At 36.5% G+C, this 68,394-nt stretch overlaps 10 protein-coding genes and 1 pseudogene across 15 annotated transcripts in view; 4 read left to right on the top strand and 7 right to left on the bottom strand.

The window, feature by feature from the left end:
* LOC114731004 (gamma conglutin 1-like) overlaps positions 1-780 on the bottom strand; it is a 1,275-nt gene extending 495 nt beyond the window's left edge. The window contains exon 1 of the mRNA XM_028918125.1: positions 1-780. This exon is cut by the window's left edge and continues 495 nt beyond it. Within this exon, the coding sequence (XP_028773958.1) occupies positions 1-780 (780 nt within the window).
* A 1,291-nt stretch (positions 781-2,071) lies between these two features.
* Positions 2,072-3,209, bottom strand: LOC114731003 (gamma conglutin 1-like; annotated as a pseudogene).
* Positions 3,210-5,458: 2,249 nt separating this feature from the next.
* LOC114731034 (dihydroxy-acid dehydratase, chloroplastic-like) lies at positions 5,459-10,959 on the bottom strand. The gene is made up of 14 exons (XM_028918159.1): positions 10,402-10,959; positions 9,752-9,823; positions 9,511-9,558; positions 9,192-9,346; positions 8,931-9,125; positions 8,741-8,852; positions 8,546-8,615; positions 8,401-8,459; positions 8,192-8,315; positions 8,014-8,084; positions 6,783-6,884; positions 6,533-6,613; positions 6,171-6,329; positions 5,459-5,703 (listed from the first exon to the last, which is right to left on the bottom strand). The coding sequence occupies exons 1-14, from the start codon at positions 10,948-10,950 to the stop codon at positions 5,653-5,655; spliced, it is 1,848 nt and encodes a 615-aa protein (XP_028773992.1). The 5' UTR covers positions 10,951-10,959; the 3' UTR covers positions 5,459-5,652.
* A 3,207-nt stretch (positions 10,960-14,166) lies between these two features.
* On the top strand, positions 14,167-17,150 carry LOC114731002 (probable aquaporin NIP7-1). Its single transcript, XM_028918124.1, has 6 exons — positions 14,167-14,488; positions 14,566-14,790; positions 14,890-15,084; positions 15,572-15,633; positions 15,715-15,830; positions 17,089-17,150. The coding sequence occupies exons 1-6, from the start codon at positions 14,297-14,299 to the stop codon at positions 17,148-17,150; spliced, it is 852 nt and encodes a 283-aa protein (XP_028773957.1). The 5' UTR covers positions 14,167-14,296.
* A 6,541-nt stretch (positions 17,151-23,691) lies between these two features.
* LOC114730988 (stem-specific protein TSJT1) lies at positions 23,692-28,223 on the top strand. Of its 2 annotated transcripts, none has more exons than XM_028918110.1 (5): positions 23,692-23,999; positions 26,785-27,025; positions 27,117-27,237; positions 27,321-27,430; positions 27,870-28,223. In XM_028918110.1, the coding sequence occupies exons 1-5, from the start codon at positions 23,797-23,799 to the stop codon at positions 27,903-27,905; spliced, it is 711 nt and encodes a 236-aa protein (XP_028773943.1). In that variant the 5' UTR covers positions 23,692-23,796; the 3' UTR covers positions 27,906-28,223. The 2 variants fall into 2 exon arrangements, with proteins under 2 accessions (XP_028773943.1, XP_028773944.1); XM_028918111.1 differs by having other exon boundaries at positions 27,321-27,466.
* A 1,592-nt stretch (positions 28,224-29,815) lies between these two features.
* Positions 29,816-34,142, bottom strand: LOC114731000 (ATP-dependent (S)-NAD(P)H-hydrate dehydratase). The gene is made up of 10 exons (XM_028918123.1): positions 34,016-34,142; positions 33,293-33,552; positions 32,742-32,818; positions 32,454-32,677; positions 31,730-31,795; positions 31,508-31,641; positions 31,292-31,400; positions 30,565-30,630; positions 30,346-30,474; positions 29,816-30,089 (listed from the first exon to the last, which is right to left on the bottom strand). Exons 2-10 carry the CDS (start codon positions 33,534-33,536, stop codon positions 30,062-30,064), a joined length of 1,077 nt encoding a protein of 358 aa, XP_028773956.1. The 5' UTR covers positions 33,537-33,552; positions 34,016-34,142; the 3' UTR covers positions 29,816-30,061.
* A 6,790-nt stretch (positions 34,143-40,932) lies between these two features.
* Positions 40,933-42,100, top strand: LOC114730989 (uncharacterized). The gene is made up of 2 exons (XM_028918112.1): positions 40,933-41,381; positions 41,481-42,100. The coding sequence occupies exons 1-2, from the start codon at positions 41,253-41,255 to the stop codon at positions 41,715-41,717; spliced, it is 366 nt and encodes a 121-aa protein (XP_028773945.1). The 5' UTR covers positions 40,933-41,252; the 3' UTR covers positions 41,718-42,100.
* A 2,254-nt stretch (positions 42,101-44,354) lies between these two features.
* Positions 44,355-48,050, bottom strand: LOC114730983 (E3 ubiquitin-protein ligase RHF1A-like). Its single transcript, XM_028918102.1, has 8 exons — positions 47,734-48,050; positions 46,419-46,465; positions 46,230-46,292; positions 46,031-46,142; positions 45,584-45,900; positions 45,341-45,448; positions 44,878-45,256; positions 44,355-44,774 (listed from the first exon to the last, which is right to left on the bottom strand). The coding sequence occupies exons 1-8, from the start codon at positions 47,896-47,898 to the stop codon at positions 44,748-44,750; spliced, it is 1,218 nt and encodes a 405-aa protein (XP_028773935.1). The 5' UTR covers positions 47,899-48,050; the 3' UTR covers positions 44,355-44,747.
* Positions 48,051-50,177: 2,127 nt separating this feature from the next.
* On the top strand, positions 50,178-53,657 carry LOC114730984 (DEAD-box ATP-dependent RNA helicase 58, chloroplastic). 4 transcript variants are annotated; one of them, XM_028918104.1, is made up of 10 exons: positions 50,178-50,314; positions 50,579-50,672; positions 50,763-50,872; positions 50,991-51,113; positions 51,731-51,835; positions 51,951-52,109; positions 52,203-52,271; positions 52,447-52,536; positions 52,938-53,072; positions 53,208-53,657. In XM_028918104.1, the coding sequence occupies exons 1-10, from the start codon at positions 50,279-50,281 to the stop codon at positions 53,469-53,471; spliced, it is 1,185 nt and encodes a 394-aa protein (XP_028773937.1). In that variant the 5' UTR covers positions 50,178-50,278; the 3' UTR covers positions 53,472-53,657. The 4 variants fall into 4 exon arrangements, with proteins under 4 accessions (XP_028773937.1, XP_028773936.1, XP_028773939.1 ...); XM_028918103.1 differs by having other exon boundaries at positions 52,932-53,072; XM_028918106.1 differs by lacking the exon at positions 51,731-51,835 and having other exon boundaries at positions 52,932-53,072.
* Positions 53,658-54,103: 446 nt separating this feature from the next.
* LOC114730982 (glucose-1-phosphate adenylyltransferase large subunit 1, chloroplastic) lies at positions 54,104-59,214 on the bottom strand. Its single transcript, XM_028918101.1, has 15 exons — positions 58,955-59,214; positions 58,285-58,398; positions 57,868-58,041; positions 57,660-57,752; positions 57,427-57,510; positions 57,265-57,320; positions 56,879-56,972; positions 56,693-56,805; positions 56,500-56,572; positions 56,118-56,198; positions 55,727-55,813; positions 55,154-55,258; positions 54,845-54,951; positions 54,698-54,758; positions 54,104-54,357 (listed from the first exon to the last, which is right to left on the bottom strand). The coding sequence occupies exons 1-15, from the start codon at positions 59,189-59,191 to the stop codon at positions 54,256-54,258; spliced, it is 1,581 nt and encodes a 526-aa protein (XP_028773934.1). The 5' UTR covers positions 59,192-59,214; the 3' UTR covers positions 54,104-54,255.
* Positions 59,215-62,898: 3,684 nt separating this feature from the next.
* LOC114730986 (peroxisomal adenine nucleotide carrier 1) lies at positions 62,899-65,612 on the bottom strand. 2 transcript variants are annotated; one of them, XM_028918107.1, is made up of 5 exons: positions 65,175-65,612; positions 64,384-64,615; positions 63,768-63,914; positions 63,489-63,649; positions 62,899-63,311 (listed from the first exon to the last, which is right to left on the bottom strand). In XM_028918107.1, exons 1-5 carry the CDS (start codon positions 65,315-65,317, stop codon positions 63,035-63,037), a joined length of 960 nt encoding a protein of 319 aa, XP_028773940.1. In that variant the 5' UTR covers positions 65,318-65,612; the 3' UTR covers positions 62,899-63,034. The 2 variants fall into 2 exon arrangements, with proteins under 2 accessions (XP_028773940.1, XP_028773942.1); XM_028918109.1 differs by having other exon boundaries at positions 64,384-64,572; positions 64,674-65,325.
* Between the last annotated feature and the right edge of the window lie 2,782 nt (positions 65,613-68,394).

Genomic DNA, 68,394 nt, shown 5'->3' with positions numbered 1-68,394 from the left:
CTTGATCGATTTCACATCAATGAAGTATTCATAAGAGGCATCCCCAGTAGTAAACACTGGAGCCGTTGAAACTGGGTTGACGATCAGTGGGATGGTTTTGAGAACTTTGGACACATCTTGGGCACCAACGAGCATGTCACCATATCCTTTGTTGGTTGAAGAAGGTAAACAAAGAGAAAACCTGCGAGGAAGTTTATAAGCCGATGAGAGCTGTGCAGGTAACGTTAACTCCGTCCTTGCAAGGCCTATGATCCCATCACTGCCTTTGGGTAAGCCTTCTAGAACTACAGCATCGCCGGTGAATGAATCCGAAGCAGTGCAGCCAGAAAGGAAGTGAGGCACTTTCAGGTTGGGCATATGGAAGACATCGTCGCCCAAGTCACCACTGAAGATATATTTAGCCAAACTGTTTAGAATGTTATGACCACAAGTGTCATTTGAGCAACCTGGTTTAAAAGGGCCAGAACAACCAGTGCATCCTGCATCCTGGGGACATTTTTTTGACTGACAAGATACAGGGCGGTAGGACGATGAATTGTAGCGACTGTTGCAGTCATACCAGAGGGATGGTCCTCCAAGATCAACCACCAGGTCCATGTTGTGTTGAGGAGTTCCTATGCCAACAGAAGCGTAGTAGAGATTGGTTAATGGGTCTTTCTTAATAGGAAGTTTGAAGGAATAGGGTTGGGATTTGGGCTGATGGGGAAGTGATGAGCATGAGATTGAGAAGGTGGCTATTGAGAGGAGGAAGAAATGGATCAGGGCAGAAGATGAAGCCATTGTGATCGAACACCAAACTGATGATGAGGCTGCTTTAATTTGCTCAGATTGGAGTATAGTGGCCCTTATATAGGCATTCAGTAGATCGCAAATTAATGATTATATGTCCCTTTGACAGTTGTGTATGTGTATGGTCAGGATAAAGATGAATCTAAGCGGAAAGAATTCAGACTTGGCTGGCATCCATGTACGAAGGGAGGTGCTCGGCAACTTTAATATAAGTTTTGAATCACGTTGTATTTGAAATCTAAGGATGAAACGAAGAGAAACGGGAGGAGAGAATGAATAAGGAATGAAATGCCATATTATTTAAGTCTTAACACCGACTTTTGCATGTGCAGGTCCAAGTTGGCGTCCCTGCTGGCACAATTGCCGATACCCCTGCTCTCCATCTGCTGCTGCCCACTTGCGCTTGTCCATTATGAGTATGCCCACTTGGCCTTTAATTTTTTAATTATTAATTTAATTCTTAAATTTTCTCGCTATAATCGGTCATGTGGCTGCATTATTCTAAATAATTTAGTCCATCTAATTCTTTAACTCAATAAATCGTAGGGGCTAAATCGATAGTGAGAAAATTGAGAATTAAAAATTATATTATCTCTCCCTGTCTCTGTATATATCCCAAAAGAGGGTATCTATATATGATTATTATTACAAAAATATTATCTTGTAAATAAACCTTCCGGTCCTAAATATAAGACCCCTTTCGTAGTATAATTTACACTACGAAAGGGGTCTTATATTTAGAACCGGAGGAGTATTACACAAAGTTTAAGAAATAATCTTTTTAAACAAAAAGAAATAAATTAAATGGTATTTAATTTGTGAATAATATGACTTGATACAAATTTTATCATATAATTAACTAATTGCAATGTCCATAATTTATTGTGTCACAAAATTATATTTAATCTTAAAAATCTCAAATAATATTAATTGATTTATTTGGCCAAATAGAAATGTATTACTCCTCTGATCTTAAATATAAAACTCTTATACACACTAGTATAAGGTTCTTATATTTAAGACTAGAAGAGTATAACATAATCTGTGATTAAAGAAATTCAAATGGAAAATGAAGTAAGCAGAATACCAAGGACTGTACTTTCTAATAATGCTTTAAGATATTTCACTAACTCAAAAGCTTCGCGAATGAAGATTTGAACTTTCAATAAATTTTGGCATTCATGCCAAGTGCCAACTAAACATACTGTTATATCATAAACATATGAACTTTGTTGGAGAATTCATGCAACCCAAACTCACTAATTTATTTATCCACACAAAACTAAAAGATAAAAGATACATTCTTCATCATTTCGGTGATATTGTCACACACCACATTGTGCTTAGTGGTTACCATTAAATTGGTCTCATGAATAGTCCATGTCACTCCCCCTTGAAGCTCTAAATCAATACTAGGCACGCCTGATCTCCTAATAGAGCTTGAATCATAGCATGCCTCAAATGGTGGCACTGGAGCCACTCTCTTCATCTTCCTGCTCGCAGCCTGTTTGACGAATTGTCTTAAAAACGGTTTGTAAACTGAGCTGTGCAGCTCAGTGAAAGGACTCATGGTACTAATCTTGGTACCCCCATTCCCCTTTTTGTCGATGGATAAAGGGGAGGGTTTTATGTTCACAACCTCACCGTCAATCTTGATCGATTTCACATCAATGAAGTCACAAGAGGCATCCCCAGTAGTAAACACTGGAGCTGTTGAGACTGGGTTGACGATCAGTGGGATGGTTTTGAGAACTTTTGGACGCATCTTGGGCACCAACGAGCATGTCACCATATCCTTTGTTGGTTGAAGAAGGCAAACAAAGAGAAAACCTGCGAGGAAGCTTATAAGCCGATGAGAGCTGTGCAGGTAACGTTAACTCCGTCCTTGCAAGGCCTATGATCCCGTCACTGCCTTTAGGTAAGCCTTCTAGAACTACGCCAGCGAATAAATCCGAAGCGGTGCAGCCAGAAAGGAAGTGAGGCACTTTCAGGTTGGGCATATGCAAAACAGCGTCACCCAAGTCACCACTGAAGATATATTTAGCCAAACTGTTTAAAATGTTATGACCACAAGTGTCATTTGAGCAACCTGGTTTAAAAGGGCCAGAACAACCAATGCATCCTGCATCTTGGGGGCATTTTTTTGATTGACAAGATACAGGATGGTAGGACGATGAATTGTAGCGAGTGTGGCAGTCATACCACCGGGATGGTCCTCCAAGATCAATCACCAGGTCCATGTTGTGTTGAGGAGTTCCTATGCAAATAGAAGCGTAGTAGAGATTGGTTGATGGATCTTTCATAATGGGAAGATTGAAGGAATGAGGTTTGGGTTTTGGTTGATGGGAAGGTGATGATGAGCATGAAAATGAGAAAATGGCTAATGAGAGGAGCAAGACGTAGAGGATAGAAGAAGTCATTTGAACGGCTACTAATGCTTTTTGCTATGCTCAGACAAAAGTGCAGAGCGGCTCATATATAGGCAAGGCAATGCCTCTGTGTAGAGAAATCAGAGAGAGAATGAGTAAAAATCAAAGTGAAACAAGTGAGCATCGTCCACAGCAATGGTTGCCACTTGTCATAATGTTATGTTTAATATCTATTCTATCCACTAGGAACAACTTGGGCTAGGGAGGCTGTTACGGATAAATGTTGTTCGTAATCGTAATTGCTTGGGGACCAACTGGGGGAGTGATATCTATATTGAGAGGAAGAACCAGCGGAGAGCAGCAGCCACTGTGAGCAGTGCCAAAGCTGTTGGTCTCGGCGACTATATGACGATAAATGATATAGCAATTCTGAGTATGAGCATATTGTCCAAAACAGGAAGGAGGAGCTATTCAAACCTTGATGCGGCAATACAATGAGTACTCATTTGGGGAACGTGGACAAAGGATTATTGGTTGAAACAATGTTTAGTTTTAGGTGAATAATGATGGTTTGGAATAGAGAGATGTCGTTGGGAACATATCCATACTAGTTAGGCTGGTGAATGGTGATGGATAGGCTCCAATACAGTGGCATTTTTTTTTTTCGGGGTGAAGAATGCAGTGGCATTTACGCATACAAAAGTAGAGAGTTGCCCAGTTAAATATGCAGGCCTAGGACCAACTTCAACTTGGTCGGACGTGTTAACGTGTTATAGTAGACATACAACATGCAAATCCGTCCTTTTGTGGACTCCCTGCAACGCAATAACTCATATGCCTCCCCTCAAATTGAAAAGTAATATCTCTCGTCTTGAGTTCTCTCCTGTGTGGAGAAGAAAACGTCTCGAGATTCTTTCCTCCTCAAAAAAAAAAAAAAAAAAAAACGACTTCCTAACGCTCTTATTCTGATTTATTCCCTGGGTTATATTTGGCATGGCAGTTGACAAATCAAATTCCCTTCTTTTCCATTGAATCCTCTAATTCCCGGACTAACACTTATTTACCCCCCAAAGAAATTTTAAACTGAGATAACCCCCCCCCTAAGACGTGCCCAACATACAATATATCGATTTGGGGCAAAAGAAATTCTGCTTATATCAAATCCCCGGGGGGGGGGGGAGATCCTCACAATTATTATTAATATTTTTCAAACACATAACATCATAAATTGAAATTATATAGTTTATGTATTGCGAATTTCAGGAGATTAAATTACCCAGACCCAGACTTAAGTTTAACCCCTCAACTCAAATTTTGTGAATACAACCGTTATGTATGGGCATCATAATATAAATTCCTAAACCAACACAGAAGATGATCTGAAATGGATCTGATGTATTTCCTTAGAGAAGTGCACTTGATTCTTTTTTTAATTATTAAAGAAGAGATGTTTGGGAAAAAAAGATAAAGATTAAAATATACATTTAACCTTTTATCTTTATACGAAGTTTTATTTTGATATCTTAACTTTAAAAAGTATATTTTAAGTCTTTTAATCCTAAAATTACTAGTTTTAAATCATGATGATTTGTATTAATCATAGTTGTTTGAAAAATAAAAATAAATATATTATCATTTGAAAATGTTCTATCAACCACTTGTCATTTTTTGTTAATGATTTTAAAGTTAAAGGACTAAAAATATGTTTTTTAAAGTTAAGTGGCTAAAGTAGAGCCTAATCTAAGGATGAAGCACCAAATATATATACTTTAATCAAAGGTAAGTGTAGGGTGTTAATTTAATAATGAAAATAAGAAATGCCCAAGTATTTCTCTGAAATAAGAAGTGGATTGTGACGGGCTTTGTGACGGTCCGAGCCCGAGTGCTTCCCTTGTGGGCATTGTGACGTGCTCTTCACATTTAAGGACTTCCATCACAATAGCAGCACATCAACTGGAGAAAAATTTGCTGCAGCTTGACCTGTGTCTTGCAATGGCCCCGGCACAATTATATCTAACCTAATGGAAGTAATATTGTTTAATCTCCCGTATTCCGAGTACTATCTAATCTAAGTACTTATCAATAATTGAATTTATTCTTTTAATTATTATCATTTTTAAGTTTTTGCAACCGAACTTCGCAGAACAAACTATTCTGAAGCTAAAATGTCGAGGCAAACACAGTAAAATTAATCAATGCACCCCAGAAAGGCCTAATTCCTAACAACAAGGTCAAGTTCGTGCCCGCAATTAGTTCAAATGGGATTAAGTCCAAAAGGGGAGTCGCCATGCGAAGGAAAAAGAAAATAATCGATGCAAAAATTTTTATTAATTCATCCTTAAAGATAAATCGTAGTGTCACAAGAACGGTACAGAAACGGTCACACTCAATAAAGGGATTTACAACTAGGCTGCAAAGTTAATGCTACATTGAAAAGCTGCCGGGGCACACGTCCAGTTTTTTTCTCCATCAAGCCTCCAAAAATGAGCCATCTCTACTCATCTGTCACGCATCCCCTGGATGCAGATTGTACGTTTTTGATGTACTGGAAACAGAGAGAATTCAAGTTTAAAACCCGGGGCATGACTAAATTTTTTTACCAAAAGTGTCGATTGCATTTCATCATCCACACGGCGTAGGATTGTTTCCTTCTGTGATTTCCCAAAAAATTTTGGTCCTCTATTTTCAACGATAATTGAATCCTTCAAGTTCTACGAGCAGTTTCAATCGCATCCCTCGTTGGACGATTCATAGTTCATCATGTTTGTCTAACTGAGCTGTTAACAATGTCATGATGTCCTTTTCATCGATCAAGTCAGCAGCAATTGACACAATACTCACAGATTGTCTAAGGAGGGATGAAAACGAATCCACTCAACTCAGAGGATTCAATTGTAACAATGGAAAATAAAGGGGCAAAATGGATATTCATCAAACTAAATGTACAAAAATTGTCTTCAGAAAAACCAAAAAAAAAAAAAAGAAAGAAAATAAATTATCCAGATTTCATACCTTGTACAAAACTCCTTGATTGGCTTTGTATGCAGGGGTAGTCCATTTCTTCCTTCGTGCTTCCATCTCCTCATCTGTTACCATAGCATCAATTCTTCGTTTCTGAACATCAATGTTGATTACGTCTCCATTTTGAATCAAGCCAATAGGACCACCTTCCTGTGAAAATTATTGCACTTCTGTCATTCATCGGCAAAGACTTCTCCACAGAAACTTTCATCAATTGATACTTCCGTGATTAAAATAAATAAACATCCCTTGCATTAAAATAATTGAAGGAAAGATTACGGTGCACATAAGATGCATCAGATTTCCTTCTAAAATATTATGGCAATACTAGGATAAATGAAAAGCGAATTCACCTGCGCTTCAGGACATACGTGGCCAACCACAAACCCATGTGAACCTCCTGAAAACCTTCCATCAGTCAATAGTGCAACATCCTGCAGTATTACAAGGCAATAAAGCATGGTCATACACATATTTGGCTCACAATATAGGGGGAATATTTATTCCAAACATGGAGTTAGCTAACCTCCAAAGAGCTAATGGGGAGGCTAGCATTCCAACACACACATAAAAATAGAATTAGCAAGGAAATAAAGAAGAGACCTTCCCAAGGCCTGCACCCATTATTGCACTTGTGGGCGTCAACATCTCAGGCATGCCAGGACCACCCTTAGGTCCCTCTCCCCTGATAACAACCACTTTTCCCTGAAAAGATGATATATCGCAAGATAAAATGAGATAAAATTTCCAATCTTAGATGCCAATGACCTTGCGGTTGCATTTTTGTAATGCTAAACTAATAGATATAAATCCCCAAAGTAATTATCAAGAGTATCACAAGTAACAGTATCAGAACAAGATTTTCCAATGCAGCAGGTGACAGATAAGACCGTTGAAGTTCTGTAATTACTTGCGATCGTGATTAAAACTTGTTGATTTAAATAACGTGGATTATAAAAGCTGGATTCATTCTAGGGTAAGAATCACGAAACTTCTATTCAGAAGCCACCTGTCAAATTAAGTTTTCGAAGCATACCAGCCTCTGCATGCTAAAGAAAGCAAATCCAAAAAGAAAGAAAGAAACCATAAGTACCTTGCTTTAAAAATGTCAATCCTTGAAATATGCCAAGGACTCGTGTTTACCAGATGTAAATGACATGGTGCAAATTCATAGGCCTTGTAAACACGTGGCACCATGCAGCAGCAACTTTCCTTTGGAATAGTTTGTGTGCCAGTTCTAGTAACCACTGGATGCGTCCTTATAATTGGATCAGTTTCTTACGATTCAATTAACATGCCTGGTCTAATAAGACGCTGCAATAGTGCACACTTTCATTTAACTTTCTGGAGCAGAATGGCCACATCTTTAATGGCATCTTTGTTTACATTTGTCATGGGATATGGTTTCTTTTCGATGTTATGCTTATGGGTGTTCTCAAGTAGTTTCCATTAATCCATCTATAGGTCCATTGGATGGACTTGTTGCAATGCCTGTTTGCTCTCGATTTTCAAGTCTGTCATATCTTCTTCCAGGTATACGTCTCTTTTGTCCCAAGTTTCTTTCATTCAAGAGTAATAGTTAAAATATTCTAAATCATACGAATTAATGGATCCCTTGATCAAAATAAAAAGAATTTGAAGGCATCACTTCTACTCAAGAGAGCAATTCATGTACTCACAGCTCACATATGAATTAACTGAATTAAGAAAGAGTAAAACTAATCGAAACTGAGCAATTATAGCTGCATCAATTTTCAGTAGTTCATGTGTTAGATTGTAGGCTTAGTCACTATTAAGTATTTTGCAACAACAGCCAGGACAACAGAAGAATTACCTTGAAGCTTGAAGGATTCTCTGAAATGGCAGCAATCATTGACTCCTCTCCCTCAAAAACCAGCGCAGGACCTGTTGAATGATCCCCATGATTAATAAATTGCCATATGGACAAACACAATTAACCAGCATGTTAAAAATTCAAGACAACCCAAGATCAAGATATCAAGAAAATGCACCAGAAAAATATAGCCCCTCTTTTCCAGTTATTTTAGCAACAGAACCCTCTGGTGCAAGATTCCCGTATAAAATTTGAATGTGTGCTGTCTTCTTGATGGGATTTTCTACTGGCCTTATAATTTCCTGAATCAAACAACACAGATTTGTAGCCTGACACTAACTGTAGAAAAATGGGAAGCATTAAGATTGAACACCAACAAAATCACACCTGCCCTTTTGTCAAAGGAAGGAAAGTTTCTGCATTTTCAGCTAGGGTCTTCCCAGTGACTAGAGAGTATCTCCATGTTAGTGAAACGTGTATTTATTAAAAATGAAACTTCTCTTTTTAATAATCAAATGCAAGAAAGATATACCAGTCACACAGTCCCCGTCTAAAAATCCTTGCTCAAGAAGGTAGCGAATAACTGCAGGGGTCCCTCCAACCTGTAAAAACAAGCGTTTTGAGGGATGAATAATAATGCATGAATATAAACAACATAGGTGACACCGAGAAAATGAATGACAATAGGAAGATGAAAATAGGAAGACTAGGTAACTTAGCATGGTACCTTGTGAACATCTTCCATGACATATTTGCCACTAGGCTTAAGATCAGCAAGAAAAGGAACCTCATCACTAACCTTCTGAAAATCATCAAGAGTCAAATCGATACCAACAGACCTGGCAAATCAAGATGTGAAATTTCTTGAACGATCCATATATATATTAAAAAAAATTATTGCACCAAACTTCAAGCACCTTGCAATAGCAATTAAATGTAACACTGCATTGGTAGATCCACCAAGTGCCATGACGATAACCATTGCATTACGTAGTGATTTGCGGGTTATAATGTCTCGGGGCTTCAAGTCCATTTTCAGCAATTCAAGCAGATATTTCCCAGCTAAACGACACTCATCCAACTTCAGTGGATCCTCAGCAGGTGTGGACGAACTAAAGAAATAGCAAAGTTAAGAAAATTTTCTTTCAAAAAACTTCAATTTGAACTGGCATAAATACCTGTAAGGAAGAGACATCCCCATAGCTTCAATTGCAGAAGCCATGGTATTGGCAGTGTACATTCCACCACAAGCCCCAGCACCAGGACATGAGTTGCGGATAACATTTTGCCTCTGCTCATCACTAATAGATCCACTCACAAATTCTCCATAACACTACAGATAAATAAAGAATTAGTAAAGTATGCCTGTGCGTTCTTTTTTTTTTTTTTTTTTTAATTTTTATTTTGGAGGTCAACTTATAGCTAAATTAGATTTCTGCAGACGTAATTTAAATACAGGGAAAAGGATGGATGTTTCAATAGCAACGAGTCATTTACCTGAAAGGCAGACACTATGTCATACGTATTGCCCTGAAAATGACCAGGCTGCAAAAGAAATAACAAAGGTAAAAAACTTATAAACTGCATTCCAAAGAACCGCATTATGATTTTCATTAAACAGAGTTAAAGTTCAAAGCTGACTGACGCATTGTTAAACATGATTGGAACATACAACTAATAATAATTTGAAATTAATTACAAGAATAGCCCTCTCAGAAGCCAAAGCCTTGTGTCCTACCTTAATAGTACCACCATAAATCATTATACTTGGACGGTTGAGGCGGCCCATTGCCATAATTGTACCTGGCATCTGAAAATTTACAACATATACTCAATTGGATGAAAGCAACTATAATACCACATAGCTAAATGTTCAAAATAAATTTAGTGAGACAAAGCGTAGACATCTTTACAAGAAACAATAACAATAACAGATTCAGAAGGCAAATTTGTCACAATTTAACGGCAGCATCACAGCACGGAATTAATAACTGTTAATGATTTGAGAAATGCCTTCCTTAAACACAACGAAACAAGCCACCACCAGCAGATTCTGAACTTATAGGAAACATAGGATTAAAACTTTCAGTTACTCCCTGTAATAGAACGACGGATCCATCCATGGATTGGAAAGCCACACAACTTTTCCCACCGAGAAGATTGATGAAGACAAATATTAAACTGAAAATATCACAATCGAGACATAATAGCGGTGCAAGACGAGGTTCCACGGAAAAGGTAAAGAGCACTCAGATGCCGACAAGTAAACTTTACTAACATGATCGATTTAACACTTAGTTTAAATGACTAAATACGCCAAGTAGGCCAAGCAATAGAAATCTTACAATCGAAATTTAAAAAATTCAGAACTGCGAGAAAATGTCTTACATTTTTGTCACAACCAGGGATGGAGATGTTCCCATCATACCACTGTGCACCCATGACAGTCTCAATACTATCCGCAATGAGGTCCCTAGACTGCAAGCTGTAGCACATACCTCTTGTCCCCATAGAAATGGCATCACTGACCCCAATGGTGTTGAACCTGAACCCGATCATGCCAGCATCTTGCACCCCTTCTTTAACCGCTTCTGAAAGCCTCAAAAGGTGCATGTTGCAGGTGTTCCCCTCATACCACACTGATGATATACCAATTTGAGGCTTATCCATGTCATCTTCTGAGAGGCCCACCCCATGGAGCACTGCCTGAGATCCACCTTGCGACTTAGGCTCTGTTATGCAGGAACTGAACCTGTTGAGCTTCTGGGCAGGAGTGGATTTAGGTGGAGAGTCCACAGGGACAGATGGTGATTGTACTGACTCTGCTCTGACAGATAAGTGGTGGGGGCGAGCAGATTGACATCTACGAAGAGGTGTTAGTGGCTTCGACTTAGTTGGGGCTGCCGGAGAGAAGGGGACGAATAGTGTGGACTGCATGGTTATGGCAAGCAATGAAGAGCTGCAGGTGGAATCCAAGCCTCTTAGGGTTCATGAGACACATTATATTATATTAAAAACAAATTAAATTCTTTTAAAAAAAAAAAAAGGTAGAGTGCTCAAATCAAACATCCTCATCGCAGGTACAGAAAAGTCCCAAATGGGGGGGGGGGAATGACACTCGAGTTTAGACCCATATGAGTCAACATTGATATTGTAAGTCCTGCATTTTGCAACAACTAAATGAACTCCTCACCTAAACATCTTTATCAAACAAAACCAGTGCTTAGCCCAAAAAGAAAAACAACAAAACCAAAATTTCTTTTTTACCATGCTTCTAAATACTATAAGGCTCACGTAGAGTTCCACATGCTAATTTTTATGTTCAAAATCATTGTCATTCTTTTCTTTTTTATCCTACTCTTTTCTATAGGGCCTGAAGCTCTGAGTACTCAGAGCAAATATCCAACTGGCTTTGAAAGAAAATCTCCACAAAATAAAGTAACACAGTCAGAAATCTGTATAGATTCAACACCCAAGCACATAATCAGGACTTTCATCAAACATCTAGAGTGTAGTAAGTAAAAGGGTCAATAACTTAGTCTGAACCCCAAACCCAAAGCCTGCGCGTTAGATTAGGTGGAAAATTTCAAAGTGTTAACAACTAGGGAGGTACAAAAAATGGAGATGCTCGTTAGTCTAGACTGAGATGGAGATCGAAGCAATAACAGTGCTTAACCTCTGCGGGCGAAGGCACACGCGTGACGCGCCCTGCTGCACTTCTTAGAAAGTGGCTCCGGCGGCGAAAGAAAGAGGAAGTTTGAAAAGAATAGAGACAGTGATGTATTGAAATGCTCTTTACAAGTCGGGTCACGGCTTTTAATCTTTATCTAAAATAAAAATATTGTTTCCATATTACTCACGCGGTTTTTTGAAAATAGACAACAATTATTATTCTTCTATTATCTCTAAATATAATAATAATTATCAATTGTCTTAAATTTTTTAAATTTTTTATTTTATTTTCATTAATTATTTATTTTAATATTTAATATATTTATTGTTTTATTTTTCAAACTATATCTTTTTTCCGTTACATATTTTCTCTTTCATAATTCTTTTATTATAATAATTTTTTATTTTCTTTTTATACTCTTTTCTCATGAATAAGAGTATTTTAGAAAAAAAACTTATAATTTTTACCTATTTATTATCTTTAATTAACTTTTTGATTTGTGTAATTGAGTCCTATATTAATTATAATAAGAGACGGAAGCAGCAGTAACAAGGCCAACAAGAATTCGTACACGCAAGCATAAAAAAAAAAACCAATCGGAATTCATAGTCAAACAAAAAACCAATTGGAATTGGTGGCACCAAAAAAAATAATTGGAATTCAAAATGCAATTTTTTTAACATTTTGTGCGTGTTCATCTTTTTCCTTAAAAAATTAAAGCATGCTGCCAGTGATTACTGACATTTAAATATTTATATACTATTATAATATCATACAAACATACTTTTTATTTGTACAGTTTTCAAATTAGCTTTTTATTTTTCGCGTGGTAATAGGCTAAGAAATAAACAGGTGTTTATATTTTAACACGTACAAGAATAATTAACAAATAACAAATGGTAAAAGTAACAAGTTGTTATTAGAATACTTATTATACATTTGTTGCATGAGTAATAAATATTGAAATAAAATATATACAGAAGTAATAAAAATTGTTAATTTGTCCTAATGAAAAAGTAGTTAATAAATAAGAGAAAACCATTTTGTAGATACATAAAGTTTTTCTCAAGTTTTAGTTTGGTACTTGTGTTTGTTTTTTACTCTTAATTAAACACTCTAATTTTACTCTATTAGCGTCGCTAACTTTTACTACATCTGATCCTTAATATAAAATCTTGTTTAACTTTTATTTTAGTTCTAAACATAAGACTCTAATCTATTTTGTCCATCATATTTATATATATTTTTTCAAAATAGTCCTTCTAACAATAATAATTCTAACCTATACACTTGATTAGCAATGATATTTTAAAAAAAACAATACATATTTATTATAAATAACTAATTTAACTTCTTTTCTTAATCTCCTCAAATTAGTCAACTAGCTCTTATAATTAGAACAAGAGGTAGTATAATTTTATTCTATTTATTAGCACTGTTAGCCTCTATACAAAAGTTAATTATGCTAACAGAATAAGATTATAGTGTTTAATTGATGAGAAAAAAAAATACATGGGCACCATATTAAAAATTGAGGAAAACTTCATGTATCTGCAAATAATTTATAAAACATCAAAACACCGGGCATACAAGGTAATAATTTTTGGAATAAAATATGTGCATGGTTAATCACCAAACAGGATGGCTTGCTCTGCTTGATTGGGCATGATCATCCGAGGGGTAACACCTACTGTTATTTAATCTGCCGCCAATCTGCAGGAATTTCCCACGCAATTCCCTGCCCAATGTGCTGTAGTCTGACTAGTTGACTGGTTGAGACTTCCAATGACCAAGCTATGTGCTTAAAAACCATTAATCCTGATCACGATTAATCCTTGGGCCATTTTTTTTTCCTCCCAATAGGGCAGACTCCTTCCATCAGAATATTACAAATACGTCCCCAGCTTTAGTGCCACAAATAGTCCAGATATACACATGTTAAATTAAAGGCACATATATCATTCATTTTTTACTGGCTAGCATCATGATCTTTCCCCCCCCCCCCATACGCAGCATCATGATCGTTGTTAATCCTAAGTATATACGACAGTTGATATTAAAAGTAAGGTTAGAGTATGCGGAAAGAAAAAGGAATGCAAGTAGGAACAGGAAAGGTAGATGAATATGAAATAAAAAGTGGCAGTAACAACAAAGGAAAGAGCCAACTCTGATTTGAACAATCTTGACTCATTCAAGCTTTGATATCAAGGTGGTTGAGATCTAGTTCTCAGTTTGCAAGATGCAAAGCCAAATTCATTTAATTCTCTCAACGAGAGAAAAGAAAGGAAAAGGTGGAGGTTAAACAAGGTTTGGAAAGGAATAGCTTGCTTTCTATATTGGAGCAGTTGATAATTACTGTCATTCTACCTTACTAGGAGCAACACATGAAAAGTGTTGATGCTTCTCCCCAACTCTCCACCTTGAAAACAGGCCAAAGATGTGTGAGCAACAAAAGTTTCTATCTAAAACCTCCCCTAATTGTTGCATCATGCCTGTTCCATGCAATACAAGAATCTAACCTTTCTAAGCAACTTGTACCATCTCTCCTCGCACATCTGAGATCTCATTATAAGATCCCCAATAAAATATTTCAGCAGCAGAAGTCCGATCATGAAGAAAATCATGATTGAGAAACAACCATCTCTCGAGAATTTTAATGATGCGTCAAGCAGCACTGGCCTCTCCTCAGATGACAAGGAGATTGACTGCACCAATGCAATATCAAAGCAGCAATACATCTTGGTGAAAAACTCTGCTTTTCATAGTTCGCTCATCAGACTTGACCTAAATTATGCTCGCACGGTGAGAGAATAGCCATTATTAGCCTGCAATTTGAAATATTGATGAACTTGGGAAATATAAGTTCTTCTGAAATGCAGGCCGTGGCAGAGATGGTGGGTACTTTCATTCTCATGTTCTGTGTATGTGGAATCATTGCAAGCACGCAGTCGCAGAATGGAGAAGTGGGCCTCCTGGAGTATGCAGCTACGGCAGGATTAACAGTGGTTGTTGTAATCTTCTCAATTGGGCCAATCTCTTGTGCTCATGTTAACCCGGCCGCCACAATAGCTTTTGCAACGTTTGGTCAATTTCCATGGCTGAAGGTCCTCAAGAAGAAACAAAAGCACGGTCATTTGTACACTTCAGGCACCATTGTTATAGTAGTTAATAATTTCATATCTTTCTCCTTCCCTGTTGAACAGGTTCCAGTTTACATACTAGCACAAACAGTGGGTTCTGTGTTGGCAACATATATTGGCAGCCTCGTCTATGGGATTAAATCAGAAGCCATGATGACAAGGCCAATCCAAGGGCCTGTCTCAGCCTTCTGGGTGGAGCTGATTGCAACTTTCATCATAATGTTCCTTGCTGCAGCCCTGACAAGTGAATTTCAATCAGTAAGGAATTAGAGTCCTCCTTCATACTGTATCAACCATGCCCCAGAATTCCAAATTTCAATTAAGATTGTGTTTGGATGGAAATATTCGAAAATCCCTGAAATTTCAAAATCCAAAGAATTAAATTTCATGCAATTCAAGTTCCGCCGCATGACAAATTATTTGATAGGATAGTTATTCATTCTGCCGAAGGTCGCAACTTTATATTCTTGTTTTAGTTTTGAACCATATATAGGCTAAACAACTCACAGGTAAAATTGTATCCTTTGCATTCAAGCGTTAGCAGAAGTGATGCAAAAGAATGTAGTCTGTGTTTCGCTTTTATGAGTATAGAATATCACGTTAAATTGAGAATTCTGATTCAAGTCCAGTCCGACGAGTAGGGCTGAGATTTAGGTTTCAGGTCCACGTTAAAGTTCCAAATAGTAGTGCACTAGCCACGGCGAAGAAAAGCAATTTATCTGGGTTAAAACTCTGCATTTTGCAGGTGGGTCATTTATCCGGTTTTGTTGTTGGAATTGCCATTGGACTTGCAGTGTTGATCACCGGGTATCATCTACAATCTCCATAGATTTTTTACAGACCGTATAGGTTTGTCTCCTGAAATAACTGGTGTGGATTTTGTTGCAGACCTGTTTCGGGGGGATCAATGAATCCTGCAAGATCATTAGGCCCCGCAATCCTGTCATGGAAATTCAAGGACATATGGATATACATCACAGCCCCCATAAGTGGAGCTGTGGCAGGTGTTCTATTGTTTCGTTTTTTGCGTCTCAAGCACCAACCGTGCACCACTTTCTCCTCTCCAGCCGCAACTCACGACGGCCATTCCGTAACCTTGTACCCAAGTTAGCATGCCAAGGAATCGCGGAATCAGCGGCAACATCGTCGATTGGCTTGAGTGGTTGAATTCTTGATAGTCGTTTTCTGTGTTTCTCATTTTTCCTAGGGAGGAGTGGACCCATGATTTTATCGGGACAGAGAAAACGGAGGTTATTCTCCATGAGAATCTTAGCACCAGAAGAAATATCAGAGACAATTTATCATAAAGTTATCATCCCAATCATAAGCTCTCAAAAATAAAGGGACGGTCAAAACAGTGAAGTGATTTGTTGTATTTTATGCATATGAATGTGTTGATCATGAGCACAGCTCACGTTTTCAGAGCATTTTGAGAATGATGCGGTGCACGTCAATGCCTTGGCTACAAAGGTTAAGAAAATAAATTAATTAAAATACCTTTATATTTCAAAAGTAATGATAGATGACTTGGGCCAACCTAGCCCTAAGGCCCAGCTCAGTGATTCCGTCTGAGACTGAAATCCAGCTCCTTATTTGACCATAATTCTTCTTTCTAAATAATTCAGTGGGTTTGGGTTATGATGAGCACTTCTCGCATCCTACTAGCCTTCCTTATAATTTATTTATTATTTAAGCAAATAAAATGAGTTATTCTCTACCTATCTTATCTTGTTTGTAGTGATAAGGTTTGGAAAGTGAGATTGGCCAAAAAAAAAGAAAGTGAGAAATTCCTTCATAAGCGAATTTTCCAGAGTCGATAATTGACGTGCCTTGATAATATCTGAAACGCGTGGCTGAAGTTGATTCTTCATTCCACGCATCTCTTTTTTTTTTTTTTGGCCCCCTGAAACCTGTTTATTTATATTTGTCTGGTTTGGATGGTGGGCCTCCAAGAATCCGAAGCTTTTTGAGATTCCCCCCCCCCAAGTTGTGTGTCTCCAAACACGTCCCTGAATCCACACGCACACTATTAGTGAGGAGGACCGATTCCAGTGGAATCGGAACCGTCTTTTTAAAGCCTGAAAGCTCCGCGTGTGAACTGAATCCAAATTTAAACATGGGTGTGGTCTTTAATTCTTAAATTAATCAGTCCGAGATGTTTACGTGGGATTTGTTTATCGACGATCTCATCCCCGTTGCTTTTTCTGCCTTCATTTTCACTCACAAAATTAGTCTATTCATATTTCTTTTTAATGGTTGCAGATTGTGAACGAAATGTGAAGCAACTGAAAAACACACTCGCAATTTGCGACAGTGATGGATGAAAATCAACACTTAAACCGACACAGAGGGAGAATAATTTAAACATATTTATTATAATTGAGTTGAAGTCTTCATGGTTGATAGTATCTATGATCTTGAAGGCATCCAATCAACAAAGAGATTTGTGGGCATCACTAGAAAATATAATCACAAAAGCAAAACTCATGGGATTGGTTTGTAATCGTAAGCCACAAAATTATCTGGAGGAATCATTTTAAAGACCAATACTACATCATAATACTAGTCTGAATTTTTTTTTCTCCTCTATTTCCTGTAATAGCATCAAAAATTAAATAAAAAGTCCCATTCGCGAGAAAATAATCCCATTAACTTACAATTAATTTTGCGTGTTATTATTAATGGACCGCGTCAATGGTCGAACAAACAACCGAACCTTCCCTATGTATCCCATTCAACAGACAATTTATGTAATGTTTGTTTCTTGTCGTGAATGGCATGTTGATTTATAAACATACAAAAATACATACATTCATTCGAGGAGAGTTCGTTTCAGGTTAAATAAATAAATTAATAAATAATCGAGAATACAGGAAATAAGAACGGAAAGGTCAGCCGTCAACTCTTTTGAGTAAAGAAACAATACGATTAGATTAGCTCGTTTATAAATCATAGTTGATTGATAATTGAAGATTGACGAGGTGTGGAACAAAGAAAACGTCCGATTAACGAGGAAATATATGAAATTATGGATGGTTGTTGAGTCTGAAAAGCAGAAAGAAATTCTGCTACCAAAATATGTAAGGGTGGGAGGACGATCGAACGGTGGCTGTGTTCCGCAGAGGCTGGAAGGACAGCAACATGGGCTCGTTTATTAAATATTGGGTCCAATGTTTCACTTTCAAAACAACGTATCAGAACAAAAGAAAACCAACATGAGTGGACCTAATTCCAACTTCCAAGTGTGTTGTTAGCGATGCAATTAAAGTTAGTGATAGTTTGTTTCATATACATTGTTTAAATTAAAATAGGAGGTCACTTTAAGTCCTTTGTTTTGGAATAACGGGCGATTCAAAGGACTCGTGTTGGAATGCTTTAGTATCTGCACTGCCTTTGAATCTGAGCGTTGAATACATGAATCCCTTTTTTTCCCTTGCTTTGGGTGCTTTTATTCCCCCCCCCCCCAATGTGCATATAAACTCGCTTTTGATAGGATACCTAATTTAAGAAAATTAAAAAAATTAGTTAAGTTAACTATGAGTAATAGTTTTTGTGCACTACTCTTTCTAATCATGTTTATTGGAGCTATGTTTTTGTGGGAGCACCTTACAATCAATAAAAATATTTTTGAGAAAATATTATAAATTCGAAAGGTAAAGTGAATCAAAGTCTTATATTTATGACAAAATCTAATCCCTAACTAGCTTTTATATTAAGAACCGAAAGTAATATCATTTTGGAAAATTTGGTAAAAAATTTCTGTTTGAAAATTTAATTAGTTAAAAGGACCTGGATTTGAGATATTGCAAGTATGATCTCTGAGTATGACATATCTTTCGCTGTGTGTAACATATAATCAATGATACACAATAATCATCAATACGGAAGTTATTTGCATACAGCGAAAGATACGTCGTACTCCCAGATCATACTTGTACACGCTTAAATTTAAGTTTTTTTAACGAATTAAATTTTTAAATACATTTCCCTATCATTTTCTTTCATTTTCATGCGCGTGTGCGTGTGCGAGTGCGTGTCAAAAGCAAGACGAGGAAATTAATAATTTGATGCTGTCAAAAGCTGTTGTTCTTGTCTTAACTGGGTTGGGGATATACATTATTGTCTACATCATTCTACATATTTGTAGAAACTACATATGTGAGTCGTCTCTGTACTGTGGTGATTTTAAGATATGAATATTCATGGCCACATTTGTCATCCATTTTTAATTCGTCGCTAGTATAGTTCGACTGACGGTTGAGATGGAGTTGCATGAATTATAAGAATTGAATAAATGAATGAAGCGTGGATGATGTTAATTTAAAATAGAATAAACCTTTTTTTTTATGAATTTTGGTGGCTTTATCAAAGAAAACGCACTCTCAATTCGATTGAAGCTACTATGTATGTGCTGAAGAGCAAGTGGTACATTGACTTTAGGTAAGGAAGTAAAATTACATGCCACTGTGAGGAATGAGAATGATATATTTTGGCCCCAGAAAGGGAGAGGAGAGAGCCAGACGCCGGGGGCTGGAGCTGGAACCTGGCTTCCACATTATGGGAGCTTTTGTCTTCTCCTATCTCTCTCGCTCGCTCTCAACCATTTACGACCCGTGGCTGCTTCTTATTACTTCTGATCCACAATATAAAAACTCATTTGATTTTATTTTGATCATAATTATAAAATTTTTTTTTTCTCATATTCATTTATTTTTTAATATAGTTCTTGTAATAATAATAGTTCTAGTCAATATACTTAATTAGTAATGATATTTTAGAAAAGACAATACATATTTATTACAGATAACTAACTTAAAGAGTTTTTTTAATCTATTAAATTAGTCAACTAACTTTTATATTAAAGATTGGAGGTAATATTATTTATAACCCATAATGTTAAATATCATATATCGTCTGAATTTAATTCAGCTAAACTCTATTCCCAAAAAGCTCATTCATTCGTCTCTCACTTCAAATCCTAATAGAATATGTGGGAAAATATCAAAATAATGACGACGGCGTTGCGGAGAATCAATGAAACGCATGAAGAAATTTTTTTTTTTTTTTAAACACATCACGGCTTTTCATTTCCCAGTGTCTCGTATGGTCTCGTAAATGGGAGATTTGTAAATATTACTAGCAAATTAATTCCTTACCAGGTGCTAACACACACAACACGAATGCCTTATAGATTATTGTTGTAGCCTTATTCTAGCATAATAATCTAAAATTCAATAAAAATTGGTTATTTGTCCAGAATTATTTTTATTTTTATCAATATCTAATATCACCAGTCTCTTACCTTCCTTTACCGAATACACATATACTTCATCAACCATAATAAGGTAAAAGAGAAAATAAAAATATTAAGGAAGATAATTTCGGTATTTAAAAAAAATGTCATATTTTTTTATAATTACTTAACTTATTTAATTTTTTTTAATCTAATCTAATTAATTAAATAGATCTTATATTAAGAACCAGAAAAGCATATGATTTATAAATCAAGTATTTTTTGAAAGAGTATAAATTAAGTATTTATAACCCATCACTTCTTAAACTGGAGGCCAACCCATTATAATTGCGTGGTGGAAACGGCGTTCCGAGCGAATGGACCCACCGTGATGGCTATGTATTTTGTAAATTTTCAATTTCTGGTTTGGACTAACGTCGGAAAAGATTCATCCTAATTCCTGCCAGTGACAGTGGTGACGTTTATTTTCTGGGTTTAATCAAGCTGAACCCCAGAACACATACAAGTCTATTCTAGTACATTATCTCACCCGCTGCACAAATAATAAAACCCAGCAACACCGAACTAAGCAATACTATATTTATACATAATGTAAACAATGCAACATACGTGAATTTGATGGGCATGCGCCAATGAGAGACCACGATATAAAGTTTGTCTTCTTTTTTTTTTTAAGTAAGTATAAAAACAGATCATATACATAATTTTTAATATAAAAACTAGATAATTAATTTATATATATAGAAAAAAATAAGTTAAATAACCTATTGATAACATATATGTATTGGTTTTACTGCACTATCTTTTTTGTTTATATGCATTAGAACAACCTCATTATGAAAGCTCCTTAATATAAATAGATATACTTTGAAAAAACTTATAAATTTAGAGAAACAAAATGAATTGGAGTTTTATATGTGAGACAAAAATAAATCTCTTATTTAATTCTTATATTTAAGACCAGATGCAGTCTTTACCAAAAAGGAAAAAGAAAACAAATGAGAATGGTTGGTTAAAAAATAAAACAGGATCAATATACCCATAAATTTTGAATCTAGTAGTGCTGTAGTGTGAAGGTTTCTGCTAATTAAATGCTTTTAATTCTGTTAGAGTGAAATTAAAGGATCTAATTAAGAGAGAGAAAACAAGCTAGTATGGAATTATTAAAAATTTAAGAAGCAGTCTGGGTAAAGAAGTTTTTTTTTTTCTTCAAGAAAATAAAAACAGGAATAATAAGAGAAGAGAGACAGGAAGGGAGGGCGGAGATACTGAACAGGAGAGAAGAAGAAAAACCAGGGCGAGGGGGAGGGTAAAATGGTGGGATTGGGAAGTATTATGAATCTGTGGGTGAGGGTGGAATTGGGAAAGCAAAACAATGGGCCTTTTTATCCGCAAGGAATCGGATCCACGTCAGCCTCTTCCCAATCCACGGCTCACGCTCCCCTCTGTCCTTTTCCGTCCTTCACGAGACGCACGCACACGCACCGTCGGTCAATATTTCATTGCATTGCATTGCATATCTTCGCCCAGATGAACACAGCCTACGTTGAAGGGTGTTTTATTTTCCAAGAAACAGGCAATATTGCATTCTTACGCATTAAAATAATATTATCTCTGACTACAAATAACATCTTATAATTAGAGTTGGAAACAGTATTAAATGATCAAAGTGTGACACAAAATAAAAAGCAAACAACAAGACGGAATTAATTCGGGGAAATCATAAAAAAAGACAGTTAAAATAGTAAAATTACATACATAAATCTATTTATAAAAATTGTTGTCAAAACCCATACTATTGTTATCAAAATTTATACTAATGTTATCATAGGTCTTAATTTACAATTTTTCTATTTCAGTGATTGTTTTTTTGCCATTTTCAATTCTCAATTAATTTATAAAACAAACTGGAGTTTTAAGGAAGGATGTGATCACACGTGAAGTAAAAAAAATAAAGCCAGCTTTTTCTTATTTATTTATATACTGACGCACGATATATTCGGACCCCCCATCAACCTTGTTTTGCCCAACTGGGATCCACACACAAAGACATGGACTGCTAGCAGCATTTCACTGTGATCTGCACTATTGTCATTAGCGTGGGTGCATGTTTATTATGCTCTAATCGTTCCGCCAATGTCTCGCGAATCCCGATTTATTCCCCTTTGTTTGTGGAGTACTGTTTTATGATTCCAATGCAATTGTGGGCTTCTTTACTAGAGGAGAGAAGGGAACCTTTTGCATAATGATGTGGAGATGAGCAATTAGAGAAAGGCCAAGTCAAATCTTCCAAACTCTTCGTCGCCGTCTATTATATATGCATGTATATGTTCTTATCATCATCCTAACGTTGTTCCCCACTAATTACTTCTAAAAAATTATCTCATCCATACTCACTAGTCATTCCCATCTCCGGTATATATAATTGTCATGGATGAGACTTAACCGCGTTATTATCTTCTTTCTTCTAACAGTGCGTTTGTGGAGAGAATTAGAGAGAGTATCACTGTGCTGTTTTCTCGGTCTGAATTCGAGTAATTCCACTGCTTTGGATACAGTCTTTTCTTAATTCTAAAATTAGGTTTGACGAATAATAGGTGTGCGCGGGTGGATGTTTCCTAATTCAATTCGGCCATTGAATGGAGAGATCCTTCCCTTAGGTTTTTTATTTTTGTTAAGACACCAAACAACCCTGAAAATGTACACAGTTGTGCAAGATGTTCAACGTTTATGTGTTGCTAACTCTGATTTTAAATATAAAAATTAATTTGTACTGTGATTTATATTTAAGATCAGAAGTAGTATATAAAGTGTATATCATCCGTTAATCACATCTACCTTTTTGCTAATTTTATTTAATGAGAACACAATATTTCTAATATCGCTATATTATATATTACCTTTATCGTTCTCATATCTTTTTTGGTTGGTGAATTTTTCCAATTTCCTTTCTTTTTTAATTCCAGCATATATTACTTCGATTCTAAATTATATTTTGCAAAGCATAGTACCGATAGTAATATCTAACGTTAGCAGGCTGATCGAGGAAGGTCACAGGCTATGATTGTATGAAGAGCATCCTAATAGATCAAGACTCTGAGCTCGCACGATGGTCCCGATCGACAGGATGCATCACTCATTTTTCATTACATGAGCTTGATGAGGCAGTTAATTATTAGTATAGATATTTCTTCAAATGTCCTTTTACATCTTACACTGTTATTCAAATTTAGTTATTTATTTTATCGTTTCATACTATAAGGAGGCGGGAGGGGAGAAGGAGGAGACTGCAGAGGCTTGAGAGGGAGAGGGAATCCATTCCGAAGGCGTGGCACGTAATCATGAACGTCTCCTCCATGGGGCCCACTCTCATCCACTTTTGATCCTTCGGCTATTACTCATCTTACCCCAAAGGCCAAAACACCACCTCCACCCCTCGTGGGGCCCAGCTGCAACCCGCCATCTCGTCCTTCATCAGTCACTATTCCAGAATTGTAATTTTTCATTAATTTTGGGGCGAAATTACAGATGCCCTTCCATTCATATCGTGCAATTACTAGAATGTCCTCGTCCCCTTCATCTATATAAGAAAAACACTGGGCTCTTCAGTCATCACCATTTTCAGCTCTGAACTTTTCTGGTGAGACCGGGAGATCTGTTTTTCATTTTACCCCTGTGGTAGAGAGTTCTTTTCCGTCCTTTTAGGTGTTGAGAAGATGCTGGGTGTTTTCAGCGGCTCCATCGTTTCGCCGCCCGACGAGCTTGTTGCCGCCGGCAGTCGCACGCCGTCACCCAAAATCACTTCGGCCGCACTGATGAACCGGTTCGCCCAGAGCAACCCATCTACCGTGTCGGTGCAAGTCGGAGATCACGTCCAGTTGGCTTTTTCTCACCACAACGAGTCACCGTGGCACCCCAGGTAACGTTGGCTTCCTAGTCGTTGTAGCTAGCTCGCAATCAGTCGTTTTTATCGGTCATTTTCATGGTGCTTTCACAGTAGGTGGAAATGTTTTTTCCCCCAAGCTCCTCCCTATTCCCATATATTAATGGCTCTTCCCCCTTTCTCTTGTACATCTATCTGTACACCCTTCTGGTTGCTTGTGAACCTTGAGAAACGAGAAACCTGTTTTGATTAAACTAAGAGTAAACCTCCTAATCCAGAAAATTTCTGATACAAACATAAGGGGAAGAAAATCACGCAGTCATCTGACCGTAATATAGGCAGTGATTGAGATAGGTGGTAGGCGAATCAGACGGTTGGTGGTAAATTGTTTTTTTTCCCCCCTTGCCTCCGATCCGAATTATGATATCAACTAATCACTCATGCATCGTGTTCCTCTATTCTCTCTGACGCGTATCTAGTACTTGTCTGGTCTGTTTCATTTTGAAATTCATAATTGACGATTTAATAGTAAAATATTTTACATCCTTGCTGAAATTTTCTCGGCAACCAATTTGGCTTGAAGCCACGAATGGTTTCTTTGGGGGTGATATAGCAGGGGAATACGGGGATGGTAAAAGTAGGTTGGAAAGTCGACGGCAAAAAAAGAAAAAGAGCAAGAGTAGGTGGGAAGGGTGTGCAAAATAGTGTCTCAAAATACAGAGATAGGATTGCCTGGAGAGGGAAAGAAACGAGAAAAACAGAGAGAGGGGGGGGGGGGGATTGTTTTCGTTTCCTTTGGTAAACTGGGATGTGGTGTGAGATCCAATGATCATTATTCGATAATCATAGATCCACAGGGTGAGTCTGAAATAGGGGGGACGGGGCTGCACATGGTTGGGTATTTTTGGGATTTTCGCATGAATACGTCGTCGTAGCCTCGAAAGAAAAATACTATAAATAATAGGGATTAGGGAGAGATAGGATACAGTGTTCATGCTCCGCAGGGTAATTGTGCGCATTGAGCGGCATATGTGGCAGATTATGGACGGAAATTCCACGCGGTCCCATGCATGATGTTTTGTTTTTAATTTGGTTTAACCTTAATACTACCACGGGTCTTAATTATAAGAACTAATTAATTAATTTGAGAAAATTAAAGAAAAACGTTAAGTTATTTATTTGTCATAAATAGGTGTTGTCTTTCCTAAAATACTCTTATTAATCAAATGTATTGGCTAGAACTATCATTGTTAGAAGGACTATCTTGAAAAAAATGCATAAATATTAAAGACAAAGTTGATTGGGGTCTTATATTTATCTATCATATTTATCTATTTTTTAAATATTTTTTTTATAGTAGTTGTATATGTTAAATGTTTCATCAAATGGCACATAATTATTAATAAAGGTATTTTAGAGAATACCTATTTATGTATTTATTACAAGTAACTAACTTAATTAATTTTCTTAATATATTCAAATTCGTTAATTAACTCTTATATTAAGAATGGAAAGTAGTATTTTCTTAATATAGAAACTAATTGATTAATTTTTGTAAATTAAAAAAATTAGTTAAGTTAGTTATTTATAACAAGTAGGTGTTGTTTTTTTCCTAAAATATTTTGTTAATAATGTGTATTAGTTAGAACACCTAATTGATGAAATTTTAATATGTTCAGCTATTGCAATGACTGTTTTAAGAAAAAATAGATAAATATGATAGGTAAAATAAATGGGTCTTATAAGAGTAGGTTAAATGTCATTTTGCATTCCCTTTATCTAAAATATAAAAAAAAAAAGTACTTTGAATCCCTCTTATCCACCAGAAAGTTTAATATTAATTATTTTTTGTTTTGGTAATAAGTATTAATTATATTATTTTATGTTTTTTATATTGAAATATATTTATGCTTTGGTGCACGTGGATTTTTTATCTCCTGAATAGTCTTTACAAAATATCACCGGTTGCTTTGTGGCATCTGTAAATCTGTGCTCAAAAAAGAAAGTTCCGAGTCCGACAGGATATTTTTCAAGAATTTATTCGAGATGTTTTAAAATAATTTTAATAGTATGATCGAAAGCAATCGCTATTTATTGAGGATCATCGGTCGTCAGTCCAATGTCACGAATGTTATCTGGGATTTTTTGGGCCTGGAAAACCAGATCATGTGGCTACAAACTTGGCTCCCCAGTGTTCACGTTCTGAAGTGATGAGGAACACAGTGCCTCATGAATCGTGATATCTTTGGCAATTGTTTTTTTTTTTTTATTGTGTTTATTAAAATTAAAAGAATTGTAGCAAATCATGTATATATTACTGGATTCCATCTATTAGAGAACCAAAAAACAATAAAAATTGATCCCAGAAGCGGAAAAGTCCACACGCCTCCATTGCTTTCATGGGGTGGGGTGGGACAGGGTGGTCTTGTAGTGGACATTAAATATTAACCTAAGACAATGGTGTTTGTCTTTTATCATGCTTGCTTTTTTGGACCAGAGTCCAGAAGCTGGCCACTGCCCCTGTTTGCTTGCAATTATGAGGCTTTGCTTCGCCCCGATTCCACCTCATTTTGTTGACTTCCGTTTCCCTGTTCTTTTCCTTATCTTCGTTGCTTTTATGTGGGGATAAGGTTGGCCAGACGGAAGAGAAAACTACCTGAACGGAAAAACAGAGGGATGCAAATATAGGCTAGTTGAATACGTCTACTTTTTTTTCTTTTTTTCTTTCATTAAGTGTTTGTTTGTGGGAATGTATTGCTCTAATGCAACTGTGGCATTCTAGACGTCATTTAATATCTAAATGCTGAGTTGGAAATGGCAGGTCGTTCGCCGTGAAGGACGAGGTGTTCTGTTTGTTTGAAGGAGCTCTTGATAATTTAGGCAGTTTGAGGCAACAATATGGACTCGCCAAGTCTGCCAATGAAGTGCTTTTGGTGATTGAGGCATACAAAGCTTTGCGCGATCGAGCACCCTACCCTGCCAATCACGTTGTTGGCCATCTCAGCGGAGGCTTTGCTTTCGTAGTTTTTGACAAGTCCACTTCTACTCTCTTCGTGGCTTCTGTAAGTAATCCAAACCCCTCAATTTCCCTGATCCACCCACTTGAGCTTCACTCCGTGACTGAAAACATTGTGCTTGTATGAATTTTGACAGGACCAATATGGTAAGGTTCCTCTGTATTGGGGAATAACAGCGGATGGATATGTGGCATTTGCTGATGATGCAGAATTGTTAAAAGGCGCTTGTGGCAAGTCCCTTGCTTCTTTCCCTCAAGGTGGGTTTACTTCCCCATTCTATGTTCCTCATCTCTGTTAAGTGTGCATCGTAATTCATAAGCCTTTGGGAGCTGTGGTGCAGGTTGCTATTACTACACAACAGCTGGAGGATTAAGATGCTATGAGAATCCCAAGAATAAGGTGACGGCAGTACCCGCAGCCGAAGAGGAAATTTGGGGAGCAACCTTCAAGGTAACGGGATGACCCGAGTTTTAAATACAATTGCCGGTATAGTGCTCCATACCATTTCTGTAATTCTTCATTTCCCCCCTTCCCTTCCCACTGAAACCGCAACTTATAATACTTTCTTAAAAAAGGCGCAAAATTCCCCCATAATATTGGTGTTCCCCCTTGTTCTTACCAAAGCGGTTGGGAAATCAAATGCTTGGTAGGTGGTCTTGGGTGGGGCAGATCAAGAAACCGCCGCATATTAATAAGGAAAAGGAAAAAGTGAGTCAAGTGATGGAGACTAGGATCAAGAAAGGAAGGCCTTATGTTTAACATACCAACATTTATTTGTAATTTTTAATTGCCTTGCTTGGCACGGGACCGAACTTTTAGCCGTGTGATTGTTTGAACCATGAAGTAAGTGGGGCTTCTAACGTGTGAATGTGGTGGAATGAAATATCAGGTGGAAGGGCCAGCGGTTCTTGCAGCCAGAGAGTAGAAGTCTCGTGAATCGTAAAGTGGGTTACCGAACGATGAGGTTATATTCGTAAAGATTATTAGTGGAGTGGAGCAAAGGATTTATGTGGTTATTAGGCATGCATGAGGGGCCCATGTAAATACGTAGTGAGTTACTATCACTTTAAGAATGGGTCCGGTAGGGTGGCGTATTCTGCTGGACTTTGTGTTATATAGGACTTGCTCTGTTTCCATCAATGTACAGTTTGTGCTCTTCTAATAAATTATGCACCTAGTTTGAGATTCTATGTAGTATGTAGCTTCTCTTTTCTTAATGCATTCACTGTTCAAAGCCTTTACAGCTAACAAGGCAACGAATTTTTTATCCCTTTACTTTTGAGAAGAGGTTGAAACCGTTGACACTGTTGCCAAATTTAGCCAAAACAGAATCTCTCTCCAAAAATTTAAACAGCTTACTCAAGAAATGCAATGATTTGTTGCTTAAAAGAAAAAAAAAATAAAAAAGAAGACGTGAATGTTTTGTTTATCCCTCCATTTTTGGAATTGTTATTTTTATGCATGCAAATAAAAAATAGGCTAATGAACAACCTAAATTGTAACAAAATGTAATGGAATTGTGCTAAAATTTTCTTATTTTGCACTACCTTCGATCTTAATATTAAATATAGAACTACGAGCTAAGTCTTATTAAGGACACGACTTAATATATTTGAAGTAATGTTATATATCTTGATGACTCGCCATTCAATTGACGGCTAGAATCCTTAAACGCATAGCTGATGGTTTATTGGTATTCTAAAGTAAAATAATTTGAAAATAGAGCTAAAAAATGACATTTGTCTTCTTTTACGTCAGACTAAAAGGTGTCCTTCCCAGTTTGAGATAAAACTTTATTGTTCGTTATAGATATAAATATGCAGAATGATTTTTTTTTTTTTGCCTGGAAAATATGCAGAATGATTAGTAGACTGATCCATAGATGCATAAATTAATAGTGCCGCGTTGGCAGAAAAATAAAAAGGTGCCACGTCACGTGTATATAATTATTTTTTGATAAAAGTATATAAATATTTAGATATATAGATTAATTGGTAGGAACTCATGGGCTCTATTTCTTTATCAAAGTATATTTCTAGTTCTATAACTCGAATATATGTGGGCAAAAGTAGATTAACAAGCGTGGTTGTGTCCAAAAGAAGATGCTCAGTTCTTAGGCTTTATTTGGCATACAGACATCTTATGAAGAAGATTTTTCCCCCAGTCAAACCTATGAAGATCTGGAATTGTATTGTCCTTAGAACATTCCAGAAATACGGCAAATCGACCAGTCAAGCCACAAATCTGAAACTAAATAAAACTCTTTGTGATGGCCCATTCATCGTTTAGAAAGTTAAATTATATCCAGCATTTCTTAAAAATACAAGTATGCCATAGATCATAGGAAACAACTGAAAAAAGAAAGGGAGCATTTTCGCTCCAGTAATCACAAAATAAAATACGTACACCTCACGCTACATCCCATGGCAAACTTGTACTTTTCCTAATTCCCTTTCATATTTTACCTTCTAGAGTTAATGGTTAAGCAACAGCATAACATTCACTGGTTGGTGCGTCCCTGCTCTCACATTATTGGAGGAAAGAAAAGAACCACTTCGGTATCCAAATCAATTTTCAGTTACGATTGGCCACTACTTGGGACCTAACACCGCAAAACATAGATACCACTGCTCCTATATTACCTCAAGCACGAATCGAGGAGCTGAAACATCCGAGACTCAAATAATAGATTAACTATCCCTCCCCATTCTGCTCACGCGTCCGCTATAATCTCTGAATCAAAATATCGTACAAGTTATTTTTAGCACGGAAGACCTTCCACCCACGTGCCAAATAGTCAGCAGGTGCAGAGAAAAAGTACTCAGGACAGCAGACTTGCTAAATGTAGTGAATCGCAAATCTCTCTTCATCAAAATAAAACATGTTCATGTTAAAGACAAAATTTATATAAACAGAACGGGCAAGTGAAAGACAGAGATAAGAAATTAGGAAACTTGTAATAAAAGAACATGGAAAGGAAGATATATATATATATATATATATATAATATATATATATATATATAGTTTACAAGCTGACTTCACAGTGGTCGATTATGGAAGTGTTAGGCAGCAAACAGCATCAAGTGGCAGGGCAAATATCTTCCAAACTGCAGGAAAGAATGCGTGAGATTTGACTTTATAACAAGTCTCTCAAAAATTAAAGCTGGCTCCTTGTATAACAAGCAATCTTCAGGTGGATTTGAGATCAAATTGATTGTAAATGAACATGTTAGCGGGTGAAAAAATGGCTCTCGTAGAAAATAAGAAAAATATATTAATATGTCTACATATTCATTAGTGATTAATGACCAAATTCTTTTATAGACCCAGGTTAGATAAGAATTTCTTTGTGAAAGACGGTACCTTTTCCCCAAGCAGTCAATGATGTCACCAGTGACAGTTGATCTCTTCTTACTCAAGAAAGCAAGGGATGCTGCCTTCCTCATCAAGGCAGAGCCAGCAATGCATCCCAAAACTGTTGGATTTTTACAACTGAAATAATGGCATGGTTTGGAACATAACTAACAATGGAACATTAGCCAGCATAAAACAATATAGTGGAGTTACGTAATGACGCAGAACCTGAGGTTTGGATTTTCACCAGCAGTTTGAACATGTTGGCGGGACCATGATAAAAAGACAGCAACACTGTACCAATAAAAAATATTCTTTTATGCTAAAAGTTCCAAAAATTCAAACAGAACAAGTTTAAGAAATTATGATATTTTCATTATTTAGTTTGCTGGATAGTCTTTTGTACCAAAAAAAAAAAAGTGTTTGCTTGATAGTCACTACAAGATCAGTATCCCATGGCTACAATGCAGAAACAAAGTACTAGGCATGGCACCAGAAAAGCAGGGTCTCTGGTCAGTACATTGTCATTGGTGAATTCTTAACATATTAACTGTTCCAACAACTTAGTGCTTCCTTGGGATTACGACTAAGATCCTCAAAAGTACTTATTCGAGACAAAACTCCCCTCATATACTTGTCTTGTATTCCGTAAATTATGATTGAAAAGCTACTTCTAAAAGATTCTATCGCCATTGCAAATAAGTCCTTAACCAAATGGTTGACAGTTGACAGGACCCAAGAAGGCGTTGGGGAATCCCCTTTTATAATAATAGTGCACTATCAAGAAAGAATTGCTCTTCTTAAGGAACACCCTAAGCATCTCATACCACTTAGTCCTTATTACTGGTCTGACTCAACAACAAGCTAACAACACAGTGTTTGTGTGTATTTAGTTTTTGTACTCCAAGAAAAAGATAGATGCAGAATATTAAGGAATAGTAAGAGTTATACTTGCCTTCCAGAAAGGATATCACCCTGGCCACCACAGCGTCTTGGAGAACCGTAGATGCTCACTGACTTAACTGTACGGAAAAATGAACATGTTAGGGGGTGAAAAAATGGCTCTCGTAGAAAATAAGAAAAATATATTAATATGTCTACATATTCATTAGTGATTAATGACCAAATTCTTTATAGACCCAGGTTAGATAAGAATTTCTTTGTGAAAGACGGTACCTTTTCCCCAAGCAGTCAATGATGTCACCAGTGACAGTTGATCTCTTCTTACTCAAGAAAGCAAGGGATGCTGCCTTCCTCATCAAGGCAGAGCCAGCAATGCATCCCAAAACTGTTGGATTTTTACAACTGAAATAATGGCATGGTTGAAACATAACTAACAATGGAACATTAGCCAGCATAAAACAATATAGTGAGTTACGTAATGACGCAGAACCTGAGGTTTGGATTTTCACCAGCAGTTTGAACATGTTGGCGGGACCATGATAAAAAGACAGCAACACTGTACCAATAAAAAATATTCTTTTATGCTAAAAGTTCCAAAAATTCAAACAGAACAAGTTTAAGAAATTATGATATTTTCATTATTTAGTTTGCTGGATAGTCTTTTGTACCAAAAAAAAAAAAGTGTTTGCTTGATAGTCACTACAAGATCAGTATCCCATGGCTACAATGCAGAAAAAAGTACTAGGCATGGCACCAGAAAAGCAGGGTCTCTGGTCAGTACATTGTCATTGGTGAATTCTTAACATATTAACTGTTCCAACAACTTAGTGCTTCCTTGGGATTACGACTAAGATCCTCAAAAGTACTTATTCGAGACAAAACTCCCCTCACATACTTGTCTTGTATTCCGTAAATTATGATTGAAAAGCTACTTCTAAAAGATTCTATCGCCATTGCAAATAAGTCCTTAACCAAATGGTTGACAGTTGACAGGACCCAAGAAGGCGTTGGGGAATCCCCTTTTATAATAATAGTGCACTATCAAGAAAGAATTGCTCTTCTTAAGGAACACCCTAAGCATCTCATACCACTTAGTCCTTATTACTGGTCTGACTCAACAAGCTAACAACACAGTGGTTGTGTGTATTTACTTTTTGTACTCCAAGAAAAAGATAGATGCAGAATATTAAAGGAATAGTAAGAGTTATACTTGCCTTCCAGAAAGGATATCACCCTGGCCACCACAGCGTCTTGGAGAACCGTAGATGCTCACTGACTTAACTGTACGGAAAAACCCACAATTTACTGATATTCTAACATCAGCAAAATTGATATAATGTGAATATCCAATGATAGAGGTGCCATGTGCAAACAGAAAACGAACTCTCAAGCCACTGGCAACTGTAACAAGTTGCACCCAGGCAAGAACATGACTTTCCTGATTGGGTATGTGGAATAACTTGGGCATGACGAATGATATGGCATATGCAAATTAAACTAACAATCCTTAAGGCAGAAATTGCAGCAAAATAAGGAGCTCCTGTGTATTCACGACACCCTCCAACCACAGCAATCTTTCCTAATCGGTAATATAAAATCAGTGAAACATTCATTAGAATTTTCTTATTTTTCTCTGGGCGAAGAGAAAAGAAATGGGCTTTGAAAGCAGAACTTTCCAGAACTTTCCTTCTGGTTATAAATGGGGCAACTTAGTTTCTGAAACCTCTATTTTAAATTAGTTATCACTTCTTTGAAACTTAACACAACTCAGCCTAACCCTAGTCCCTTTGTCACAGGAAACAAAGGGAAAGAAAATTAAAAGACAGAATCTTGGCATGGAAACAGCAGCATAGATTGCAATAATGCTAAAAGGATTTTATCATATAGCTTCTCCTTAGAGGGAAAAACCAAAAACAATACCACCATCTTCATGGTTGCAAAATAAACAGGCTCACATGTAAAACAGGTAAGCAGCAAATAGAAGTAGTGAAAGGAATGCATATTTGTTCTTCTTTGTTCGGATTGTGAGGAATTAGAAGAATGTTACTTATACCTGCTTGGCCTTTGTATCTAGTGGGATCAAGGGCAGGAGTAATTGCTCTTACAATGCTCTCAGCATCCGCTTCAATAGACCTTGGATGTTGCATTTGCCTAAAATCAGTTGGGTGACCACTAGCAGCTCCCAAAGATCTTATCAGGAATTGTTGTCTTCTGTAAACAGGCGAAGAAGCCAACATAAAACTTCTTGCACAACCCAAGAAGGCTACCTGAGGAGTCATGCTATGTTTGATAAACATGATCAAAAGACAGCCCCTATCACAACCCAAGCAAGAATACTATTTAACCCTCCAGAATAGACAAGTTAAACACTCTACTTTCAGAAGCAGAAAGAGCAGCAAATGTTAAATTTCACTTCTACATAGAAAAGTTAAAACAAGAAATAACAAATTGAACCAGTAACAATCCAGGAGATTGATTCTCGTGGCGAACACCGAGACATGTTCCTCCTTTTTTCCCAGGGAAAAAAAACGAGGCATAATATTTTTATTTAAGAATGTTCGGAATACGAAAAATAACACATCAGTCGGTCTTAAGGAAAAACTGATGCCATAATCAAATAACTCAACACAAACATTACTAATGAATTGAATTCAAGTATCAGTATCACGAGGTATGGCCCTGAATTCTTCAAACATTAAAGCTTGAAAAACTCCAAAAAAAAAAAAAAAAAAGAGGTGATGGGAAGCAGGAAAGAGGTAAATGAATACTTTAATACCTGAAAAATAATCAAAACGGAAACCCTGAAAGCTTTTAAACGCCGCAGGGTCAATGCATCGAACCCACTGTTTCGAGAATCAGAGAGCTTCGGTAGTTTCCCTGAGAATTCAGAAATTGGAGAAGATGAGACCGCCCCGCTCTTTCATTTTTGTCTTTTCCCCAAAAAACTTAGAGAAAATGAAATAATAATAATAATAAAAAAGTTGAAAATTATAATATTCTAATTATAATTCTAATACGTAAGACTTCAAAATCGGGATTTTTATCAAAATGCTACACACAGTAAAATAAATTACCATGATGCTACACTATGAAAAGTATTTCACTACAAGAACGAGTTCAAATTTTCAAAGAAGTTGTTCAAGGAAAGAACAAGTTTCATGTTTGATATATATATATTTTTTAACAAGATTGAAACTCGTTCAAGGCATGAACGAGTTTAGCCTGTCAAAGAGCCTCAGTCCGCTTCTTCTTTTCTTCTTTCATTTCAGCAAAATTTACAAACAAAGACCCACACCATCAACACATTCTTCCTTTTTCTTTAGACTTCAGAGAGAATTGCAATTAATGACCCAACTCCTTCCCAATCCCAACCACCGCTTTCGTTTTTTTCCTTTGCCCTTCATTCTATATTTCCAAAAATATGAATCAATTTTACTTTATATCCTAATGATTAAATTTTAAAAAAATATATAAAATAAATTTATTGAATATAAATTATTTATCAATATGATATAATATATGCAAAATTTACACCTATTTAATATAGCCATTGGACAGATCGAAGGTCAAAGATTATGAGGGAATGAGTGGTATTAAAATTTATTAAAATTAAACACAAATAATTATGTACAACCGCCTTGTAGCATTCTTGTATATAAAATTTTTTTAAACAGAAATTATGTACATTTATGGAACAATTTATGGAAAAAAAACATAACATACAAGTGTTTGGTTTAAAATTTGCAAGTTTAAATTTAACCAAACATAAGTTTATTGAAATACTATTATAATTTATATTTGAATTGTTTTAAAAAAAAGTCAGTTTAATTTAGCATATTGCAACCTGTTTAGATATATGATAAATCAAAATATATCACTTTTAGATGTGTAATTATTAAATAGGGGTATAAATTTTAACAATATTCATAATCTAACTTTGAATTTGTCCATTAGCTAAAAATTAAACGTGTTTGAATTATTAATATAAATAAATGATCATTAAATCATGACAAGGCTGTCTTGATACATGCGGCATCTAAGTATATATTGTAAATATTTGTTTACAAGATATCATTTTAGCCGGTATCAATTTCTAAGTTTTTTCCAATATTTTTAAATGTACATAATTTCTGTAAAAAAAATTTTATATACAAGAATGTTATAAGTCGATTGTACATAATTATTTGTGTTTAATTTTAATAAATTTTAACACCATTCATTCCCTCATAATCTTTGACTTTTGTTCTGTCCAATGGCTATATTAAATAGGTGTAAATTTTGCATATATTATATCATGTTGATAAATAATTTATATTCAGTAAATTTATTTTATATATTTTTTTAAAATTTAATTATTAGGATATAAAGTAAAATTGATTCATATTTTTTGGAAATATAGAATGAAGGGCAAAGGAAAAAAATGAAAGCGGTGGTTGGGGAGGAGTTGGGTCATTTATTGCAATTCTCTCCGAAGTCTAAAGAAAAAGGAAGAATGCGTTGATGGTGTGGGTCTTTGTTTGTAAATTTTGCTGAAATGAAAGAGAAAAGAAGAAGCAGACTGAGACGTTCTGACAGGCTAAACTTGTTCATGCCTTGAACAAGTTTCGATCTTGTTAAAAAAAAATTATCAGACATGAAACTCGTTCTTCCCTTAAACGATTTCTTTAAAAATTTGAACTCGTTCTTGTGGTGAACGAGTTTGAGTATAGCATGTAAGGAAATACTTTTCATAGTGTAGTATCATGGTAATTTATTTACTGTGTGTAGCATTTTGATAAAAATCCCCTTCAAAATCCAAGAAAAAAAGGTAATGTATAACATGATCAGTTAAATGATAAAAATACTCTAGATTTATTAACAACTTATAAATTAATAATAACAAGTGTCGAAAAACAACTGGCAAAATATATTAAGAATGACAAGTTATATATTAATAAGTTATAAACTGATAATAATAAATATTAAATAGCTAGTAATAAGAAATATACTAATAATAATAAATTTGATAATTTTTGTCTTTTAAATTTGATACAAAGATATTCTAGTCATTTAACTATATCTGAAAATATTAGAAGAAAATTTTTTAGATGCTTAAATTAAAATATTGTAATTTTTAACTTTTTCTTTGTGTTATTTTCCCAAAAAAAATCAATTTTTTTTACATTTTTCTTATAAATCTAATGAGTTTTAAATAAGTTTTATTTTTTAAAAAATTTGCTATATATTCTATTCTTATGATTGAAGCAATAAATCTAAAAATAAAAAAAATCATAAAAAAGACTTTAAAATTAAAAAAATTATAAATAAGAATTTATTATAATATTAATATGGGTCTTGACATTATAAGGACAAAAATTTTGTAAGCAGGTTTTTAATTTTTAAAGTTTTTTTTTAATGATTTTCTCAACAACAGCAATTTCAAACATTTTTTTTGGGTCAAATAATAAATTTCAAACATTTAATTAGAGTGAAATTAGGGATCTTTACCGCCTCCCAGTCCTTACTCTTGCAGCCAAGAAGAACTGAGAAACGGGAGCACGGTGGAAGGTCGATGGCTCCTCCAATGTCTGATATGAAGATGAATGCGATAAGGTCAGGAATTGTGGTGCTGGGAGCCTTGGCTTTTGGCTACTTGAGTATACAGATCGGATTCAAGCCTTTTCTTGAGAAAGCTCAGCAGCATGCCCTCCAGCAATCTGATTCCCCCGCACCTTCTCAAGAATCTGCTTTCTCTGACTCTGATTCATAGACTCGTACGTCTTCTTTCACAGTGGGTATGTGTGGTGTGCGTTAACATATATATATATATATATATATATATATATTCGGATAGTGCGTTTGTGGGTGGACGTGTAACTTACTGTACTTGATCTAAGTCTGTTTGAATTGAGAGAAAGAAAAGCGAGGGAGAGCTTAGTATCCTGACTTAAGTTTCTCTGCCAGTCTAACTACAGTGATACGTTAATTGAGCGAAAGGAAGGCGACCCTTTTCTATTGGCTCTGCTGCGGAATCCTCAACAGCATTTGCAGCCGGAAACTTATTCAATCTCTTGAGACTAAGAGCATGCTCTGTCTGCGTTGCTTGTTGAATTGATATTTCGATTGTTATTTATTATGTGGAGCTCGAACAAAAGATGTCAATTTTTTTGGCCAATAAAATGAAGATGTCATGTCATGGTCCTGTTATCCTCCTTTGTTTTCAGAAGGGAAAGAATATGTGCTTGTTACACCCGGGGGGGGGGGGGAACTTGTTCTTCTTTCTCTACCCTTGTATTAAGTGGAATTAACTGTAGATAGGTTCTTGGTTGGGTGGGACTGTGGTTGTCTATGGATTATACCATGTTGTTAAGCTGAAAAGCAGGTAGTAAGTTGGTAGACTATCTATTTGTGTTATCTTACGATTTCATGTTTATATTCATTATGATAAAATAGCAGACACAAGATCGTCAAAATGAATCGATTGTAATTTTAAAGGATAATGCCTGGACGTAGCAGATATCAGCATTTTGATTCTGGCTCATGAGAAGGTCTTCAACGCTTGGTCAGTGAGTTATTGCTCCAAGACACGATCATAGATTCTCTATGCAGGGCATATGTAACATATTGAACAGAGTTTCCTGTTGGTTACATTTTTGGGTAGTGTTCTCGCTAGCTGTTTTTCTCCTGGGGCACTAAAGCGCTTGCCTCTCCTCATCAAATGAATGCATCATCTCTGTTTTAATGAGGAGTTGAATTGTGTCCACTCAAAAAAAGAAAAAAAAATAGAGGAGTTGAATCGTGAGAAACATGTTCTTCTGTATCCATTTCATTTATATTTGTCTCCACATAGGTGGTGTTGCATGTGTTCATCCTTGTTGTTTTTCTTGACCCTTCATCCTCCTCCTCGCTTGTCTTTATCATCTATTGATAGTACATATTGAAACTAATTTTGATTGAATTCGTCGTCAATACTTCACCTTTATTTATTTCCCATAATATGTATACTGCAAGAGTCATAACTTCAGGTACTAGTTTTTCTTTGAGAATAAGATAACTTCCTAATTACTTAACATCGATAATTCTCAAGTCCTTGTTTATTTAAATGTGCATCTATTTTATTTTTTATTTTCTTTCTTTCTTTTTATTGCTGAAATGACAAGTAGTGTATGTTGTTCGTTAATCTTTAAGTTCTGTTGGGACATTTTCTAGATTTGGTTACTTTAGATTGAATTTCAGTGTAAAGGTAATACACACAGTAAACCGATTTCGTCCCCAATAAATCTCCTCCGTTTGATGGAGTAAAATGAAAATTTTGATTATGATGTGGAAGGAAGAGGTTGGTCTGGAAGACTCAAGGCTTGTGTGGGTGGTACGTGCAATGTACCTTCAGTAGTAATGTTGAAGCAATAAATAATAGTATCTTTAGTTCTAAATATAAGGCCTACTTTGTAGTATTATTGAAGCAAACCACGAGCTAAATGCTATCCTGAGAGAGGTGTGTATTCAGCGACTCAGGTGTTTGCTGAATTGATGAGCTTGGGTCTCGAACAGAACACGAAGGCCCGCATTTTCCTCATGACTATTTGCTAACTATCCATACCCTTCACCAATAGGCCACTAGCCCACCACCTAGTAGCTTATGCGGGGTCTGCGAGAAGTTTTTGTCACAAATGATGCATCTGGATTTGTAGGTTATCCATAAAATGATAGATGGAAAATACCTTACTTCTGATGTATTCCTTTTCTTTATTCTGGCTGACGAGGTGTTCTAGTTCATCATAATCTAAGCCTCAGTTTTAGCTAATTGTATTATTTATCATAAGCTCGTCTTGCTTTTGTCCTCCATAATTGTGCGACTGAGTAAGTCTGTGCTGAAGTAAAAGGAATCTGTTTGGAATGAACTGCTTTATGCTCTGTTCCTAAAATATGAAGCTTCTGGCTCAAGCAAACTCCCACCAGTCACTAATTTCATTCCTTCAAAGAGAAAGCCTTTTAAATTATTCTGCATGGATTCATGGTGTTTTCTTTTCTGTACAGAAGTCTTCAAAAGATCTGTATATAGAATCAATCATGAAGAAACTTGCTAACATGGTAAAGGCGAGTCTTTTGAAACATGCATGTGATGAAGTTACAAATCTATTAGTGATTGGCTTGTGTACCTATCAAGTATAATACCAACCAAAAGGTTTTCAGCATCGTGTCTCATGAATTTTGGGTAATTAATCGAAACATTTTTTTGTCACATCCGCAAAAGCAGATTTCATTTATGCATGTAAAGGCTAATGCGTACTGTTAAACTGCCGTCCAGGTTAAGATTCAAAAGTTGGCCCCTCTGTAGGATCGGCTGGAATTAATGCCTTTGTTCGCAGAAACGCCAGTGCTTTGTTGAAAAAGACTAGGGATATTATTTAAGTGAGATTTTTTTATTTCTTCAAGTTTGCAACAGGGTATATAATGTTTTTTTTTATCAGAAAAAATATACCATTTAACTGTCAGCTATCATAGTAAAAAAATTATATCATTCCGTCGTATGAAAAATAATTTTATTTGCATAATATAAATTATAAAAATTAATATATACGTCAACCGTTAGAGAAAATATTGGTACTCTCATAGCATAGTTCAGGTGAAAGAAATTAATGGAGTTTTCTCTATTATATTACTATGAAAAAATAATTTATCAGTCATTATAAATTTTTTTATTGGGTTCTCGTTCCGTTAAAGCCGTTAATCCCTATGTTCTTCTTCATTGATGAATGCTCGAGGCACTGTTTAGTTCTCATTTCACAAAATTGTAACTGACAGAGCAAGCAAGCAACTGCATTTAATGGTAGATTCAGTATTTTAATTCTTTTTGGTACACATTCAGTGTTCTAATTGATTCTTCAGATAGTAACAATATGAAAGATGGAGGGCGAGGTGTTGCCGTTGGAGGACGACTTTTTTTCTTCTTTCTTATAAATGACTTCACAAAAATTTACAGCCAAAAATTTGAAAGGAGCCATATCCTTTAAGAAAACATTCGTAATAGGAGAAGATACCAACAGTCCTAAAGGATAAGGACACTAGGAATCCAATATATTCTTTTATTTTTTGGCAAAAGGAATCCCATCTTTTTGAAGCTTAAGTACTAAGGTACTTTTTGACGCCCGGCACACACGCTATTCTGAGTTGACATTCACCTGTTTTTGGTACAAAATCTTTTAGACAGATTTGTAACATATGAATTGAAATAAGTTAATCACGATTATCAGATATATATAAGACATTTTCTTTATTAATTTTATCACAAATAACTTCTTCACACAGCCATTTATTATAGTTAATTATGACGAAACAACTACATTTACTTGCTAATTGTTAAGGTCATAAAATGAAACTATAAAATTGTCATCATCAGTCAAAATCAACCCAAGGTGAATTGTCGCAAAGACTGTCGTGGGGCTCCACCGCAGCAAGTTGCGCAACATGCAGATCCCACTGTCAGTCACCAAAATGGACTTTTATGTGTGCATGGTGGTTCAATCTTAACCGCGAGTAATCAGCAGAAAAATATAAAACTACAGATAAAGACCTTGAGTTTCAGAACTATGTTGATACTTGCATGTGCAGATGAGGACTAAAAACATTATGAACCATATAACATGTTGTTTTACTGACTTACTGTTATTGGAGAGATGAGAGAGAGAGAGAGAGAGAGAGAGATGTTCATAACCAAGTATGCAAGAGATTGAGTCTATCCTGGACTAGATATCTGGATATGGGCTGTTGTCTACTGTTCTCATCTCCTTATGCTTGAAAAGGATAATTATCCCCACACAACACACCTCCATGATTCTTGTGGGTCTTAGCCAGATTGGCCAACTGTGACCATATGGTCCCACCAACCCACATGCCCATACACCCTTATAACTCACCCCATCCTCTCACTCACCCTTTTGCCCCTTTATAAAATCCTCTTCTCTATTTTTACACTTTAGTAGTTATCTCTCAAGTTACATCCTTTTGGGTCTCAGAACAGAATACTTCAGGTGATGGATGTTGCAGTGGAGCTTGAAGATGATCTCTTTTTTGCAGACTTGAGCAAGCAGATTTCTCTCCTGATTATGGATGAAGATGAACAAGAAGACCCACTTGCTTGTTGTCCTCCTGAGCCCCTTCAGGTTCTTATCTTTCCATTTCTGAAATTTAACCTTAACTTGTATTGATGTATGACCAATCCGAACCTGCCATAACTTGTGTGTCTTCTTCTTCTTCTTCAGGTTTTCTCAGGAGCAATAATTCATCCTCCTCCCCTGTCTGTGATAGTGTACGAGCAGGGTGTGAGAAGAGCAAGCAAAGGGACAGGGGTGTTCATCCCTCAGTCCACACAACCAAGAAGGAGGCAAAGAAGAGGAAGATCTGCTTCATATGCAAAACATCAGAAACCATCTGAAGATACAAGAATGGTTTCTCGAGCTCCTAATAGCAGTTATTCTTTCAGATCCAGAAATGGCTGACGCGGACAGATCTGTCTCCCCAAACAAACAGAACAGTTTGATAAATCCTAATGATTTTATATTCCTTTGCCAAGCTTAGTGGATTATTTATCGTGGGTCTGATTCTTTAGTCTTTAGGCAATAAATTATTATATTGTCTCGGTGATTGATAAAAATATATATAGGTTTCTACCGATTATGTACATGGGAAAGCCTTTATTATATGTACTCTGCTGCCGAGTGTATTCATGGAGGAAGGTTCATCCAAGGTTTTGTGCCTTTCCAACATGTGGACAAGTATGGGTGTTTTGCAGTTTGACTGCATGTATGTCTCTAGGTTATTGTTTCATTGATAAGCTTGTCCTTGATTACTCAATAATATTAATCATACTATTCCTTAACAACTTGCAAATACCCTCGTTTTGCCTTCTGCCATATTGTCAGGCTTGTGTTTGAACATGGAAGCAAAAATATGTTCTCTTCTATAAAAGGCTGCAAATTACGAAAAGGATATTTTATTCGCTTGCAAGTCGTGATCAATTAAAAGTAGTAACTGCAAACCTTCAGTTATGATTAAAAAAAAAACAAAGTGAAACTTCAATTTGCTTTCGTGCAAGACAACCAGAAAGAAAGAGTGATTAGAAACTATTTTTTTGCCCATGCATTCATGCAGCAGACTCTGCTAAGCATCGTTGGCAAAAGTATGAATATGATTAAAAGTTTACAATTTGCAAGCATAACTTATCTTAATAATTGAATTGTCAATTATTCTGGTTTCACTTTTACCCCAACCGTACAAATTTTCATTTTTTATTTTCACCGTAGTGAGTGCTGCTCATTATATCAAATTGTGAAGTGTTGTAAATATGAAAAACTTGCACGACAACACATAGGACATAAAAAAATAGATTTATAATCTGGTGTTGTTCACTTGATTATATTCCTTCTAAAACTACTCGGAGCAATACTAAGATTTGGTGTTTAATAATGTCCTATAATAGTTGCCATTTCATGTTTATTATTCGTATTTGCGTTGTCTTATAAACAGATTAATTAATTACTTATATTTTTCATGTCGTCCCTCTTTTTTTATTATTCTATTGTAAATTTTCTCTTTCCTATTTTGGTGTAATCCTACAGGAGATTTGTTTTTGAGGCTGACGCCGACAATCTCTCGTTATGGGAAACATCGTTATCTCATTTTCTTAACGATTCAATCAATGTTGGTTGATGGGAAAGAAGCAGCTAGGGATTAATATAGTTTGATACCACGACATCCATTTCGAACATCTCAGCAGGAAAATAAAATTGTGAAATACTGTTTTTTTAATCATTGTATGTACCCAAATTCTTTATTGCCTTGAAATATTTTTGCTTCCATGTCATTTGATTGCACAAAAAAAAAAAACTAATTTTGAAAATACACACCATATCTCATTCGCATCCCATTTCAAATGCAATGTCGAATCACTATCCTGCATCACATCATATTTATCTTGAAGGGGCATTTTTTTGGTGGGGAAAAAAGGGGACTTTTCAAGTTCATTTTAACACAGCTTGCAATAAGCCATGTGAACCATCTTCATCTTATAGGGTCCCGGACACCGCCAGCCAATGGACACCACCATTGATTGGATTAAGAGCATGTTTGGATTGCAGTTTGGAATTGCAGTTGTGTTTTGAAATCTGTGAAACTGGGGTTGTAAACTAAGTTGGATAAAAACTGTTGTTTGACTGGGCTAACTTTTTCAGCTAACTTCTGGCTTTCAATCTCAGTTAGACTCAACGGAAAAAAATCTGATTTTTCAAACTGCAGTTTCAAACGGTGATTATTAAAAATGAGCATCCCAGATTTACCCTTATATTTTTCCCTCTACCTTATCTCCTTTGTTAGCATAATAAGCTTTTATTCAGACCAAATGAATTTTAATTTATATTCATGTTTGTCTATTGTGTATATTTAATTAATTATCTACAATGTGTTTTCAAATTTTTCTTCATAACAAATATTTTTATTTTATAATTTCACAAATAAACTATTTATATTTTATCATAATAATTTTACGTATTTTCTAAACTATTATCACATTAAACACAAAATTTCAAACACTACTATTCAATAAAATCCATACCGTTTTCAGTCATTTTACAACAAAGCTAACTTTTTTATTAATCATCTAAACAACTTTTAACTTTTTCAATTGATTTTTTAAAAACACTTATCCAAATATACCCTAACTGGCTTTTACTCTAACTTTAATTATAAAAGTCAGTTGAGTTAGAAGTCAGTTTTACACAACACTAATCTAAACATACCCTAAGTGTCACCTCTGGACAAGGGAAATTGATCCCACATATTTCATTGGAAGTTTAAAGCATGTACATATCCACACGCTTGTTCATTATGAGTTTAATCTGCTTATCTTCATTATACTGTGCTCATCATTAAATTTCTTCAAGAACAAGCTGCTTTATGCTAAAGGGGCAATGAATACCAATGCTTCACATTTTTAAAGGGAATCAAACCAGAATATATTGATTAGAAGCTCTTCAGCAACAATGACGAAAATGAGACACGACTATAATCTGCTAACAAATCTAATTTGCATGTTCCTTCTTTAACCGACGGTTAATTCCGTTAATAGAGCAAGAAAACAATTTCAGGTTGCTTTCAATCCTTAGAAGATTTTACCAAATGGCACAATCATATTCCTCTCAATAAGTTGCTAGATTCGTAGATTAAAGTGGAGAAAGCAGACAACCTCAGTATTATTTGACCGCAATGAGCGATATACTAGCACGTAGAAGAAACTATAAACAAAGGCCGAGTATGGATAACCATCCATGCATGTCTATACTATAGTGATAAGTTCATTAAATAATCTCCCTCGAGGTGAAAGCTCTGGCTCAGCACATTGTTTATAATTCTTAAACTTCATGGGCCAGTAACAACAATGCCGGATGCATATACCAACGGGTAGATTGGTTTACAAGGTCATCACTTGCACTGCATGCTTCTTCTTGGACAAGTGAGACGACATACCAGCCAAGCTAAGTCTTCACCGCATCACACCCACTCTGGACGTTAAAAATTACCAACACGGAAAGAATCAGCCAGCTTTCAAGAAATAAAATAATTTTCAAAATGATTGAAAGCAGGGAATTAGATGGATGGATCAACCTGAACATGTGGATGAGGGTACCCTACTGGACTAACTGTGGCACTGGAAACCTGTGCAGGTGGACCTGATCTAACATCATGAATGACTACTCCACTCTCTTCCTCAACGGCAGAGTGAAGAGACTGTCCACTACCATTTTCTTGGACAGTCTTTCCTTTAGAGGGGAAGCCAGAAGTTCCCTCGGTAGAGCTGGGCATGGAAGGAGAAGCAGTAGCCTGTTTTGAGCCGAGATCAAGGCGTTCAATCATCCGTGCAACACCAGCGATGCCAGCATTCATCTCACGCTGAACACCTTTACTCAGCTCTTTCACTGAGGCATTATGAGCAAGTAACTTCTCTTTAAGACCACGTGTACCTTTTGAAATAGATTCTTTATATCTGGTTCAAGATTTTATTATAAAAAACATTTATCAGTGGGATAATCATAGGAGCATCTGGGATTAAATGTATAAATTTGTTTACCTAGCTGAAGCAGCAGAAAATTTGGTCTTGATGGACTCAGGGAAAGTAAACATCTCAGAAGTGTTCAGTCTTCTCACACTCTCGGATGGTGGCTGGCTATAAAGAACTCTGGATACAACCCAAGAGATAGTAAACATAAGAATGATCGATGGTCGAATGCTCTAGGGCATGCCATAAACCTCCTGATAAAGAACTTATGTCACTGCTTTATAATTCATATTCAAAGTTTGATGCAACCAGTACCTGGCTTTGAAAGGGTCATGGGTATCAGGAGTGGAATTTCCTGGAATTGCTTCAACAGAAGAAGGGGCAGGCGGTGGAGGTTGAATGCCAGCAGCAGAAGTGGAACTAGGTGAACTATCTCCAGAAGGTGAAGTTGTATGCACTGGTTGCAGCCCAGAGACATGCAATGAAGATTCAACTACAGGAATCCTAGATGGACCTACTCCAGATGATCTTTGCACATCCCTTCTACGAAAATAATGGGCTCTACTTGCAGCAGCAACTAGGTGCTGCATAATTTGTTCATCAAAATCGGAGTCATCGGAACAAGAATCATCCTGCAGTAGTATATTGAGCCTTGTCAAATAGACTGATACTGTTTCATAAACTGACGCTGCATTACATGAATAAATACAAATAGATATTGAATTAGAAAACAGATTCATAACACTTGGAAATATTGCTCACCTGTTCCACATTAAACCGTTCAATGGGGGTACGAGGATGTGGGAATGCAGATGAATATGAGCCTCTTGACCTTATGCGTTTTTCAGCTTCCACCGCAGCTAGAAGTTCTTGGCTGCAAGGTTGGTGATTAAGGAAAATAAAAAACCATAACAACACAAGACATACAAGAAAGAGACAAATTTTCCAAGAGAATATATACTTGGCAGGGTCCTTCAAGACAAGTATCTGCCAACAGATTGGGCACTCCTTGCTTCTCTGAGACCTAAAGATAAAAAAGTACAATGTTAGAAGCAGCCTATTATATTATTGTCTATGTGAGTGAAAAGCATAGATCCAGTTTATTATATTGATAACAAACATGATCTCCCTACAGAGCAGTCAGCCTTACCATTCAAGAATACAGTGCAGATGATATTCATGTTTGCAATTTGTTATCTGAAAATTTAAAGGAGGTGTGTCAATAATTGTTGAGCATTTATAAGCAAGACATTCATTTCTAGATTGCAAATAGATCAGACTAGGGTAAAGTTCCTTAAGTGATAGCCATGGGGTTTTCCAAGAAATCCATGACATGGGAATAGCAGAGGAAGTTTATTAAAAGGTTCAATCATGTAATGCCCCACTGTGAAAATTCAACTTCTCAAATACCTTTCAACTGCACCTAAATTTTCTCCATTTCAAAATTTCTTTTGAAAATCAACCGAATGTAATTTATCCATGCATGAAGCACAGCTTATTTAACAGCACCAGCCAAATAGCCATCAAAATTTACACATGAATACAGATAGGAACCTGATTAACGTGAATAACTTATTTGCCTCAAGTAATTCAGTCTGAATTCTCATATAACCATCATGATTAGATGTCGAGTTTAAGTGGTGCAACAAAAAAGAACAACACAACTGTCTTCTGCAAATATGCATATAATTGCAAGAAATCACATGGGCAGTTCACCTATTTCTGGTTGCTTCAAAGCATATAGTTTCCTGTTCATGGTAGCATGATTCCACAATCTGAATCCACTAACAGATCTAGATCTACATGTTATATTAATTGGTTTAAAATATGGAATAAATATTTAAATTTCTTCAGCAAGCATGCGTATACTCAGAAGGAAGCACATGCATTATATATTTTTTTGGCTTGCTTCGATATGAATCATTCCTCATTCTGCTTAAATAACTACCACAGCAAGGCAAAAGTTCCCCAGGGTTTGTATCAGTGAAGACTGACACACACTGATCCATACAGATATCTTCAAAAGATAATATACTAAAACAGTACATTTTTCATTGAGTTCCTAACTCCTCAACAACAAAATGACCCTAAATTCACAAAACGAGGATCAAGGCAGAGACATATCAAAATTCTGAAGCACATCAATCGCTTGAATTAAGAAACAGAGCACTGAACAGAATTTCAAAGCCGGACATCCTTCAACATCGTAGGAGAAATAAGATTAGAACAATGTGACAACGAAAAACTCATGCCCACGAAAGAATAAAATGCGGCAAAATTATGACTCGATTCTAGACTGATCGTGCTTCCGAAGCAAGCGAATACCCAAAACGATTCAACAAATAAGTCCGTGGGAATACACTACGGTCTCTCCTCAGAGTGTATAACTCTACACGATCCCAAATGCATACACTAAACAGAGAAGAAGTGGAGTCAATTAATAAAAAAGAGGGCTCAGATCATACAGTAGCAGGGTCATCGGTGCTGAAGGGCTCAAGACAAATACTGCAGAAGTCCTCGGAACCGTCGTCGAAAGCTGCAGAAGAGGATGAAGCCGATGCGGGCAGAATGTCGGGCATGGGTGTAGGAGGAGGAGGAAGAGAAGAAGAAGAAGAGGTGAAATTATCCATTGATCGCAAACACAAAGAAGGAGACTTGAGATGAAGGAGAGGAGGAGGAAGGAGGCCAAGCAGAAAAGAGCCCTAAAAGAGTAGAGGAGAGAAAGTAATAGGTCAAAGTAAAGAATGGTACAAAGACGAGAGGAAAGGGAAGCGGGCAGAAAACGCAGGAACAATCCGGTTCACACGCTTTGATGAAATCAACCTTATTATATTTATTTATTTATGGTTAAAATAATGAATCTGAAAATACTATCTCGTAATAAATTTTAAATGAATCTCATTAAAATAACTGTATATTCTATTCATTATACGTACAAATACAAATATACATAAGTCACAGTAAATGGAAAAACGAAAGGCCCAAAGTCTTGGAACAAGTCAAGCGTCAGAGCAAGAGAGGTATTATTGACGGAGGCGCGTTTGGTAGGGCACGATGGGATGAAGAGGACTTTCGGTGCTCTTGTCCCCAGAAAAAAAAAAAAAAGTTTTTGGGTTCCAATCTCTGAATAAGAAACAAAATTGGTGCGGTGGATCCTTCACAGCACTCCCTTTATCCTGTAACCTTTCTTCGGTATTCCATCACACATGACACATGCTTCTCTTTACGTTATTCTCCCAGCATACACACCCATTAGCAGATAAATATGTACCTGTAATTCTCAACACCTCAATGGCTCAATTATTACCTCACTCTCAAACCTATTTCTTCATATCGAAGTACCAATCATGGCCGCTTCTCAGCTCTCGTCAGTCGTCATTCACAAGCATTTCAGACCACCTAACTCCTTATGCCCCTGCCTTGGAGAGCATTGTTTGTTTGAATGGAAAATTGCTCTCTTTCTTTAATACCATGTTTTATGCAGAGCGCTTCAAAATTGGTTTAAGCTTCTTAGAGGAATATCAAGAAATTGAGATTTTTTTTTTTTTTGGTTATAGCAGATTGTTTGTAATTGCGATGTGAGTTAAAGCTGTGTTTTTATTGGTAGCTGATTAGTTCTGCTTCAGAATTGGTGTGAAGCATAGTGTTTTTCGTCAGCAATAATTGTTTCAAGGGGAAGCAAGAACCAGAGGCAAAGAATCGAACTTTCCCATTCACAGGAAGATAATCAAAACTTTCAAATTGCCCCATTAATCAATTGCTTGCGGCCAAAACCGAAATCATGTTTGTGTTTGACGACAATGCCACCTAAAATTACATGGGATGCAACTGGAACCAGAAAAAGGTTTTGGCAGTCTCATTAGTCCGGGGAAACAAGTTACCTCATCATACTTACCGCCCCTCCAAAATAAAACAGAGTCTTCTTTGACAGTGTACACAAAGTTCACCTCTTTTTCCAAGCTCTTATAGCGCAACAAGACACCTTAAATTATCCCCCAGTATATGCGACAATGGCGTTTTGAAATATTCTTAGATTCTCGAAACGCAATAAAAGGATGAGTTGTGATTTCTCTTGTTAGAGTTGGAGGCTGACTAAGATCAGTAATCACGACTATCTCCACCGTTCAACTTGAAGCCCCTCTTGTCATCGCATCAGCAAGCTTCCTCTGTTCACCGCCAACTGACCGGTGACTGCCGAACCACGCAAGTGGCTGCGTTTTTCTGTTCATCAATGAAAATATTTTAACATCTAGCTCGATATACAAAGATATTGAATTTAATTTTCTCAAGGAGACGCTGGAAATACAAGTTACAACACGGAAATCATTCTACCTAGTACCTAGTATGAGTCCGATTTTGACCAAAAAATGGAAAACCGGCGTGAATCAGATATATTCTATGGAATAAGCCACTTATTTGATGGCAATATTTGAGCCATTTTTTTTCTTTTTGGTCGAACTTTTTATAGATGATATAGATATAGATTTCTGTGCTTAATCTCACGCCGCACCGTTTTAAATCTGGACAATGCAACGCATCGTTTTACTCAGGAACAGTTACTTTGTGACTGGAGACGATCGTCATCTTCATTTCAATCTACTGTCACTTTGCGCTTTGCAACCGAGGTGCCATGCCGTGAAAAGGAGCTCTGAAAGAGCCCTATTGATTACGTTCTATCGAAATTCGTAGTCTCACTCGGACTTCTTTCTTCCACACTGCTATTTGCCTCTCCTCTTGCTAATCAGTAGCCTGCCTTTCTTTATGCAACTGAGGTTCCATGGATGCCTTCTCGCCTGCACAGCTTGTTCCCATTTCCCTTGAGAAGCCAACTCCTACTTGTTTTCTTTCTCACTCACAAAATCATACCTTCAATTTTTTCTTTTCCACGTATCACGTCAACCCTGGTCTCCGCTTTATCTCCAAGTTCAGAACTCCACAATCCCTTTTAAATACGTCTTCCTTGGCCCCCGGAGCAGTTGATAAAATTGGTTCTCATGCGTTAAGAGAAATATGCGAAGCCCATGTTCCCCGGCATATATTAGACAGGCAATCTCTGAACTTTTCCTTTTCCCTCTTGCTTTTCAGAATTGCCCTCTCTCTTTATGCATGTTGTGTTGTGAGTGGATGTGATGACGAGTTTCTTTCTTTCCAATGTTGATTATTTAAATATGTATATCATCTGTGAGGCCAAAAATAAAACGTGGGTTTTGACGACTCTGGTGATCTTTTTATTATTTTTGGTTTTCTTGGGGGAACTATTGATTGTATTTTGACTAAAGGAGATGATTTGGGTACTGTAATATGTTTCAGGATGGAAGAGATTGGATATGTCATGCCTACAGATGTCCAGAGACAAGCATTGCCTTCTCTTTTATCTGGTCGCGATTGCATACTTCATGCTCAGGTTAATTTGCTTCTCGGATTTGGTTTTATTCTAGTGAAACGGCAAACATTGCCTACTGATGTAATCTCGTATTATTTCTTCTGTAGACAGGTTCTGGGAAGACGCTCGCATACGTGCTTCTGATATATTCCGTCATAGACGCTGCAAAATCTGCCGTGCAAGCTCTTGTTGTGGTGCCCACCCGTGAACTTGGCATGCAAGTAATAATGCCAATGATGTTGTGATTGCATAGTTACATGCTAATTATATTCAATGCAATGTACCAGAGGCGATTCCCTTGGAAATGGCTAATGCTAAAATTGATTTTTTGACGACAAGGTTGCTAAAGTTGCTAGGATGTTGGCAGCAAGTCCGACAGAGGTTGAGAAGGAGCACAAGTCATATACCGTCATGGCTCTTTTAGATGGAGGAACATTGAGAAGACACAAGAGTTGGCTAAAGGTACTACTGTCGTAATTTACTGTCCAAGACACCTTTTACTTTTACGAGCTTTATTCAGTGAATTTAAAAAAAAAGGAAAACAGAGACCGATTTGGTGTAAGTAGTTGTTGCGGGCCATTCAATGTCTGTAGAAGACTGCTGGATTCATTTCTCTATTTTTTTTGTGACTGTGAAGGAACTTTTACCTTTTCAGTTGAGTCTGATGATTTTTGCTTGGCCTTTGATCAAGTTTGTTCAAATTGTTGTTTCCTCTGATCCAATTTATGCAATCTTAGACAATAATCAAACAAATTAATTGATTTTAGATTATTTAGATTGTTCATTAGACGTCTAGAAGATCCAGGATTTTGAAGGACCTATTTTGTCCGCTTGACCTGAGGTTGCGAATGTTGGAATGGGGGAAAAATCCTTTTGTTGGGATTAGGTCAGTTCTTGGCCTAACTGTAAAACAGGATAATTATGCTCTTTTGGATGTTATGTTGACTTTATTGACTGCTTAGCCCAAGAAATAAACTCCTAAAAGATTTGCAAATATCCATGAAATGGATTTGAACTGTTGCAATAAGTACCTCTTTTCTGCTCATCAAGTCTCCTTCATCTAATCTTTCAAATTTTAGGCAGAGCCTCCAATGATAGTAGTCGCAACAGTGGGGAGTTTATGCCATATAATTGAAAGACAATTTTTAAAGCTAGAAACTGTGCGGGTGTTAGTAGTGGATGAGGTAAAGTATTTTGATCATTGAAACTTGTTTCGCTGCCCTTTATGCTTCTAGGTAATAGATTATTATCAATGCTTATAATTTTGAAAACTGAAGCTTTGTGTTTTTGTTCTCTTAGGTTGACTTTATTTTCAATTCTTCAAAGCAAGTCAGTTCCCTTCGAAAACTTTTAACTCTGTATTCGTCATGCAATAACCGTCAAACGGTTTTTGCCAGTGCGTCTATACCACAACACAGGCGATTTCTTCATGATTGTGTGCAGCAGAAATGGACTAAGGTCAGCTGATGAAGCTATTTATGTTTTTCTTTGAGTTACCCTAAGCACACCACTGATTTCCTAATGGTCTTTGTCTCCATATTTATTTTCTAGAGTGATGTGGTCCATATTCATGTCAGCCCAGTTGAGCCCATGCCATCACGCCTGCATCATAGATTTGTAGTAAGAGATCTTAAGTATCATAGCAATTTTGTTATTCTTTCTTGTACATTGTTGGCCTATCTGCCTGCTACAATTATCTATACTCAATCACATCTTTTCTGTAGGTTACTTATTTCTTAAAAGCCTATTGTGTATTTGGGCTGTTGTCAATTTATATTGCTGTTTCAATCAACAGGTATGTCATAGGAACAAGAAGCAACAAACCCTGTTATCTTTGATACAATCTGATGCACCTGAGTCTGGCATTATATTTGCCAGTGAGCAGGTCTGAGAAAATATCTTCTTTAGTATCCTCTTCTTTTCTTTACATGATTATTATTTAAGTAATTTTCCTGTGCAGTTTTTGGAATGCATCTTTAAAGAAAAAACTGCTGTGAATTCCATCATCAATATCCGCTGATACAATAATGCAGTCTGGTCTTGAATAATTATTACTCAATGCTATTTTTTCAGTGCTATTCGAAGTCCATGCTAATCAGGTGCTTGGGAAACTAGGTAGAATCAAAGATTTTAGATGTCTTATGCTAGTATTATTGAACTTGGTTTCTTGTACCTTCAAATAATCATCCAATATGTCTGCATCTACTGTCTTTTGATCCAATCTATGTGAATATGCTGAAAGTTCTTTGTAGTCTGAATATCAGATTCTTATTTATGCAGTCTAAGAGGTCAAAACAGGCAGGAAATGCTCCATCAACGTCCCTTCTGGTTGACTTTCTGAAGACTTCATACCAAGGTTCTTTAGATATCCTCCTCCTTGAGGAAGATATGAATTTCAATTCACGGGCAGTTTCACTGTTGGTAAGTGCCATTCTTTGCTTGGGAATTGGTATATGAGGCTAAGATGAAAAAGCTGTTCCCATTTGAAAACCAAATTAGAACTGCTGGTCCTTGCTCATGCTAAGCATGGCTCCATATTTGCCATCTTTGATGCAGGAGGCAAGGAAAGGTGGCGGCTCTCTTCTTGTAGCAACAGATATAGCTTCAAGAGGAGTTGACCTTCCGGAAATGTCCCACATTTACAACTTTGATCTGCCCAAGACTGCCATAGATTATCTTCATCGGGCAGGTAGGACTTGTAGGAAACCTTTTTCTGACATGAAATGTACTGTTACCACTATCATAGTTCCAGAGGAGCGGTTTGTTCTCCAGAAGTATGAAAATGAGTTAATGTTCAATTGTGAAGAGCTTACTTTATAATCCATATCTTAACTTCCACGCGTATTGATTAGATGGCATATTCTGCCTCAAATTGGCTTTATGATTAGTCTGAGTTATCCTTCCAACTTTCAGGTTATTCATTATGTTTACATTTGTAGAACATTGTTTGGATCAAAAAAATTGATTTCCCTATCATAATGTTATATTTTAGAAATGTTGTGATCTTTTGCGAATTTGGATGAGACCTAGTATTGTATTTCCATCTTCTTTTTTTTTTTTTTTTGGGACCTGGTTAGGGATTAGAGGATAATCTTCGCAAATGATCCGAGTGCCAAACAGAACTTTGCTAAATATCATCTCAACCAATCGTTTATTATCTATGTGGTTATATTTTGAAACTACTAATTGGCGTGGGTTATATCTTTAATTATTCTGGTAAAGAAATATCTTTCATTATGGGATAGAGCATTGAGTAACATTCACGTTGCAGCTCATCACTAATCTACTGCACCTATTTAATACCTAAAATTTCTTGCATGAGGTTTGTTAATTGGAAATTAAGAAATGGAGAAAAACTCTTGTTTTTGTAACCTCCATTGGTATATAGTATTACTTTAATTGCGAAATACAACCATGTCACTTCTCATTCACCTGACATCTTGGCCCTTTCAGTGTGAAACTTAATTTCATTGGATATTTTCTGGAAATTGACCATTGATTTATGGTAACAAAAAATAAAAGTACTGACTCAATTTCAATATTTATTTTTTCTCGATTCTCAACCTAATCCATGTCAAAATAGATAAAAGGACGGAGGAAATTATTATATTACGAATCCATCTTCGATTACTGAGTTCTTGAATATAACGGTCACTCCGGACCGAATGTAGAACCCTTCTGAAGATCTGTCAGCCTCCTGTATGCCCTGCAGTTCATATAAACCCAGAAATTTTAGTGCAAAAGTGACCGTTAATAATCACCATTTCTCTTATTAGTTGTTGAAAGTTCTGTTGAAGTCACATGACCTCCAAGCGTCAAGTATTTTTCTTCTTTGAAAATTCATCCACTTTACTCCTGAATTAAACACACCAGTTTAGTTCTGTTTTGCCTTCCAACAATCTTTATCTTTATGGATGGTCGGCCATAGTTAGACTATGTGTATTAGTTATGCTAAAGTGATTTCGGCGAAGGTGGGTGTAATTTAGTTAGCATGGCATAACCAGCTCTCGTCTACTTCCCAAGAATGATGATCGGAAAAAATATACCTCTGAGTTCGCTATGATAACATTCTTTCCGATTCTGGCGTTTTTGTCAATAATGCAGTCTCTGTAGATACGGGAGATGAGCGATGAGAAAGAACAGTAAAAGAAAAATGGTTAGAACATAGAAAAATGCCAAGTTGTAGATTGTACTTGATCGTTGTATTTTCTCCTATTCCAATAGGTACTCTTCCCTCCGCCAACAGTGCTGCTATTTCAGAGTCCGTTTCATAGAAATCAGCACCAAGCATCACTGTATCCTGCTTACAATAATGATACAATAGAGCTAAATGAGCGCACCTGACAAATAAGCAGGTTATTATAAACTTGCACAAAGAACTTATCAGAATTTCACTCAACAACAAACCCCAGAATGATTAATTCATGCCCATAATGTAAGCAACTGGAGAATAATCAGATATCTGCGCACAGCTGTTAAAACTGGAAACTGAGATACGAAACCTTCAAATGAACGTTCGAGTTTATTCTGGATCTGATTCCAACTACACTGTGTTCTATCGAGGAATTGGTCAAGAAGCTTCCATGCGATATTATTGAATCAGCAATCTGCACAAGGACAATAACAGTTTTGATAGCACCTTCGAAGTTGAAAGCAAACTTTTCCCCGGTAGGAGGGTGTTAAAACACACTCCGAACGAGCTGAAGAATCTGGACCTCCTACTTTTGAATAGATTACTATTAATATGTTTCCAGGGGCATGTATATATGAAAAAGCTCTCTATACATCATTAATATCGTTCACATTTTGATCCTATATATTGATCTTAATTTTTCAATTAGGGTCAAAGGTTATTGATGGTTTGGTGGGCGAGGAGAAAACTCTCACGTTTCTTTTTCTTCTTCCCCACTTCCCCATTGGACCTTTCTGCTTTTTATCCCTTGGCTCGTCAAAGAACCCACCAAATCCTGAGAATACTATGAAGCAAGAGATTTAGGGTATGCTGCATATTGCTTCTTGGCGTTGGTTCCTTTTCATAATTCGCCAAGAGCAAGTTCAAAGGTAGAGAAACTAACCTTGCAGTTGTCAATCTTTGAAGGTGGTAAGTTCCTCCTTGATGTATACATTGGTTTTGCTGCGTCATAAAAGCTAAACCTGGGAGGCTGCATTGAACTATATTAGTGATTGAGCGAGAATAAATTAGTTAAGAAACTACGTAATAATTATTGCAATCCAGTCCACTATTTTAGCTCGATTAAGTGAGCAGATTAGTTTTGACAACTCAGGTCTCAATCATTTCATTCATATCTGTGAAAAAATTAGATAATTTTAAGTATGCAAGTAAGTTGATTTCATATGTTTGTTCAGACTATGATCATCCTCGACAATTTCTCCTCAGCGAAAAATTTATATACATGATGCTGAAGATCAAGAAAAGAGGCATTGACTGGTATATTTGACGCTCACATGTTCGGTGAGGGCTAGATTTGCCTCAAAGAAGGATCTGATGGTTCCTATATCTGCCCAGTAATCATTGAAGAGATAAGCCTGCATGCGTAATTTTCGTTATATTAGTAAATAGTTGTAATATGTGACAGTAAACTTTTAGATGGATCCCGGGGTAAGTGTCCACTTTCTTTTCCACTCTGCTTGAACCAAAATATGAAGTGGAATAATTTTTCATGTGATCTCTCCAAAAATTTGATTTGCAACGTTCTTTTTAAAAAAAAAAAAAAAATTCCCCTCTTGTCAGGTGTACTGAGCATTACAGTGGAGCCATAAGTATGAAAAAATATCTTAGACAAGCGTGTAGACTTATACATCAGTGTTCTGAAATAATTAGTCAGACCTTCATGTAGAATTCTCTGGCCGAGGCAGGAATGACCTCTGATCCAAAGTCATTTGCAGTTGGGAAACGCCACCTGGATGACGTATATTTATAGCGCATAGCAAAACAATTAGGTCTATGATGGGGAATCAAGTTCTGTTGTTTGTATATTTCTGTACTTTGAGGTAATAGTTCAATAGATAGTTATCAGCACCTTAATAGGTTAAGAAGTATCTCCTTCCTGAAAACGTACACTCCCATGGAAGCAATATATGGTTTCTTTTGAGCCTCCTCCCTTGAAAGGCCCAGCACTGTTGTATCTACTTGCTGAAATATGAGCAGCATTAGCGTCCTAAATCTATGAAACTTGTATTAGCGGTATGATAGACGTGAGGTTTACCATTGCTTTCAAGTCTTCCCCCTTGGGCTTTTCACTGAATGAAAGGATCCTTCCTTTGTTGTCTATCTTCATTAGACCGAAGTCTGAGGCGCGGCTACCATGAATGCACAGTAGAATTTCAAATATATGTATTTTGATAATCATGGAAGTTGGAGATGAATAGAACAAGCTCTATTACAGAGTTCATTAGAGTAAAAAGATAACATCAGAGGACCAAATTTACTGTAGTAGCAAACACTAGACCTAGGTATCCTAGGATATGTTTATTTGCCAGTCAAGTATGATGAAGAGGAGGTTAATCAATAATGATCCCCAGCTATATATTTGAGGGTTCATACATGTTGAAATAAGCTTACGAACAATCCAATATTTGAAAAGTGGCCTACCTATCATCCATAGGCAAACAAGAAAGAGTTATGTCTGCACCGCTCTGCCGGTGATTCTGGAAATGAAGATTATCCCAAAAGAAATCCAATTGTCAAGCTTTCGAATGTTTTCATAGAACCGGGGGGGGGGTCATTGTTTGATTTAACTGTAGAGTTCCTTACTTGAACAAAGTCCATATAGTCCATCCTGTACAGGTGATCCCCGGAAAGAATCAACACATCTTCAATGTCCTTACTTCTTGCATCCTGCATCATGAAAGCATCCTCTAAATTGTTTGAAAAATGATATTATACGTGCAAAATAGTTCTCAAATTTTGTTCGCTAAATAACTCCCGTCAAACACTTAAAAAGAGAGTTATCTCACAGAACATGGTTGCTCTTATTTCTGTAATACCTCAAAGAGCCAATGGAACTGACGCACAGCATCTGCAGTGCCCTGAAACCACCTTTTCCCTGCTTCCCCTGGAGTTTGAGTAGCCGCGAGAACCTGCAGAACTAGCAAATGCAGCCTCAACCGATCTTTTTCGAATCAAACATGCTTCTAGTTTACTTAATCATCTAATTTCCAGAAGTCTTTAATGGACGCGGTGGCCCTCAGATACCTCGACATAGCCATCTCCGAAGGTAACCCCAGTGCCAGAGTTGTAAGCACGAGCAATATGCCTGTTGAGTGAAGCTGAATTGAACTGAGTGAGAATGTAAACTTTGTTGATCCCACTGTTGATGCAATTGCTCATGGGCACGTCAATTAGCCTGTAAGCGCCTCCAATAGGAACCTACCACAGAAAATCCCACACAAGATCATCAGACTCATGTGGCTCCATATAATACTATCCTCACCAAATGCACTATTGCATTAAATTCGTTAAGCAGAATCCTTCTGTAAAGGTATGATTAAACATGTAATTATCCACGAATATTGCTTCTTTATAATTCACTTTATTTCTTGCATAGCTGAGAAGGTTGATGATTAAGAGAAAACAAAATAAAATGAGGAAAGATCAGAAAAAGAGGCATACAGCAGGTTTGGCACGGCGCTTGGTGAGAGGGAAGAGACGAGTTCCAGCTCCTCCGCCGAGTATAACTGCTACAACTGTCCGTGGGTCCCTTCTTTCCATGTCCAGGTCCCTTAACTGCACTTGCCCACAGCATATGATGCTTAAATTTTGGGACTCAGAAAGTAATGGGCCATTCAAAATGGGCTTTATTCAACTCAAATAGTTGCTGATAAACCCAAATCCTATCCCCCAAGGGAAAGATTCCCTGATTTTTGTACCCACCCACCTCATTTAATTTCATGAACAGCTTTAGCAGAGGCAGAGGAACATTGTACCCCAAAAAAAAAGTGCAAAGGAACGCTGTATATACTTTTTTGGTACCAATGAGCAACCTTTTGTGCATATTCCTCAGTCACAAATGAGTGTGCTGCAAGTTTATTTAAATAAACGGTTTAAAAACAAGTAGAATTGAACTTCCCAAACCAAGAGAACTTGGTATCATTGGGTCACAATGCCATTGGCTTGTTTCTTGACCTTAACCATAGTCTCTAAATATAATGCCAACGTTTGGCATGCTGCTTCACCAAAATACATGTCTAAGCTACCATCCTATTCTTAGTTTTGTTTCTTGTAAGTGGATTTGTGTTAGAGCTAGGGGAGAGAAGGAGAAGAAAGTGAGGTTGAGCTTAACCTTGGATGCAGTGGGGACATCAGCAGTCAGAGACATGTAGATTGGTTGCATGGTATTGTTTTTAGTGCAATGAGAACCATTTCGTTGTTGCGAAAGTTTGGGAAGCATGAGCTTCTGTCCCATGAGTTCCCCATTGGAGAACTTCACGCGCTTGCAGTTCCTGCCGGCCAATCCCCTTGCTCTACGTAACTGGACGGAGGCCGACAGAGATATCCGGCAATCCGCTGAGACCGCCATTTTTTCAGGAGAGGAAATTCAGTTGTCAGTGAAGGCCATTTGAATTACAGGGGAGATGCAAATGATGTCCTACATATGAAGCTGAGATTTGCTTACGTGGACACTAGTCTATTGGAGGATTGGGCCACGCTATCCGAATTCAACTGCATCCACCAATTTGGTTTGTTTGTGTCCGGAGGATCTGAATTTGCGGTGTGAAGTGACAATTTGGCCCTCCTGGATTTTGGAATTTACTTAATTACCAAATATTCTAGTGGTTCAGACCTGGACTTTGCGATTTAATTGCATGAGTGAGGTGGAATGATCCCTTATTCCCTTGGCCACCGCCAGAACTTTCCCACTTGAAGAAGATAGTTTTCAATGACAGAAATTGGTTTGTCTTGAAGCGTGGAGCAAGGATACAGGGCAGTTTCATGATTTTGATAGGCCATCAGTTGACATGAAAACTTAATAAGCTGAGAGTAAAGTTATCAACTTTCAAGCTGATTCCTCTTGTGTCAATTGAATGATAAATGAACAGATTAACATATTGGATGTTAGTCAAAACAAGCTCCTCGTCATTTTGGCCAGAAAAACTATGTTATAAATAAAGTTGTGATACTAATAGTTGATAGGTACAAAAAGGCAATGAACTTATTTTCACAACGACTACTCTTGCCTCTTGGTACCGATATAAAGCAGAAATTTAATATGTAGTTAACACATTTTTTTTCCCCAAAAAAATCCATCTGGCATGAACCCTGTCTTGCATGTTTCCACTCTGAAGAAACCAAAATGACACCATTTCGCCCTCAAACGACCTTTGTCCAAATTGACTTTGACGAGGATCCTGACGGCCCTCCCCAGTCCCAATGCGTTGGAAAGAAACGCATGGCGTGCACCGAACTATGTCGGTGCTTTCCCGTTGAGAATAATAAATATCTTATTCCTCCGCCTTGGAAGGAACTGTAGGTAAGGTGACGACTGACAAGCACTGAAGTACCCCCAAGAATTAAGTCAAGAAAACCAGACTCTGGAAAAGAAAAGGTCCTCCACCAAACAAGTACCGTCAATGGCGTTGGCCAAGTTTTCTCTGCATTTCTCGCTGCTTGCTTCCTCCATTCTCTTGAGTCACACAGTCAAATGCAGTGACGACTACTCTCACTCGATATTCTATCTTCCACTTACCATTTTTCTGGGATTAGCTAATTTCATCTCATATTATATGTTTCTTCCCCCCCCCCCCCTCCTATCGAGCAATTCTTGCACGAAAGCCTTTCTTGCTTATTTAAATCATCTGCCCAGCCTCTATCAAATTTAAAGAGTAATAGTCCTTTTTTTTTTTTATGAAATATCATGGTATCTACTGGGTACCTAATGACTAATCCCTTTACTGGTTTGTAGGCACCTCGATGGGTGGAACAGCTGGTCAAAGTTTTAAAGCTTTTCCATATCCAAAATAAGGATCAAACCCTCGACACTTTAATGGAGAATATGCCCTATGGCTAACCACACCTTCCGGGTTAGAGTAATAGGCCTTTTGATTGCTATACTTGATCATTTATTGTTTTTTTTTTTCATCTATTTCTGAACAGTTAAAGGGCGCTGGATTGGAAGGGGAACAATGACTGATCCGGGATTACTGAGTCAGGGTTTCTGATTGTATAGATATGCTCATCAGAATTTTCTTGCATTTGGGTACTGAACTTGATATTTCTACATACTACCTCCCAATCTTAACTGATTGATTTTTATTTTGATTTTAAATATAAGACTCCAATCTATTTTGCTTATTATATTTATCTTTTTTTTTTTCAAAATGGTTCTTTGTAATAATAATAGTTCTAACCAATACATTTATTAGTAAAAATATTTTAGGAAAAATAATACTTATTTATTACAAATAACTAATTTAACTAGTTTTTTTTTTAATTTAGTTTTTATATTAAACATAGCAGGTAGTAATTTTACTACAACGATTTTTCCGAGAGGCAAGAACAAGGTTGAATCTTCCGTAGGATTCGATCTTGATCTGGTTGACTCTTTCCCATACCATTGGAGCACTACTAAACTAATGCTACTAATCGGTTCGGATTAAATTGAAAAGATGCTGCTGCAGCGGTCAATATCCGTTTATTTCAAATCTTTATTTAATATGATGATGTTACTCTTCCGATCCTTAATATAAGATTTAATTGTTAAATTAATTTTAATTTTAAATATAGTATTTATTAATTTTTTTTTAAAATTACCTCTATGAATATTTCCCCAATCATAATGAAGTAAGTGAGAGAGGAAGGATATTAAGAAAGATGATTATGATATTCTAAGAAAAATATATCATATTTCTTATAATTAACTAACTTATCTAATTTTTTTAATCTAATCAAATTAGCTAAATGGGTTTTATGTTAAGTCATGGAGGAATATTGTTTAAGTCCATTGTTTGGAAAACAAGATGTGTCGCGCATCCTTGAAACTGACAGCTCAGTAAAGATTACATCTTGAGAGTGCGTTTAGATTCTCGTGATTCCCTTCCAGATGAGAAGGATAATCTTTTCCAACGAATCAATAGTTATCGAGCTTCCTTAAGCTCGGCACCTCTAACATAGAATTAAAAGCAGAGTATCTTGCTGATAAAATAGAGTAAGACCAGAGAGGTCTTTCTCGTGTGAGATAAGGCTACAAAAAACCACTGATTCTGTGGTAAAAATATAAGGCACGCTGCGCAGATACTCGGCATTGTAATTTGTCGGCAGAATGGAAAGGAAGGCCTGTGCAGTAAAGAAGCATTCTTTTGCAACCTGCTACGGGTATCTCAATTTTAAATTTGGAAGTGCTGACATTGCTCATTTGATTTTGAGGTTCAATCATAAATGCGGTTCAAATTCATCTTCTGATTCAGTTTTAGGATGTAAAGAGTATGAAATTTAAGCAGATGGCAAAAACTCACTTTTTTCCTGGGTTGAATTCAAAATTTGCTGTTTTGTTTTTGCCACGGGGCGTTCAGAATTACTTTTGGCCGAGGCATTTTAACTACGTTCCGTGAGATTTGGAAAAAGAAAACAAGTATGAATTCGGGTTTTACAGAGAACAAGGACACTAATAACGTGTGTGTGTCTCTTTCTCTCTATCTATCTATATATATATATATAACCATAGCACACCCAATTATGAACTCATTTTTATTGGCCAAAATATATTATGAACTTTGAGAACAGATCATCATGCAGTCTTTCCCAAAAGATACATCAGAGAGAATCCGGCCGTCCTATATGATAGGAAATCCATATTCCATAGCATACCTTGTCAATGCTAAAAACTTTAACAATAATAATAAAAAAATCCATCATCAATGACCAGATTAGGTGCAAAGAGTGCAGATTCAGCATTTCATTGCACTGCTTACGATGGGAGGTCCATGCCCCGTTACGAGCTGACGTAGACTTCTAACTAAGCACCAATTTTCCTCCATGGAAGACAACCATGTAAGCGGAACCTCTCCTTTTCTTTTCTTATCCTCTTTCCTTTCTTTTTTTTTGAACCATTAGATTAACATATTTTAACAGTTTAGATTTTAATTTCTTATAAACTATTTATAAAAAAAATTTAAAAACATTTAGTGTATTTGCAAACTATTAAAATTAAATTTAATATAGTTTGTAATTTCTTATTTATTTTCATAATTTCATATTTTAATAATAATTTTAAAAAGATTTAAATCTGAACTATTAAAATATTAATTTAATGGTTAAAAAAGGAAAAGGAGGAAAGAGGATGAAAAGGAAAGAAGAGAGGCTCCGAATCCACCATATAAGCATCTTCTCGGATGAGAAATTGATTCGTGAAGTACCTATCGCTAACTCAAGCTTCCTTTACTTTGGGAGGAGTAGACAGATACCTGCCAATCATGTGCATCAAAATCCATGACGTCTTCGTGATCTTTTCCTTTACCATCAGAAGTAGCGCTGCGCTCAGAACAGTTTTCAATATCTGCGCCTGCAATCCGTTGAAAAACCCCAGCAAGCCTTCTCTTCTCCAAATAGTATAGAGTGCACCTGAGATTGTTCGTTGTGCTCTTCGCTCAGCTTCTGTACTCCGATTGTCATCTGACTCAGCTGATTGAATCATAACCTTACACCTATAGGCAGTTTAAAACAACTTTCATCACGTAGTCCGCAAAATGGCCCAAGCAAATAAATAAGATGAAGAGAAAAGGCAGCAGAAACTTTAGATATGAATAAAATGAAATGTCCCCTCCTTCTTTAGGAACCATGTTTCCTGAATGAGGGATAGATGAATTGACACGACCATCCACCTGATAGCTGGGTATGTTAGGCACGTGGCAACACATTTTGAGACTGCACCCAGCATGAAGGCAGAAAAGGCAGAAAGAGCTTCCGGGGACGACTTTGCACCTATTTTCTTGCTCATCTTTCCCTTTAGTAGTCTCTGTTTCAGTTGATCATATGCCGTATACTGTCGGGCAAAAATAAAAACTTTTCTGAATTTAGGTTGTTCTCAAGCTAATCTGAAATAATATGAAAGAAATCCCTCTATGCCATGATTGTATACATATTCTGTGAAAGACTAATACCTGAATAGACGGGTTTGATGTTAAAAGAAGAGATATCCCGAGGCCATCAAATGCCTCACTCCATGTACCCTCCGAAAGGGTCTTCCAAAATCCCTTGGATTTTCCAAATTCGCTAGTCTGCATCCTTGAGGCTGCCGTATCTAAGGGCTGTGAAGTACAACTAGATGTTAAATGTGCATGATAATAGGAGTCATAGTCACTGAATAATGATTCACCCAAGAACAATGAAAGCATGGTTTGGATGCTTTTGTTACTGATTACCAGTTGGCCCATTTCTTTTGATTTTAGCAATTAAAAAGTCCGCTTGGAAAAGTCTACAACATTGTTTGACTACATTCTTTTTCCTGCTCTCTTGCCTTTGTACATAGAGACTCTAACCTAGAACCTTCCTTGTATACCCATCCATTCAAACCACCTGAGCCGATATCATAGATAATTAAAACTTTAAACTGTACTTAATGTCTTCTTGTGATGCCTATAGCTGAAACTATCAAAGGAAGAAGAACTTGGTTACATGCAGCAACCTACAGCTCGAATTATTAACCGCACTACAACAGGCACATGGCAGCTAACAAACAAAAATTCTGATCTGAAAACGTTGATAGCTATTACTTGCCTGTGTTACTACTATTGTACAGACCCCAGCAGCAGTGGCAACAACCAAGTTTGCTTTCGTTCCGATGGTCTTCTTTCCAGTTTTCTTCAGGTATAACCTCCTAAAGTAGCTGTATCCATAGAAATAAAGAAATGACGAAATGAAGGATTGGATGTTCTTCGTCCCAAGGCCTTGGTACAGTGAAAGCACCTGACGAGTAGAAATAGCTTCCCATAAAACATCAGAAATATTCCTGCATGAGTTAGAGCAAACAAGTTTACTAAGCGTGATTAAATAATTTAATAGTTAACCTTGGAGTGACAGTAGGAAAAGCGGAAATGTGAAGTTGGCAATACGCGGTTTATTGTTGAAACCATCGATGATTTTTCCCCCTTCTGCTTGATCAACTCAACAAAATTTTCCCATTACGCTCTGCTGCTTTCTTTTTCCATACTAGGTTAGTAGTGGATGGTTAATACTGAGCATGGAAGACCAACTACAGAAAGATTTACGCATGTTCCTGATAGTCTGCTGTTCTACTCGCTAATGAACACGCCAGTAAGATATACTCGAAACTGGATTTGCCAACAAGAACAGTATAGTTGACTTATCACTTTGGCAAACATTATAATGTATAATTTCACGCTGATAGTTTTTTTTTTTTTTTTGGCCAACAATTTCACACTGATAGTTAAACAAGCTACTTCAAAGGAAATCGGACAAAAAGATTAGAACATCCTAATATAATTAACATGATGCAAATTGTAATCCAACTAACAAATACTGATAGAATTGTCTGGAAATGATTCAACCTGTATCTTCGCTGTTGTTTAGCCTGAACTTCAGCTTGATATTTGGTCTTGCAAGTATCGAGAGGGTACAAGACGGTTGTGCTAACAAGGGAACCAATGGCACCAGAAGTTGCTTCTGACAATGATTCCAGATCAAGCTGCATCTTTCCTCAGAAAAACCAAAGATAGATGGGAATTGAAATAGATTATCGGAACTCAGGCAGGAAATGGGATTTCATGGGAAGGAAACGAAAGCTTCTGAGGTTGAAGGCGCAAAGAGAGGCATGAATTGACCAAAAAGGGTGTAGAATGATTCAGCGGGTAAAAGCTTCTGATTTTTGAGTTAACCCGCTGGTCCGCTGGAGGTCGGTACAGCTGGCCTCGGAAGCCAAAGGATTGGATTGGTTTCAGGCTCTCAGCTCCACAGCTGAGTATCTTTTTGGGAAGCGAGGCGCGGAGAAATGGGCAGAAATCGCAAGAAGTAAGAAATCGAAAATTACATGTACACATGTGCATTTGAGTCAGTTGGGTTTTTATTTTTTTACCCCGTTCAAATATTCGTAAGGGGCTAAAATTTGTAATTGTCCTTTTAAAATTTGAAAATCTCACAAGAAATCCATTTGAACCGCTAATTATTTAGCCCAACTTTCTCATAAAGCAATTTTTATTTCCTCAATTAACCACCACCTATCATAGAGGGGGAGGTTTAAGGTGGAGAGCTTCGTCTACTTGTGTTTGCTTAATAAATTTTAGTATTATTGAAAAAAAAAATCAAAATCTAACACATTCATTATTCAGCATTCTCACTTTACCATCTCAAAGAATCACTTCTCTCCTAAACCAGCTGCGTAAGAAGCTATGCTTGTTTTTCGTTGCGAAGCCAATGCCACATGGGATCACTTCAAGTTATTTGAAAAAAGAAAAAAAAAAAGTCAACACGATATTAATAAAAGGTTTAAGGTGTAAATTTATTTAGAAAGTTTTCACTTAAAAACGTTGTGCATTCAAAAATTTGAAGTACAAATTTATTTTAAAAATTTAAAATTATAACAATTTAATGTGGTGTGAGGCAAAATTATATCTACAAAATTTTTAGGTGCTCAATACTTCTGAATAAAATTTTTCGAAACAAATTTACACATTAACCTTTGATAAAACAGTAGTACCCTATAAGCCAAGAGCACTGAACATAAAAGGTAAACAGTGCTATTGGGCCATGCATTGCTGTCAGGCTCAACCAGAAAAAGGAATACACCAGAAGAGAGAAAAACCCTTTGTAACAAAAAAACCCAGCAGTGTTGTATGCCAAAAAAACGCACCAATGCAGCAGCTTGGCCCAGCATAGACCAGACTCTTCACAGCCGGGAGTTGGACGATGCACTTGCTCATGAGAGTTTCATTATGAAACTACGAATATGATCATAACACACACACACAAAAAAAAAAAAGATTTTTCTTAGACGATTAATAAACTTTTTACGAATTAATCAACCATCCTCGGGATGTGTCAAACTGGGATTTATGATTTATCATGAATTGGGCATTAGACTTATAGATAAAGTTTATCTACCGAATAAATGAATGCATGACCCACCCTTGGGAGAAATAAAAGATAAATATGTCTTGTATTGTTCAGATTTTTCATATTATATTCTTGCTTAAATGCCCCCTAAATGAGGATCATGTGACATGTACAGTGTCCATATGGTGTCTCTCTTTTCCTGGAAACATCTCCTCACAGTCCCATCGCGTCGCATACTGAATAAACATTTATGCATCTCGAAGCAAAATAAAAAAAAGATGAAAGATTGTTTTTAATTAATACAAAATATTAAATTTATACTCCTCCGGTCCTTAATATAGGACCCAATTGTTGAGTTAGTTTTGGTCCTAAATATAAGACCCATTTCTCATATTTATCAATTTTCTCTAAATTACCCCTATAGATACTCCCTCAACCATAATCAAGTACAAGAGGGAGAGGAGGTATTAATAAAGATGATTATGGTGTTTTAGGAAAAACGCGTCACATTTGTTATAATTAACTAACTTACCTAACTTCCTTAATCTAATCAAATTAGTTAAATGGGTCTTATATTAAGGACCGGAGGAGTATTAAATATTAATTTTTACCAGCATATTAAGTATACCTCCGGTCCTTAATATAAAACCCTCTTTGACTTTTATTTTGGTCCTAAATATAAGATCCTAATCCACTTTGTCTCTCATATTTACTCAATTTTTTTTAAGATAGTCCTTATAATAATTATAGTTCTAATTAATATACTTTATTAGCAAGGATATTTTAGGAAAGACATCACCTATTTAGGACAAATAACTAACTCAACTTACTTCCTTAATCTTCTCAAATTAGTCAACTGGCTCTTATAATTAGGACCATAGTATTAAATTACACTATTCACTAGTTAGGGATGATATAACTTATTTATTAAATTTTCATAAAGTATATGAATGACCGGTCTAGTTCCCATCCGTATCAATTTTTCTTATAAACATGTTAAGAGAGAACAATTTAAGTTTACAGGAATTAGACAAATAATTATAAACCAAAATCTGACTTCATCAAATATTTTTTTTTGGGACTGCCTAGAATATAATATAGAGAAAATTGTAAATAAAGACCTCCCAATATATAAAATAGCAATTAGGGACCCTGAATTTAAAAAATTGCTGTAGAGGACCCGGTCCCAATTTGCAATTATGAAATGTTGATTAAAAGACAAAAATACCCACCGGCTTTACATATCCTCCTCTGCTTCGTTCTCACAAACCCATATCCTTCTCTCCTCTCTCCCGCTTCGTCCTTCTCTTTCAACGAAGCATTTCAACTAAGTATTTGAGGCAATACATCGAATAGATTTCATTTGTGTTTGTGCTGAGTTATGGGTGGGTAGGATTTTTTTTTTAGCTCTTTCAACCAAGCAAGTGAGGCACGCGCTTGGGTCCCAACGTCTTTTATCTCTAAAGTTAGAAAGGGATGAACAAATAATCAATCAGCCCAACGAGAAGCACAAAAGTTGAAATCCAAGCCTTTCAAGTATAAGCTAACAACTCTTAACATCCTTGTTGCAGGGTTTGAAGAGGATGCATTTTGAGAAACAGGTGAATGAAGCCTAGCCTACCAATAACATGCCCTCATTCAGACGATTATATGTTATCAAATGATAATTATATGTTCCTTTATCCATGAATGCAGTTATTAGATGATTGCTTGGACCTG

The sequence above is a fragment of the Neltuma alba genome, unplaced genomic scaffold (assembly GCF_004799145.2).
Source record: "Neltuma alba isolate B1F8T4 unplaced genomic scaffold, ASM479914v2 tig00012795_pilon, whole genome shotgun sequence".
Classification (NCBI taxonomy): domain Eukaryota; kingdom Viridiplantae; phylum Streptophyta; class Magnoliopsida; order Fabales; family Fabaceae; genus Neltuma; species Neltuma alba.
This window is presented reverse-complemented; position numbering and strand designations above follow the sequence as displayed.

Coding starts and splice junctions, on each gene's coding strand:
- LOC114730984 (XM_028918103.1), top strand. CDS start 50,279: ATGCGAAGCCCATGTTCCCCGGCATATATTAGACAG. Junction 50,873..50,990: donor CCCGTGAACTTGGCATGCAA/GTAATAATGCCA, acceptor TTTGACGACAAG/GTTGCTAAAGTTGCTAGGAT. Junction 52,272..52,446: donor GCCTGCATCATAGATTTGTA/GTAAGAGATCTT, acceptor TTCAATCAACAG/GTATGTCATAGGAACAAGAA.
- LOC114731034 (XM_028918159.1), bottom strand. CDS start 10,950: ATGCAGTCCACACTATTCGTCCCCTTCTCTCCGGCAGCCCCAACTAAG. Junction 9,347..9,510: donor ACATAGTGTCTGCCTTTCAG/GTAAATGACTCG, acceptor ATTTATCTGTAG/TGTTATGGAGAATTTGTGAG. Junction 8,085..8,191: donor AGAGGGGCTATATTTTTCTG/GTGCATTTTCTT, acceptor ATCATTCAACAG/GTCCTGCGCTGGTTTTTGAG.
- LOC114731002 (XM_028918124.1), top strand. CDS start 14,297: ATGAAGAAAATCATGATTGAGAAACAACCATCTCTCGAGAATTTTAAT. Junction 14,489..14,565: donor ACCTAAATTATGCTCGCACG/GTGAGAGAATAG, acceptor TCTGAAATGCAG/GCCGTGGCAGAGATGGTGGG. Junction 15,831..17,088: donor CATAAGTGGAGCTGTGGCAG/GTGTTCTATTGT, acceptor TAATGGTTGCAG/ATTGTGAACGAAATGTGAAG.
- LOC114730983 (XM_028918102.1), bottom strand. CDS start 47,898: ATGGATAATTTCACCTCTTCTTCTTCTTCTCTTCCTCCTCCTCCTACA. Junction 46,466..47,733: donor GCACCGATGACCCTGCTACT/GTATGATCTGAG, acceptor TTAAATTTTCAG/ATAACAAATTGCAAACATGA. Junction 45,901..46,030: donor AACGGTTTAATGTGGAACAG/GTGAGCAATATT, acceptor ATACTACTGCAG/GATGATTCTTGTTCCGATGA.
- LOC114730986 (XM_028918107.1), bottom strand. CDS start 65,317: ATGCAGCTTGATCTGGAATCATTGTCAGAAGCAACTTCTGGTGCCATT. Junction 63,915..64,383: donor GTACAATAGTAGTAACACAG/GCAAGTAATAGC, acceptor TGTACTTCACAG/CCCTTAGATACGGCAGCCTC. Junction 63,650..63,767: donor CATCAAACCCGTCTATTCAG/GTATTAGTCTTT, acceptor TTTGCCCGACAG/TATACGGCATATGATCAACT.
- LOC114730989 (XM_028918112.1), top strand. CDS start 41,253: ATGGATGTTGCAGTGGAGCTTGAAGATGATCTCTTTTTTGCAGACTTG. Junction 41,382..41,480: donor GTCCTCCTGAGCCCCTTCAG/GTTCTTATCTTT, acceptor CTTCTTCTTCAG/GTTTTCTCAGGAGCAATAAT.
- LOC114730982 (XM_028918101.1), bottom strand. CDS start 59,191: ATGGCGGTCTCAGCGGATTGCCGGATATCTCTGTCGGCCTCCGTCCAG. Junction 55,814..56,117: donor ATCTAGCCCTCACCGAACAT/GTGAGCGTCAAA, acceptor AGTTCAATGCAG/CCTCCCAGGTTTAGCTTTTA. Junction 54,358..54,697: donor TTATCATAGCGAACTCAGAG/GTATATTTTTTC, acceptor TATGAACTGCAG/GGCATACAGGAGGCTGACAG.
- LOC114731000 (XM_028918123.1), bottom strand. CDS start 33,536: ATGTTTATCAAACATAGCATGACTCCTCAGGTAGCCTTCTTGGGTTGT. Junction 31,642..31,729: donor GGTGAAAATCCAAACCTCAG/GTTCTGCGTCAT, acceptor CCATTATTTCAG/TTGTAAAAATCCAACAGTTT. Junction 30,475..30,564: donor GGTGAAAATCCAAACCTCAG/GTTCTGCGTCAT, acceptor CCATTATTTCAG/TTGTAAAAATCCAACAGTTT.
- LOC114730988 (XM_028918110.1), top strand. CDS start 23,797: ATGCTGGGTGTTTTCAGCGGCTCCATCGTTTCGCCGCCCGACGAGCTT. Junction 27,026..27,116: donor CTACTCTCTTCGTGGCTTCT/GTAAGTAATCCA, acceptor GAATTTTGACAG/GACCAATATGGTAAGGTTCC. Junction 27,238..27,320: donor CCTTGCTTCTTTCCCTCAAG/GTGGGTTTACTT, acceptor GCTGTGGTGCAG/GTTGCTATTACTACACAACA.